Source organism: Phragmites australis, chromosome 4 (assembly GCF_958298935.1).
Source record: "Phragmites australis chromosome 4, lpPhrAust1.1, whole genome shotgun sequence".
Lineage (NCBI taxonomy): Eukaryota > Viridiplantae > Streptophyta > Magnoliopsida > Poales > Poaceae > Phragmites > Phragmites australis.
The window spans coordinates 40,022,852-40,094,940 of record NC_084924.1 but is presented as its reverse complement, the minus strand read 5'-3'; the positions used below and the strand labels follow the sequence as shown (position 1 = coordinate 40,094,940).

Sequence of the window (72,089 nt, the reverse complement as noted above, 5' to 3'; positions counted from 1 at the left end):
GACGCCGACGACGACCGTTCCTGGACGAATCGTCCTCTTCACCTCCTTCGTGGCGGCGGGGCTAGTGCCGCCGTTCTCCGCCTTCTTCCTGCAAGTGCTGGAGACGTACGGCATCCAAATGGCGCACTTAAGCCCCAATTCCGTCGTGGCGTTGGCGGTCTTCGCACATCTCTGCGAAATGTTCGTGGGGGTGATGCCGTCGGCGACGCTGCTTCGCCACTTCTTCGTCCTTCGGCCGGTGGGGAAGAAGAGGGGGCACTCCACGGCGGACGTCGCGGGGTGCTGCAACCTTCGGCTCCGGGAAGGCCTGGGGGACCATTATATTCCCCAGGTGGTGCGCAGCAAATGGGAGGAATGGCGACGGGACTGGTTCTTCGTCGACATCGACCCCCACGAGCGGCTCGAACTGCCAGAGAAGGCGGCGGAACCTCGGCGATCGACGTGGGAGGCGCCGCCGCCAGAAGATGCGAGGCTAAAGCCGGTGCTGGAGCGCATCTTGGAGCTGCGCGAGTCCGGGCTGACCTCTGTCATGGTGGTCGTGGACTTCCTGCGTCGACGACTGGCGCCCTTGCGGGAGCGGGCCCGACCAAGCTGGTTCTATACCGGGCCGGAGGACATCACTAGGACCCAGATCGGCGCGAGTTGGGATCTGGGGCAGGCGGAGCTGCGAGGGATGACCCGAGTGATCACCGGGTCGGAGGACATGAGCCGGGCGGAGCTCCCGTGGCCGGAGATGGCGCTCTGCGCCCATCCCGACCGGGTGGCTATCATGAGGCGGCTGCCGGAGTTTGACGCCCAAGGGCCCGTGGACCGGCCAAGAAGCCGGAGTCCCGAGGCCTCTGAGCTCCCCGGGCTGGAAGAACTCCTGGGTGAGGAGGTTGTTGGCAGCTCGGCGCAGGCTGGCGACGGGGCCGCCACAAGCAGTAGCCGCCGCGCCAGAGAAGAGGGCGCCCCTGAAGCTGCTGAAGAGTTGACGCCGGGAGACCGGGGAAAACGACCCCGGGCCTTGATCATGCTGCCGGAGTCTCCGCCGTCGCCGACGGCGGCGGCGGCGTTTCCGGTGCTGGAGCCGCGCCTGGTGCGGATGGGGCCCGCGCCGACGCCTGCGACCTGCGCGGCGGAGACCGAGACTCGTGCGGCGGCACCCGAGGCCCGCGCGATGGCCCAGCCGAGCCCTCAGCGGAAGAGGCGGCGGGAGGGGTCCGGACCGACGGCACCGGACCCGGACATTAGGCTCCCAGCGGCCAAATGGCGGTATCGGTGAGTCATTTTTCTTGCTTTTCCATGGGTCCTTTCGGCCCGAACTAAGTTTTGACAACTTTTACTTGTCTCCCGTAGGCCGGCCGCAGGCGTTGCGGCGACGGAGAGGGAGCAGGCGCCAAGGCCAGAGCCGAACCTGCCCGCTGCGCCAGCGGAGGCCAGTGTAGGAACGGCGGAGGCGCCAATCGACGTGGAGGCGCCAATCGACGTGGCGGCCATAGGGAGAGAGGCGGTGGCGGCGACTACCGGAAGGGCGCCGGCGGAGCCTACCCCGGGCGCGGAGAGCCCGGGGCGGAGAACGGTGGAGGCGGATGCCTCGCCGGGGCCGGTGGGCAAGGCGGCTGATGCGGGAACGCAGCTGCCGTCCGAGGCCTTGGCTCCGGAGGAGCCTACCCCGGGCAGGCAGAGCCCGGGGCGGATGGCGGCACAGGGCCCTGTGGAGAGCTCGGCCCCCCTGGAGGCATCCGGCGGAGAAGCCTGGGACCCACCGGCGCTCGCAGTGCCTGGCCGGCCTGCCGATCCCCTCCTGGCCGCCATTGAAGGCGTCCGAGCAGCAGTCGGGCAGTTGGGCGCGGCGGTGGAGGCCAAGGAGGGGGAGCTCGAGGCCGAGCACGCCCGCATGGTACTGGAGAAGGCGCAGCTGGCGGGCGCCCGAGAGGAGGCCCGTGCGGCAGCCGCGCGGGAGCAGAAGCTCCTGGAGGACATCCGTGCGGAAGCCGCGCGGGAACGAGAAGGCCTGAGGACCGCGCGGGCAGAGGCCGCGCGGGAACGAGAAGACGCCGCCCGCCTGGCTGAGGCGTCGAGGCAGCAGGCGGCCGAGGCCCTTGCCAGGATGGGGCAGGCGCAGGTGAGGGAGGCGGCAGTCACGGCCCGGGAACGGCTTGCAGAGGAGCGGCAGGCCGAGCTGGCCCGCCGAGAGGGCGCGGTCGAGACGACGCGCGCCGACCTCCAGCGCTGGGAAGACGACCTCCAGAAGATCAGAGGAGAAGTCAAGCGCTGGGAAGAGGACGTCTCCATCCGGGAAGTGGATAACGAGCTATTAGCGTCTGATCTCGGAGCCCGGGAGGATTCGGTGGTCCAGCAGGAGGAGGTGCTGGCCCGGCGGGAGAATGAGCTGAGTCGCCGGGAAGGCGAACTGAATCGCCGAGAGGGCGAGCTGAGTCGCCGGGAGGGCGAAGCCGCTGCCGCGGCGGCCACCGCGGCTACCAGGGCGGAAGAGAATGCGAAACACGAGGCGGAACTGACCGCCCGTGAACAAGCCCTGTCCGAGGTGGTGGCTAAGGCGAAGCAGGATGCCGTCCCCGCCGTAGCTGGCGGTTCTTCCGGTCCGGCCGAGGACCAGGGACTCGAGGCACAGCTGCGGGCTGCCAGGGAGAAGCTCGAGGCAGCCTTTGTTTCGCGGGTCAACCTCGTGCAGATGCTGGAGGATATACTCCGGCGGATGCGACGGGCCATGGAGAAAGGTGGTCTTGGGCGGCTTGTCGGCGACACGAAGGGCGACGGCCCCGCACGACAAGTGTTGGAGCTGCAGCAGGTCTGCGAGCGCCTCGAGACCCTGCCCTGGGCAGTTCAGGAACTTGCCGCCCGGGAGGGACGTGGCTTGGCCCAAGCCGTGGCCGAGCATGTCCTGGCCTGCTACCGAAGCAGGGACCCGAACTTCCCATTGGAGCCGGCGCGGGAGGGAGTGGTCGAGGCTGAGGAGGAGGTCGCCCGAGCAGCGGTTAGGAGTACCGCCTCTGCGGTGGCGGCCGGCTTCAGGCGAGAGGTGCCGCCACCGCCAGCCCCCGAGGACGACTCAGAGGACTCAGCCGACGCCTCTGCCGCTGACTAGGCCTTCGGCGCCCTTTTTTCTTTTGTTGTAGATGCAGGAGTGAATATTAGGAGTGAACCCTTAGAAAAATGCTTTGTCTATGTCTTGTGAATATAATGGCAGCTTTTCCTTGGGCTCGCAACTCCAATTTCTCTGTATGCTTGATGTTTCCTCTGGCGCTCCGCCTGGAAGTCCCGAGGAGTACTCAGTCGGGCCGCTCCCGACCTTCCCATCCCCGAGAAATGAAGTTGTTCTGGTTGCTGGCGTTGGCGCAGCCAGCCTTCAAGCTCTCGCGAGTCCGCACTGCCTAGTTTAAGAAACAAAGACACAGACTCCGTTGCTCGGGAGATGGAACGGCCCTGCCCGGAACACGCCGTGCCCAGCGGACACCTTTTCACTTTGCGACCACTCAGCCGGTAGAAGGGAGACGCGTGTGAGCGAGAATGTGACCAAGAGTCCTCGCGGTCCGGTGGTGCCCGGGCTCAAAAAAGGGCCGGACCGAGCACTGACAGCCTGCCCCCAAGGCCTGAGCTCCGGACTACTCGAGCAGCTCGAGTGATAGGATTACCCAGGGCACCTGAGGACCCGGTAGTGCTCGGGGTCCTTAAGAGCGGACCGAACACCACGACCACCACGAAGGGCTTCGGTCAGACGTTACCGCACGCACGGTACTCCTTTCTACGAACCGCTCTGTCGTTCTGGAAAAAAGCCGACACGTGGCAGGGTTTTTGCGTGCCAGGAGACCACCTCACCGGGCAGATTAAAGCGCAAGAGCCCCCGAGAAGGACTCGGGAACATAAATTCACTGAAAACAGACTTGTCTGGTCATAACCACTCACCGGACAGCCGTCGGCCTTCCGGCCAGCCGATCCAGAAGGGGTTGATTCCGAGCTCGGGGGCCCGGGGACTTGATTCTTTCAACGGAGCGCCCGAGCGCTCAGAGGCATACGAGGCTCCTAGGGTCGGGTGATCTCGACCACCCAAGCCTAGGCGGTAGGACCACCCGAAGACCCTTGGGGCCGACCAGAGACCGGGGCATTGAAGCCCTCGCGGCCGAACTGCTTGTGATTGCCGACCTGTGACTTAAGAGAGAGAATATAGAATTTCTTTGTCTGGTGCGCTCTGTTAGTGCGGTACTTGCCATAGACTGCTCTCGTTTTTTTTTTCGACCCGAGACCTCTCGAATACCCGAACCGGCAGACAAAGGCGGACAGAGGCATAACCTAGAGGTCCTATGGTTCGGTGGCGCCCGGGTATGACAGGCCAGACCGAACACCGACAGCCCGCTCCGAGGGCCTGAGCTCCGGCCTACTCGAGCAGCTCGAGTGATGGGATTACTCAGAGCGCCCCGAAACTCGGTTAGTGCCCGGGAGCCCGTCACGACACCGAACACCACAGCCTACCATGCCGGACGTAAGTCAGCGACGACTGCTCGCATGTATACCGATTGGGATTCTTTTGTCAACGGGAAAAAATGAGAGAGCGAACTTTTTCTCGCACAACCGAGCACCTCACCAGACAGATTAAACATAGGGAATCCAGAGAAATAATTTGACATAGTGATTGCTTATTAAAATACTGAATGTACGATATTTACAAGGTTGGGTGACAGCAATTTACCACACGGGGCGAAGCCTTCAGACCGCTCGGGCGGGGAGAAGCCCCCGGCCTTATCAACCTGAACCGCGAGCTTGACCGTCTATGGGTAGAAGCGTCGAAGATGCTCGATGTTCCACGGATTCGGGAGTGGCTGCCCTTCCTCCGTAGCCAACCTGAAAGAACCTGCCCGGGGTAGGGTCTCGAGGTGATCCAGAGGCGGACCTAGCGGCCGGGGCCCCGACCATCTGTTGGGGGTCGGAGAGTACGCCGGCAGCGGCGGCGCTGATGGGCCCAGCGCCCTGATCCCCTTGGGCGGGAAAAACCTCTTGGTCGTGGGGCGGCGTTCCGTTACTGGAAGTGGAGCCGGAACGCTGGAGACGGTGCCCACCGGCCATCTTTTCCTGTGGAGAAAAAAGGGAAACAAACAATCTAGGGATATTCCCCCCTACCTGGCGCGCCAGCTGTCGGAGAGTGAACTCCTGTCGCAGGGATCCCGAGAGACCCCTCTTTAGAGATTCGGCCGGGGGGATGATCCTAGAAAAGCTTGTACGGGAAAAAAGCGGGAACGGAAGTAAATGCGCTGGCTTGCGGGTACACCGGGTTTTTGAACAGGTTCGGGCCGCGCGGGGGCGTAACACCCTACTCCTGTATGAGTGTTATATCTATCCTTGAAGGGGATCCTTCAAGGATATATCTGGTTCTCCAAGGAGAGCTGTTTACAAAGAGCTGGAGGCTCTTATGTTCTAGCTAGCTGGTCTCTTGATCGTCTTGCGATCGGGGGCTGTTGTTTTCTTGTTCTTCGACTGACTCTCCTCTCCTTCTTCTTTTTCCTCTCTCTTTTCGGTGTCCTCCATCCTTTCCTTTTATAGATGCGCCGACCTCGACATATCCTGAATGGGAAAGAGGGGACGCGAATGCCCAGGTGCCACGGAGAAAGGCGTAATCATTTCATTTTGGCGAAGTGACAGGGGCGGTGGAGGAAGGCGGCGTGTATTCGACCACCAGCCGCTGCGGAAGCTTCGGGGTGCTCTGAAAAGGGCCCACCGGACAGCCTCAGAGGTGCCCGGTGCGCCCACCCTGTCTTGTTCTCCTGCCAGGGCAGGGTGGCAGGCCGAGCGCTTCGATTCTGGCGACGTTATCCCGAGGCGCGCAGGCGAAAACGGGACGGGACCCGTGCATTTAATGGACCCACGCCCCCCTGCCATTGCATGGCAGGGTCTGACACTGGGGCGTGGGCAGCCGAGAATGTCAGGATGTCAGAATGTCAGGCCACGCGCGCCTATTAAATGCGGCATCGGGCCCTTGACTGGATGACACCCTGACGACGGGGCCCTTCGAGTCTTTGAACGAGCTTGCGCGAACCTTCGGGGGACCGAGTCCTCGGGGGCTGCCACGTGCAGCCCCGAGCACTCTCTCCCGAGCACTTCAGCGGGACCTTCGGGGCACCGAGTCCTCGGGGGCTGCCACGTGCAGCCCCGAGCACTCTCTCCCGAGCACTTCAGCGGGACCTTCGGGGCACCGAGTCCTCGGGGGCTGCCACGTGCAGCCCCGAGCACTCTCTCCCGAGCACTTCAGCGGGACCTTCGGGGCACCGAGTCCTCGGGGGCTGCCACGTGCAGCCCCGAGCACTCTCTCCCGAGCACTTCAGCGGGACCTTCGGGGCACCGAGTCCTCGGGGGCTGCCACGTGCAGCCCCGAGCACTCTCTCCCGAGCACTTCAGCGGGACCTTCGGGGCACCGAGTCCTCGGGGGCTGCCACGTGCAGCCCCGAGCACTCTCTCCCGAGCACTTCAGCGGGACCTTCGGGGCACCGAGTCCTCGGGGGCTGCCACGTGCAGCCCCGAGCACTCTCTCCCGAGCACTTCAGCGGGACCTTCGGGGCACCGAGTCCTCGGGGGCTGCCACGTGCAGCCCCGAGCACTCTCTCCCGAGCACTCTGTTTCTACCTATCTTGCAGGGTGGTGATATGTGGTGGACGGCCGGTCTGGCCTCGGGACTTAGGGACCCCTGGTTCTAAATACACCGACAAGGAGGATAGGCAATCAAGTTGGTTATGGTAGGGATAGTTAAGATAGATTCGAATTGTAATCAGTTTGGATTTGTTAGACTCCGGCTGAACTCTATTTATAGAGCAGCCCTCAATTTGGAACAGGAGGGAATAAACAATATTATTCTCATCTCTAATTCTCTATTCCTCATCCCCCTGCTGCTATCAATTGCGTCGACAAGGTTGACGCCCTCGGCGTCATCTTCGTCTTCATCACAGGCAGGAAGTTGGCGAAGGGCAGGCCGACTACCTCCCACACGTATCCAATTCGGTCGCTACCACAAGGCCGTGACAACTTGGTATCAGAGACCATGTCTTCAGGTTCGGAGAACGAACACGTCCAGGCACTGATCGCTGTGCAAGGAGAGCGTTTTCAAGCGCGCTTCATGGACGTCACCAACTTCCTCGGTGAGATGAAAACCATCTTTTCGAGTCTCATGGATCGAATGATGGTCTTGGAGAAAGGCAAGAGTCTGGAAGACGCTCTGGTCACGGGTGATTCCGCGTTATCGGTAGCCACCTAGATGCCACCACCGTCATCGCCTTTTCTGGTGTTGGGCGGCGTGGGAATTCTGCACCCTGACGGCAAAACGCACCCTCCGCAGGTCTACACGCCAGGGCTGCATCTAGGCGGCAACCAGCAACTGCACGACAACAGTGTGATGGACATCAGGGCAGATGTGAGCAGCATCAACACTGGTGTCGTGCCTCGCTTCTTTAAGCTGGAGTTTCCGCGGTATGACGGCAAAGATGATCCACTACCTTGGCTTACTCGATGCGAGTAGTTTTTCCGTGGACAAAAGACCGAAGAACAATACAAGGTATGGCTTGCGTCGTATCACATGGATGGCAATGCCCATCATCGGTACTTCCACCTCGAGCGTAGTCGTGGCAAGCCACCCTGGCACGAGTTCAAGATCTTATGCAACACACGCTTCGGGCTGTCAATCCGCAGCAATCCATTGGGTGAACTTTGCCACCTTCGACAAACCGGCATCGTGAAAGATTATCAGAGCCGCTTCTTGGCGCTTCTTAGCCAGGCGGATCCTTTGACAGAACGACAAGAGCATCAGTTGTTCACGTCTGGCCTCATGGACGACCTACGGATCAATGTCGAGCTGCAGGACCCGAGAGATCTCGAGGAGGCCATGGGTTTAGCCTGTTCTTACAAGAAGAAGGCATCCCGTGCGTTGCGGTATGGTGGACCGCAGCCACCGTTAGTACAACGCGCCTCACCAACAAACGCCGGCCTTTCCGACGCTACTGCATCCACACATGCCGTATCTTCCGGTGTTGCTGCTCCAAATGACACCACAGCGCCACGCCAAGTCCGTCGTCTCACGCCTTCTGAGATGGCAGAGTGCCGTCGGCAGGGCTTGTGCTTCAATTGTGATGAGAAATCCGTCCGTGGCCATTGGTGTGCTCATCTCTTCTTCATCGAGTACGATGACTCGGCGTCGGATACTGAGGACTGGGGTGCGTCCGAGGACAGCCAGATCAAGCCACATTTCACTGTACACGGTAGCCGGTGTGCAACAGGCTAATATTGTGCCGCTGTGGGTATTGATTGGTGGTGTACCATTGCTGGCGCTCGTCGATTCCGGATCGTCACACAATTTTATCCGGGACCTCACACAGCAGCTCAGCATTCGCTACCAGGCTGCCCGTGTCGGCTTGCCCGTGATGGTGGCGAATGGCGATCATCTTCACACATCTGGCGTTTGCAAGGATCTGCACATCTTCATCGACCGCGAGGAATTCAATGTGGATTGCTACGTCGTGCCCCTGGGCGGCTATATGTAATTCTCGGCACGCAATGGCTCCGCACGCTAGGACCTATTCTTTGTGACTTCGATCGGCTGACGATGTCGTGCCATCTCCGTGGGCGGCCAGTCTCCTGGTACGGAGTGCCGGGATCAGGCAGCAATTAGCTCTACGCGACGGATGACCAAGATAATCTCTTACAACGCCTGTTGCACAAGTTCACAAACGTGTTCGCCAAATCGCGTGGTCTTCCCCCGTCTCGTGCACATAATCACCGCATTCATTTGCTGCAAGGTGCGCAACCGGTAGCGGTGCGTCCATACCGGTATCCGCAGCTGCAGAAAGACGAGCTAGAAAGGCAATGTGCAGACATGATGGCATAGGGCATCATTCGCCTCATCACATCAGCGTTCTCTTCACTGGTTCTATTGGTCAAAAAGCGCGATGAATCTTGGCGATTGTGTCGATTATCGCGCCCTCAACGCACTAACCGTCAAGGACATATTTCCAATTCCAGTGGTTGAGGAGCTCTTGGACGAGTTATACGGTGCCAAATACTTCACAAAACTTGATCTCCGCTCTGGTTATCATCAAGTTCACATGAGTCCATCAAATGTCGAGAATCGCACGCATCAGGGCCACTATGAATTTTTGGTTATGCCGTTCGGCCTCACAAACGCACCAGCCACATTTCAAGCCCTCATGAAAGACATCCTCCGTCGGTACTTATGTCGCTTTGTTCTTGTATTTTTTGATGATATCCTAATCTACAGTGCATCATGGGCGGACCACCTGAGGCATGCGTAGCTGGTGTTGGAGACGTTGCAGCGGCATCATCTCTTCGTCAAGCAATCTAAGTGTACCTTTGGAGTGTCCTCCGTCTCTTACCTCGGGCACGTCGTGACGGCCGCTGGGGTCACCATGGATCAACAAAAAGTGCAAGCGGTGGCGGATTGGCCTGAGCCACATTCAGTCCGAGCACTGCGCGGATTCCTCGGTCTTGCCGGCTATTATCGGCGGTTCATCGCGGGTTGTGGCTCCCTTGCGGCACCATTGACACGTCTTCTTAAAAAAGAGGCGTTCGCATGGAAGGAGGAGACCGCTCGGGCGTTTCAAGCCCTCAAGATCGCCTTGTCTACTGCCCCGGTGCTTCAATTACCTGACTTTCGCGCATTGTTCATCGTTGAGTCTGACGCTTTTGGAACCGGCATGGGTGCTATTCTACACCAAGGCCACATACCGTTGGCATTTTTCAGCAGAGCTATGGCGTCACGGCACGTGGGTCTCGTCGCCTATGAGAGGTTGCTCATCGACCTTGCACAAGCTATCAAGCATTGGCGGCCGTATTTGTGGGGTCGCCGGTTTGTTGTCCGGACAGACCACTATAGCCTTAAATTCCTTTTGGATCAACGCCTGTCGACAATACCTCAACACTGGTGGATTAGCAAGCTCATGGGTTTTGATTTCAAGGTGCAATACAAGCCGGGGCACACCGATGTGGTCGTTGATGCCTTGTCTCGCCGCGATGCGGAGGCTGCCGCTACATTTGCATTGTCCGCATCCGTTTTTGACGTCTTCAACAAGTTGCGACAGGAGGTGGCTAATGATGCCGTGCTTCAACAATTGGGCACCGATATCGCTGCCAACCGCAAGGGCCTAGCCTGGGTTTTTCAGGATGTTCTTATTACGGTCAATCGAAGGGTGTTCGTTCCGGCCTCTTCTCCAACGATGCCACAACCCCTTGCCCAAGCGCATGATAGTGGCCACGAAGGTGTCTAGCGAATGTTGTAGCGCATCCGAACGAATTTCCGAATCCCTGGAGACAAATCTTTGGTACAAACTTATGTTCGGAATTGTTCTATCTGTTAGTGGAACAAAGTAAGTCATTTGCACTTGGTGGGGTTATTGCAGCCCTTATCGATCCCAACACAAATTTGGGGTGATATTTCGATGGATTTTATTGAAGGTCTTCCGTGAGTAAACAACAAAACAATCATTTTTACGGTGGTCGACCATCTTTCTAAGTATGTTCATTTCATTCCATTGGGGCACCCTTACACAGCCAGCTCGGTTGCTCGCGCTTTCTTTGATGAGGTCGTCCGTCTCCATGGAATTCCAACATCTATCGTCAGCGATCGTGATGTGGTTTTCACCAGTAATTTGTGGAAGGAGCTATTTCGTTTATCGGGGACACAGTTGCACATGAGTTCAGCTTTTCATCCGCAGAGCGATGGTCAGTCCGAAGTGGCTAATAAGGTGATCATTATGCACCTTCGTTGTTTAACGGGTGATCGGCCCAAGCATTGGTTTCGCTGGCTTCCGTGGGCTGAATATTGTTAGAACATAGCTTATCATTCAGCGTTGCGCGATACACCATTCAGAGTAGTCTATGGCCGGGATCCTCCATCACTTCGGACCTATGATAAAGGTGAAGCCCGCATTCCGGCCGTGGAGCAGTCTCTGCGTGAGCGGGATGAATTCCTGCAAGACATGCGTGATCGTCTCCTTCAAGCTCAGGAGCATGCCAAGCTGCATTATGATGCAAAGCACACAGATGTGGCTTTTGGAGAAGGGGATTGGGTTTGGCTTAAGCTACTCAACAGGCCAGCTGCTTCGTTGCCTTCTCACACTAAGGGCAAATTGTCTTCGTTTTTATGGGCCCTTCCAGATCCTTGCTTGGGTAGGTGATGTTGCATATCGACTTCGTCTTCCGCCCGGTGCCAAGATTCACAATGTGTTCCATGTGGGTGTGCTTAAAAAGTTCTATGGCAATCCGCCAACAGAGCAACCCCGGTTCCTCCGCTGCTTAATGGCCACGTTGTACCAGTTCCATTTCAGGTGCTGAGAAGCAGATTCGCCGGTGGAGTTTGGCAGGTGCTCGTTCGTTGGGATGGTTTGCCGTCAAGTGAAGCAACGAGGGAGGATGTCCCATCTTTCAAGGAGCAATACCCAGAATTTCAGCTCGAGGACGAGCTGTTTCCAGAGGAGGGGAGAGATGTTATGGTCGGCGGGACTTATAACAGGAGACAAGGACCGGCAGCAACTCAAAAGTGGCAGCTGAAGTTACCATATATGTATTCAAATAAATAAGTTTAGATTGAGGAGGATAGGCAATCAAGTTGGTTATTGTAGGGATAGTTAAGACAGATTTGAATTGTAATCAGTTTGGATTTGTTAGACTCCAGCTGAACTCTATTTATAGAGCAGCCCTCTATTTGGAACAGGAGGGAATAAACAATCTTATTCTCATCTCCAATTCTCTATTCCTCATCTCCCTGCTGCTATCAATTGCGCTGGCAAGGTTGACGCCCTTGGCGTCATCTTCGTCTTCATCACGGGCAAGAAGCCGGCGAAGGACAGGCCGGCTACCTCCCACATGTATCCAATTCGATCGCTGCCGCAAGGCCGCGACAAAAGAGTTCAAGGATGTTCCTATTTTAGGCTTTAAAAATTTCCATTACTGTGAGTGACATGCTTCATTTAGTCATTGGTATTTTGCAATTTCTGGAGGTTGATTTGAGTTTAGAAACTGTCTCCGTGACAGGTGCCAGTTGGTTAGTATTTGTTGCTAATAAAGTGGTGTTTTCTACTATATTAACTTGACTGTAGGCACTGGGTTTAGTTGGATTTTGGAATGTTCAATCTGTATCCATGTGTTGAGAATTTGATTGAGCTGGGTGCACTATAGGTTATGCTTTAGCATTCTTAGTCCTGACCTGTCACGAACTGGTACTGGTGACATCATGGAACTGGTGCTTAAACTGATTTGAAATTTAAAGCCACTAGCGTATCAACCCGTGCGACTGCACAGGCTAGAAATTTAGCTTATGGTTGAATTGTAGATATTTGTATTAATAATGGTTGTATGCTAAGATACATCAACTATTTATATTTAAATATTAGAATGTAAAATGTAAATATAATTTTTGTTCATAATATTGGAATCATGTTTATTATTTGTGAATAGATCTACTTTATAATTTTCATTTTTTATTTGTTTCTTGATTTTTTGAAATTATTATTATTTTTAATGTCGTCACCTTATCTCATATTATTTTTTATATACATTATAAATTCTTTGATATTATTTTTGTGTGATAATCCGTAATATGTTTGCGTTCTGTTATTTTAATTTTGTAATGTTTGATTATAATTGATTTGAAAAAGTGTGTTGATTGCTAACGTAACTAAGTTGGAGTTTGCTAACGTAATCTTGTTAGACCAATGATATCTACAACAAAAAAGGGAAGGAAAAGTAAGGCAAAAAGTAGTCTAGGAGCTGGACTCTATGATTTGTTTTTTAATCGTCTACGTTGTTTAATCTGTTTATTGATCTATGATTACAGTTAGTCAATTAATTAATTCGACGGTTGAATGTTTTGTTTTTTTATGAGAATTTCTAAGATTTTTTTGGATTAACGTGGAGGCACCAAAAGGAGCCTTCAATTAGTAAATATAAGATTGCCCATTGGACAAGAATCACAAGATCAATGGAAGATGGCCTCCGTGTTAGTATAGACGGTGTATTTGCAATCTGAGGACCCTCGTATTGAAACATGTTTGCTGATCTCAAAATGGGGAAAATCTAAGAAAGGGCATTGATGCTTTGTCTGTCTTTCTCTGGTAATTATATGACCAAAACCAGTTTCTGGCTGAGCTAGAGAATTTGATTCCACTGGTTGAAAGGGCTTTGTTTCCATCATGTTGGGGAAATATCATTATATCGAAAGATGTACATGTTTTACATTTTCTTCTCTAGATGTTGTCTGTTGCATTGGTTTACTTGTCTTCCATTGGCATGACAAAGACACCACATCCATGTGGTATTCACGGTGCCCTTTGTATCCTTGGCAGCACTAATGATGCAGTCTTGGAAGAAATGAAGAAGGCTTACATGGTTGAGCAAGAGAACAAGGAGAGGAACCAATAAGCAGCATTATGCAGTGGATAATGGGCATCGTGAGGTTCTCCGTGCTAGTATGTATACTGTTGTTCTTTGAAATTCGGCAGTTGTTACTGGTTAACTTTGTTTGATTGATGCTAAATTCATGGGGGCTTTTGCAAACATTGATTTTTCCCACATACATAACCTGGTATAATCTCAAGGTTTCCGTTGAATGTACATATTGCATGCTACCTTCTGCTATGATTTTGTATGGATGAAGAGAATGCAGTTGCCTTTTTGCTTCCAATCGTTCGATAGTTCTAATTTCACTCAGGTCTAGAATCACATCATGTGGACATACATTTGAATTTATGAGTTCAGTTCAAAGATAAGCAGAGGCGGGAAATTGCAGTGCTCTGTCCAATTTGTCTTATAGCAAATTCGTTAGAGCTGGAAACAGCAGACCAAAACTGACCACCAATAGAAAATCAAGTTCACATAATCGTCCTCCTGAGATGTCAGGCCCAGGACCAATGCTCGTCGCGAACGACGAAGCATCCAACATGGCATATGAGTCGAACCTCTCATTCTGCATAAGCATCAGAGTACTATAGTCCAGGTTCGTCATTGCCATCTCCGGTACTGCAAGACTTGTCGCATGATTGGCCGTGCATTAGGCATCGGTTGTGAGCACAGGAGCCCCATCTTCAGCACCAAGCTGACCTCCTCCGCCATGTGCTCACCACTGAGCCTCTGATTTACTGTATCAAGAATTGCTCCTTCGTTCCAGTGCTCGAACACCCAATCCAACAGCACAACCTGGTTATCCTGCTGGTCATGCTCCAGCGGTCTCCGTCCACAGGTCACCTCCAACAGAAACATCCCAAAGGCAAAAACATCGGTCGCCGGTGATGCTCTCCCTGTGCGGGGCAGCTCAGGGGAAAGATACCCCATTGTGCCAACGATGTGTGTGGTCCTTGGGTTGGCTCCATGGTCGTACAATTTTGCAAGGCCAAAGTCACCCAAGCATCCATTCATCTCACTATCGAGAAGAACATTGCTCGCCTTGATGTCTCGGTGTACGACAACCTGTTCCCATTCCTCATGGAGGTACAACAAACCAGATGCAAATCATGCAATGCCTTTGATGACGTGAAACCTTATGTTCCATCCTAGAACGGGTTTGTTCTTGTCGTACAAGTCTTTATCAAGGCTACCATTTGACATGTAGTCATAGACCAATAAAAGTTTACCTTTACGGCGGCAATAGCCAAGTAGTTGTACTAAATTCCTGTGTCGGAGCCGCCCCATGCTAACAACCTCCGCAATAAACTCCTTCACCCCTTGCTTTGAATCATGTGACACCCTTTTGGCTGCAATCTCCAAGTTGTACACTCTCCGGAATCCTCCAATCCCAAGCAAATGGTCGCTTGCAAATCCTTCAGTGGCATGGAAGAGGTCCTTGAAAGAGTACCGATGTGGCCCAAACTCAACCTTCAATCTTCAAGGAGCTTGGCATACCTTAACTGCCTCCGCACAAACATGAAGACAACGACGAGCAATGCGATGATGAAACCAGCCGTGGCTAACGGCAGCACGATCACCAGAATCTCAGATAGGGAACGCTTCCGGTGAGGTACTCTTGGCAGTGCAGGTAGGTTTGATGAGTTGAGGACAGGTGCAGCTCCATTCAAGCTGAAGCTCCAGCCAAGTATGTAGTGGTAAGCGATGGAGAGGCCTGTTGTCGACGAGAACCCAACGTATGCTGTACCGGTCACCACCTCTGAAAGGTTGATGGCGGTTGACAGCAAAGGCTGCTTGGGCTTCACAACATCCAGAGGAGCTAAGGTGACATTGAGCTCCATGGCCTGGCCGTTGTAGTCCACCCACGGCTGCATGGCCTTGCGGATCATCAGCGTCAGGTTCAGAAACTTGCCAGTGCCGTCTTCGTAGTAGCCGGCGGTGTGGGACTTCGTGGACTGGAGATTGTTCGCGTCAATGCCGACGTGGTTGCTGTCTATGTCATGGAACTTGGGGCTGAGTACAGTGTCAAGCTCGACGGCGAGGATGTGGTTGCTGGTCTTTCCATTGTCGATGATGTTGAGGAGCCCCAAGTACTGCGCCCCGGTGGCGGCAGAGAGGTTCTTGCTGGGCGCGACCACGAAGGCGAGGCCATGATCGCTCAGCTGGTCGTGCTCGGAGATGATGGCGAACACGAAAGTGGCCGAGAAGGACACAACGGCTGTACCTTCCAGCGGCTCGTGGAAGCGCAGAGGAGCCGGGAAGAATGCGTGGCCTTTGATGTGCTTGCCGTTGGTTAGAGCGAGCAGGCCGCTCGGCGTGATGGTGGCAGCACCGCCGAGGGTGAGGTTTGCGCCGGTGAAACCTTCGGAAGCGAACTGCTCGTCGCTGGCAGATGACACCAGCTTGATTTTGTGGAGGAAAACGAGTAGAAGGAAGGAGATGGGCCTGACGTTAACCATGGCTGCCGTGACTCTTGAGCACGACAAACTTCTGAATACTTGCCACTGGAGAGGTCAGTAAAGTCTTGTTTCAGAAATTCAGTAAATTTCTGAATACATACCAAATGCCTATGCGTTATTTTTTATGAATTGGATGGGTTAGTTGGTCTTCTACAAGTCAATTAAACGATGCAATGGCATCACCAATAGATTTCTAATGTACCTTTCTAGAAAGGAGGTGCTATGAATGTCTTACTGAGTGCTGACTGCCAAACTTCACATCCCATGTCTGTCTCTAGAAAAAAATATTGTAGTTGTTATCGTGAGAAATCAAATTAAAATATACCTTAGTTTATTTGTGATGAGTGATTGGTATTAGTATTTATTTAGCTTGCTGATTTTCGGTTTTGCATAAGCTTTAATGTGATTTGAATTGATTTAGGATTTCATTTGAGCATATTGATTATGGACTAATTGAAATTGGAGTTGGAGATATATGTTTGTTTGTCTCATGCTGTGCGGATGATGGATGCAACTTAACGATCGACGGCGGAATGATCGGGGCTAAGCGGAGTTCAAAAACTATCACTTTGATGCTTTCTGTCTCGAGCATGGCATTGAGCATCAATTTGATGCTTTCTGTCTTGAACATAGTATTGAGTATCAATTTTCTGTCCACACATTTCTCAGCAGAATGGCGTGGTTGAAAGGAAAAATTGCACTTTTGTGGAGATGACTAGGGCGATGCTCGATAAGCATAGGACTCCTAGGAAGTTTTGGGCTGTGTCCATTAACACGGCGTGCGGCATCTCCAATCGAATTTTCTTACGCTCAATCTTAAATTTAGCTTCTTATGAGTTGTGTTTTGGAAGGAAACCGAATATTTCGTATTGGAGAGTTTTTGAATGTCGGTGCTTCATCCCAAAACGTTGTAATCTTGATAAGTTCGAGTCGCGTTCTTTCAATGGCATTTTCTTAAGGTATTCTCTTTATGGTCATTTTTATAGGTTCTTTAATCTTGATACTAACACCATTATAGAGTCCTGCGATGTGACTTTTGATAAATCAACCCCTTGTGCTAGTCCTGTCTTTGAGTGTGCAGGTGATCAAGAGATGAGCAAAAGTATTTTTTAGACAGCGACCTAGGAGTCAAATTTTCTATGCCTATAAATAGAGAGATATGGCTATGAGAGAGTTGGAACCAGCCACTTGAGTTGCCTTGTACTACCCATTTGAGAGCTTAGAGCTATAGTTTTAGAGAAGAGAATAATAAGTGCTTAGTCTATATAATATGTGAGAGTTTTGATAGATAAATCTTTTTAATTTGTCTAAAATAGGACTGACCTCTTTGAGTAATGAAGTTTATATTTTTGCATATATTTGAACTCCCCTCTTTCTAGTTTTTCTCTATTGTTTCCCTTACAAGTTTGCAAGTTTTTCGGTTTCTGGTTTTGATTTTTGTTTTGGATTTTTAGGCTGAAATTTTAGCACCTTATGAGGTTATTTTCCTTGTTACTAGAGTCATAAAATTTGTATACACACGCTTATGTGATGGAGTTTTGAATTTCCTTGCCTCTAGACAATCAATTTGGAGAGTTTCGTTGCTCGGTATTCATCTTTTCTTGTTTCTTTGCAAATTGTGATCTTTCGAGTGCTAAGACATATGGATTGATCTTAAATAGAATATATGGTTTATATACTATCCGTGGAATCGTGTTGATTCGATTTTCTTTAGTTAAATTTTTTCTTTATTTTTACTTTTAATTGAGTTTTGAGGTGAGTTAGATGATTCAAATAGAAAAAGACCATCAATTTCGTAAGAAATTTATTGATACCTCTATTCACCTCTTCTAATCAACAATCTCGTTCCTACATCTTATCAGTTGCTTTGCCGGTCGGGCAATCTTACCATATATACTTGACTCGTTCGCCGATATTAAGCGAAAACAAAAGCTTTGTCTGCTAGTTACACTTTGCTCAGTTTACCATTCATAGTAAGAAAACAGATTCAGATTTGTGTCACTCGCAATTCTTTTTGACAATATTTGTTATGGGAAACTACCATGCATGGTTCAAGTTCTCAATAGTAACTTGATGCCCAGTACCAGATTTGCATCAACAATACTAGACCTACAGGACATACACATGCTTGTTGCAGTCTGAGACAGCCAAACAACAAAACATTTACACAGCCAAACAACAAAACATTCACATAGCTACAGAAACCTACGTGCGCCTTTATCTTCCTCCGGACAGAGTGCTTGACGCATAAGATAACTCACACGCCACGGCATCCAGGTCAACTCCCTGGTCCTTCATCAGAGCCGCCATACTGAAGCTCATGTGCATCGCCTGATGCTCCGGGAAGACCGTGTCGCCGTCAAGGCACTGGACAACTCGCCGCATGCTAGGCCTTGCGCTAGCCAGTGGATGCGAACGGAGCAGGCCAAGCTTGAGCACCAGCTCGACCTCCTCGTCGACGTAACCCTCCCCGAGCCTCGGATCAGCCGTCCCCATGATCGAGCCGCTGCGCCAGTGGTCGAGCACCCAGTCGACGAGCACGGCTGGGCTCCCGCGAGCGTCCTGCTCGGCGGGCCGCCGCCCACATGTGACCTCAAGAAGGAACGCGCCGAGCGCGAACACGTCGGTGCACGGTGTCGCCTTGGCTCTGTGCCAGAGCTCGGGGGCTAGGTATCCCATCGTGCCAAGCACGTGGGTGGTGTTCGGATCCACGCCATGGTCGTACAGCCTTGCAAGGCCGAAATCACCCAACCGTTCATCTCTGCGTCAAGTAGCACATTGCTGTCTTTGATGTCGCGATGGATAACTACTTCCTCCCAATCTTCGTGGAGGTACAGCAGGCCTGAAGCTATACCTTTCATTATCTCGAACCTTTGGCCCCAATCCAAAGTAGGTTTTCCGTGATCTTACAAATACCTGTCGAGGCTGCCGTTTGGCATATAGTCGTAAACCAAAAGGAACTCACCTTTCCGCCGGCAATAGCCAAGCAATTGCACGACGTTCCGATGCCGGAGGCCTCCAAGGCTGACAACCTCAGCGATGAACTCCCTCATCCCCTGCCTCGACTCAGGCAAAACCCGCTTCACTGCAACCTTCATCTTGGATTTTGGGAGCACGCCCATGTACACCCAGCCAAACCCTCCTCTCCCGAGCAGATGCTTGTCGCTGAAACCCTCCGTCGCGTAGAACAAATCCTTGTACGCAAAGCGATTTGGCCCGAAGCCGACCTCCCAGTCCTCGCGCAGCTCGGCGAACTTCGCCCGCAGTCTGGCGATGACAACGGAGGCTACGGCCAGTGCGAGAACGAACGCCACAGACGCGATCGGCAGAACGACCTCGAGGATCTTTGGCCGAAACCGGCAGCATCGAGATGTTGAGAGCCGGAGCCGTACCGTTCATCTTGAAGCTCCAGCCCAGCAGGTAGTGGTACGAGAAGATTATCCCCGTCGACGAGGAGAAGCAGACGTACGCGGAGTCTGTGACCAGTGCCGAGAGGTTGACGACGGTGGACAGGAGAGGTTTCTTGGGCTTGGGCATTTCGACGGAGCCATGGTTACGCTGAGCTCCATGGCCTGACCGTCGTATTCCACCCACACTTGCATGCATGGCCTTGCGGCTGATCAGGCTCAGGTTTCGGAAGGAGCCGGTCCCGTCGTCGTAGTAGCCGGCGGAGGCCGCTCGTACGGAGGTAAGGCTGTTGACGTCGAGCCCGACGTGGTTATCGTCGATGTCCTGGAACTCCGCGTTGAGCACGGTGTCGAGCTCGACGGCAAAGAGGTGGTCGCTCGCGTCGCCGTTGTTACCGGCGTTGACGAGGCCCAGCAGTGGCCCGGGAGCGCCGTGGAGAAATTCCTTCTCGCGGAGACGACGAAGGCCATGCCGTGGCTGCTCACGTCGGGGTACTGGCCGACGATGCCGAACACGAAGGCCGTGGAGAAGGAGGACGTCACGGCGTGGTTGGCACCGTGGAAGCACAGCAGGGCGGGGTAGAACGCGTGCCCCTTCAGCGCTGTCGTGCCGTTGGTCAGCATGAACAGGCCGGCCGGCGTGACCGCGGCCATGCCGTCGAGGGAGAGGTTCTCGCCGGAGAAGCCGTTGAATGTGAACTCTATCTTGTTCGTGGCGGCCATTTGAGGGGCACTTTGGCCTCAGATTCTACAGTGTTCTTCGTTTCATCGGACAAGATGGACTGTGTATGCGCGCGTTGTGTACTTGTGTATGGTTTCTTCCTATATTGAACTGCCAATAGCTACATTTCGTCGGTGTAAGAACGTCGAGTCCCAACTCTGCCACTCTAGTGCGTCAGTGGCTTCTTTCTCATGGTTGAATTCGTCTCCTCTGTTCGCTTTAGAAAAGGAAACATTAATAGTAACTGATGTTGGATCAATAATTTTCCTTTTGTCCTGGTAGATCAGGCTAGTTGATTCGAACATCGCGATGACTGAACATGTCAATTGTTCCTCCATTTTTGTTGGAAAAAAAGAGAGTGAGGAGAGAATATGTAGATTGCGAAGTCCAGGAATGACAAATTTCGTCATAAATAATGAATCAAAACCAGTAGACGGTCACAACGGACTAGACCTGATCATGGGTAACTTGGTCCGACATATCCAACTCAACCTGAAAAAACCCGACCTAGCTCGACCCAACCAGTGTATGGATCAAGCCTGAGCTTCAAAAATAGGCCCGTAGTTTCTTTCGGGCCGAACTCAGGCTTTAAAAATAGTCTTGAAACCCGAGAAAACCTGAGCTCGGCCAAAAAAACCAATGTCGGGCTGGGCTTGGGCCTATAAACCCGGTATGGCATCAGGCTTGGGCTTGTAGTTTTCCAATCGGGGTTTTCAAAGTTTGGCCCGACATTTGAAGGTCTACAACGAACAAGTACGTATAAGCCTAGCAACGAAGCGAGTTAGGATCGGATACAACAAGAACACATTTAACCTGAAACCTGATATGCAAAATCAGAGTGGACCTGAAACTACTAACGGGTGAGAATTCACCCCTGGGTCCGAACCCGGTGGGGGCCCTACAGGTGGATGAGTGCCGATGTTGCGGCGGCTTAGGGCAGGTGGCAGCGCGGCGAGTTGACACTGAGGAGGGCACGGGCAGCGGCACTGTAGGCGGGAGTGGCAGCGGGAGCCGCGCGGTGGGAGTGGAGGCGGTGATGGGTGGTCGCGTGGGCGGCGATGGGCATGCGGGAGCAGAGGGCAGCACGATAGGAGCAGCGGGCGATGGCAACACGATGGGCGGGAGCAGCGGCACGAAGGGCGGGTGTCGGGGCTCGGGTTAGGTGGGGATAACTGGGCTGGCTGGACCGGCCTGGGCTGATGGATGGGCCATTGTTATCGAGCGCCCTACCTATGCCCACGGGCAAAAAACTGCCCCCACACCTGACCCGAACATTAATCAGATCCCCGACACGCAACCCTCGTGGGGCTAATTTTGAACCAGCCCCTGTCCCCACTAGGTCTAAAACCAGTGAGGACCCGACCCGCCCTGACCTGTTACTAGCCTAAGTACGTAATTAGTAGTATTGTTCTAAATAAGGGTGTTGCTATTACTTAAATGTCTATTTTTTCAATTTTTTTAGCCCATCTAACGTTCAACCTCCCGCCCTCACTCTCATGCTCGTTCGATGCTTGCTCCCGACACCGGCTCACTTCCCCACCTCCCGCCCACCTCCACTCTTCTCCAGTGACTCTTCTGTTGCCAGATCTGCCAGCACAGTCCGCCGCCACACTAACCTGGCTCTATTGGTCTATCTCCGCTCGCCCCCACCCTGACACCACACATCGGCCATCCTCCGCCGTTTTACCACTCCGCCACTCCACCTAGCTCCTTCGTTATATCGGCCTACCTCCCATAACCTCCCTCTAAACCCACCGATTAAGAATCCCACCGAAAATTAAACCCCCTCCGGCCACTGGAATTTAGGAGGAGCGTCTAAATAAACCTTGAGTGAGACGAGTCGAATGTTCCTGCGCTATGCTAGTAATGCAGTACGTCTGGTTTAGCGAACAGTACGGCGCTGACCTTCTTTGGGCAGGAAAGTACTCTAGACGACTAGAGAAGTTCATTGTAAAGCCCAATAATAAGAAGTCCAGGCCAAATCTCTTAACATGTTTGGTTAGCCGTTTCCTCCTCCCTCGCCGTGCAATGCAAATTGAAAGCACGATTTTGTTTTATTTTGCATTTGACAGAAATCCTCTGAAACTTCCTGATATCCGTTTGAGGCTGTTTGGTCTTTAGATCTAAGTGGGGAGGTAGCTGGTCTCGTTAGGTCCACCCTAGATGGCCCAATACTCCTACCACTCGGGCCTCAGCTTACTTGAGAAAGCAGCAACCCTCGTGGGTCTTTTTGACCTGCATATGCTGCTGCTGAGTGGCAGCTTAACATTGCCATCTACCATAGATCTGTTTTTTTAGAGCTTGTGAATGTCAATGTGAGCACCTCCCTAATCCCGTAGCAAGGTCCTTAATCCGGGACTGTATCGAGACGTCAGGCTGTCCTGTCTACTGGGCTGTCAGCCAGCCGGTCCACTACCTTTTGGATCACTAGTTGCGAATGGATGGCAAGGAACCCCTCGACGGAGAGCACCGATCTAACTCGAGATCACTTGAAACGCTAGCTCGGACTCGGAGCGGTGTCGCTGACTTGCTGTTGCAAGCGGTTGGCAAGCGCTGCTGCTTCCGTGGCCTTTGGAGAGACACAGACGCTAGCTGATGATTTGGTCGGGAACGGTCGCCCGCCGGGTCACGTCGGGCGACAGGTTCCGGCACGGGGCGCGGAGCCTTCCCCTGTGCGCGCAAGCAACCCGTGGACAACATGAATGCCGCCAATGATTTCTGCCATTGTTAATTGCAACTTGCAAGCGGTGAAGCGAAGTGGACGCCGATTGGACTGCATCTGCGTGCCCAGCTAGAGCTGAGTGAGGCTGTACCCCAGCTAAAGTCGCTGGATGTGCGTGTGCGTCTTGTGGTTGGAGTACAGGTTTCTGCACTTGTTTTGTTGCTACTTTACGCCTTAGTTTTTTTTGACTTATTAGCAGCACTTGGCTGTCAAATTTCGGCCTTGTCTGGAAGAATTGGGCATCGTTCAGTCAATTTGGCACTTACAGGGTACCACTACCCTTCAAGATATTCTCTGTTTGCTCCTACAAAATAATATATCAGAAAGTTGTGACGTGGCCACAGAAAGCGGATAACCACGTCGGTGGGGTCCTAGCCACGGCTTGGCCACAGCAAAAGGTTTCTATCATGGGTGAGATAATAAATGATTAATAAGGTTGTTAATGTGGTTCGATGATTTATAAAATTGTATGAGTATATCTATGTATTGCAATTATAATCATAACTAATAAAAGTTGTAAATAAAAATAGAATTAGTGTTTTTTGTTTTTGAGGCAGAAATTTGCACTTGCCAGATGATCCGACGCTAAAAAAATTGCACACGTCGGATGGTCTGATGTACAGAAAGAATTTACGCCAGAGGGTTTTGAGTCAGAAGAGAAACCTCAATACTACGCGCCAGATGGTCCGACGATTGGATTTGTGCATGCCAGACTAATTTTTCTAGAGAGGTTGCAAATGCCATATCTAATGGGGATATACAAGTCGGATGATCCGGCGATTGGATCCGTGGACATGGGAGAATTCATCGTAGCATTTATTCCAAAGATGTTGCAAATGACTTGTCTTATGGGTTGCATTCACCGAATGGTCCAGTGTTGAAGAGTTTGCAACACCGGATCATCGGGTGTTTATGATTTTTCTAAGATGAGTTTTTCGACTAAGGATTTTGATTTTGACTAATCTATAATAGAGTTGAAGATACATGTTTGTTTGTTTTATGATGTGTAGGTGATGGATGCAACTTGACGGTCGATGGCGGGATGATCGGGGCTAAACATGGTGCTTGGTACCGGATGATCGAGGTGGCTGGGCGGATTCAAAGGTGATCCTAGCTGTATACGTGGTGTGCAAGCAAAGCGTGAAAAGGTGGATGGAGACGACATGTTGACCAAGTCAAACGGAAGGGATATCGTTGCATGTGATAAGGCGGCCTGAGGGATCGAGAGCGGGAAAGACTTTTTGACGGTCGAGATCGCAAGACAGAGTACACGCGTTGACATCAAGTGGCTTGCTTAAGGTGTAAGCAACTGGCGATGAGTCACACTTTGAGAAGTATGCGAGGCAGTTTCGTGGTTTCGTCTCGAAACCGTATGAAAGTGTGAAGTGCATATGGCATCATCGCAAAATTTGCATCGAGACAAAGCTAAGTCATGAAGGTGCCACAACTGTTCGATGGATGAGGAAAAAGATGGATGAAAATACTCTCGATAGTAGGTAGTAGTGTACTGGAAGAGATTAGTATTTTGGGAATAATCTAGAAAACTTAGGGGTAAAAGAACCTAGGCTATAAATAGAGGAGAATGGCTGGTTGAGCCCTTTTAGCTATCCATTTTAATAGTTATGTGCTAGGATTTTAGAAGAGGGAGAGAGGAGTGCTTAGACTATGTATTAGGTGAGAGCTTTTATATGAAAAAACTTTGTAATCCGTAGAAAATAAGGCATTCCCCTGCAAGAAATGAAGTTTATGTTTCCTCTTATGCTTGTGTTCATCTACTTCTAGTTTTCCTTTATTAGCTCCCGTGCTTGGTTGCAAGTTTCTCAATTTGCGTTGTAATTTTCGTTTTTTATTTGAAAACTGAAATTTTCCACCATGTTGATGTTGTTCTAGTTGCTAGAGGGATAAGAAACATATAAGAGTTGGTCTTGAACCATCTCCATCCTCTAGATCCATCAACTTGGGGAATTCCTTCATCCGGTTCTCATTTCTTTGGATCTAAGTATTTTTTATTCAAGTTGCAAGAGTTTGTGAGCGATGACACTCGTATTGGTTTCTTATGGAACCTAGTGTTAATATCCATCTAGTGGAACCATGGTCTTTTCATAATCATTGTGATTTTTTTTTTGTTTCTCTAAGTTTCTTATCTCCTCTCTTTGTTTTGAGGTGCATTAGGTGAGGAAATGGGAAAAGACTATCCAAGAATTTGGTAAGGCGTCTATCCAACCCCCTCTAGTCATTGTTCTCAATCCTACAATGAGTATCAGAGTTGAGTTTGATCACTTGTTGACCTTAACCATCTTTGTGATTTATAGACGATAATGGAGAGACATGAGAAGATCCCTTTCTTTGAAGGTCGTGATTTTTCATACTGGAAAGTGCACATGGAGGCTTATCTCTTAAGCTAAGGAAGTGCTATATAGGAGATTGTAGACTTCAACTATGAAATTCCTATCACTCGCACTTCTTAGGCCCAGATTCAACAATATGAAGCCAACAATAAGGCTTGAAATATATTGTTTACCAGTCTGAGTCGTAATAAGTTTGATAGAGTTCAACACCTTCGTACTGCTAGATAGATTTGGTCAACTCTTAGTGTCTTTCATGAGGGTACCAACCAGATCAAGGCTAGTAAAGCACGTACAATTAGGAATATCAGATATTCATGCAAAGCTCTGGAGAGTCTTTAGATACCATGCTTGTTCTATTTGATGGGATTGTTAGATCCACTGAGGTTTTGTCTTACTCTGATCATGAGAGGGTGATCAACCTTCTATATGATTTTGACCATAGTATATGGAAAATAAAGATCTTTAGCGTTGAGGAGTCATCTAGTTTTGATATATTGACTTGTGATGAACTGTTCAGCAAGCTAAAATATACAAAAATAGCCAAACGGCTAGGATAGGTCTAGAAAACCCTCTATCTCAGAACATGATGTTGGTTTCAAAAGTTAATGGTGGTAGTCAGGCTGGAGTTGATCTTTCTTGTGCTAACATTTCACCTAGTGATTTGCTTTGTCTTCTTTGATCTCTATCATTGAAGAGCAGGTTGACATACTTGATAATGAAGATTTGGTATTGATTGTGAAAAAATTCGCCTGTTTCTACAACAACCATTGAGATCGGAGGAGGGGTGGTTCTTGTACTTGTTATAAGTGTAGTGACACTACTCATTTCAAGGCAAACTACCTTAAGCTCAAGAAGAAAAAAGACCGCAACCACGACTACGATAAGCACAAGAAGAACAATAAGCTATTCTTCAAGAATCATGACAAGGATGGCCAAGAAGGCGGCCAAGGCGGCTTCATGAGCTTTTATGGGAGCGCTCGGCGACATCAACACTTTCTCAAGCGAGGAAGAAAGCTCAGAGGAGGAGGAGCAACCCTTGAGGAGCAAGAAGAAGAACAATGACTTCACTGACCTTCGCTTCATGGTAGACGACAACGACAACGACCCCGAGTTTGATTCCTCTGAGGTGGCAGGTGGAGGCTTAGAGAACAAGTGACTCATTGACACTTGTCATTTGTGCCATATGACCGGAGATGCATCATGGTTCTCCAGCCTCACCCCGATGAAGTGACATGAGTACATCACTTTCGGGGATGACAGAAAAGGTAAAGTGAAGACCAAATGTATGGCAAAAATGAATGAGATTTTTACTCTTAAAGATGTGACTTTGGTAGAGCATCTAGGATATAATTTGCTTTCTGTATTTCAGTTGTTTTATGAGGATTTGGAAGTGCGCTTCAAGCGTAATACTTCTCGAGTTCTTGATTCCTCGAGTGCTTTGGTTTGTCAAAAATCTTGAGTTGGGAGAGTTTTTGGAGCCAATTTTTCTGAGTTTTATGGGACTTCTCAGTGTTTAATTGCACAACCTTCTTCTGAGCTTTGAATGTGGTATAGGAGGCTAGGGTATATGAATTTTGATTTGCTCACATGGTTGAGTTGTATTGGCTTGATTCGAGAATTGTCCAAGCTCAAGTTTGAGAAGAACCTTGTTTGCGCTTCTTGTCGGTATGGCAAGATGGTTGCCACCTCTCATCCACCAGTTAATCTAGTGATGACTGAACCACCGGAAGAATTTTTCCATATGGATAATGTTGATCCTTCCTGAGTTCATTCGATGGATGGGAAGTGGTATGTACTTGTTATTATTGATGGCTACTCTCACTATTTTTGGATCTTCTTTCTTGTGAGCAAAGATGAAGTGTTTTCACATTTTCGGAGCTTAACCTTGAGATTGTCCAAGGAACTCCCTTGTGCATTGAAAGCAATTCACAGTGATAATGGCACCGAGTTTAAGAATGATCTCTTTGATTTTTTCTGTCTTGAACATGACATAAAGCATCAATTTTTTGCCTCATGCGATTCTCAGCAGAATGACATAGCTGAAAGAAAGAATCGAACTTTGATTGAGATGGCTAGGACGATGCTTGATAAGCATAAAACTCCTAAAAAGTTTGGGTAGAAGCTGTTAGCACAGTTTGCTATATCTCCAATCGGATTTTCTTGCGCTTGATTCTAAATGCGACTTCTTATGAGCCGTGTTTTGGAAAGAAGCCGAAGGTTTCTCACTTAAGAGTTTTGGGATATCATTGCTTTATCATAAAGCGTAGCAATCTTGATATATTTGAGTCGCGTTCTTTTTAATAGGATATTTTTTGGTTATTCTCTTCATGGTCATTCTTACAGTGTTTATAATCTTAACACTAGCACTATCATAGAGTCATGTGATGTGACATTTGATGAATCAACCCCCTATGCTAGCCCTATTCTTCAGTGTGCAGATGATCAAGAGATGAGTGAAAGTATCTTTGTGGATGGTGACCTTTTAGCTCTTGGTGATGATGAGGATGATCCACCACTTATTTCTATCACATATACTTTAGAGCTAGCTCCTACTTCTTCTATATTGGTAGAGAGTTCTACAACCTCTACTTCCATTTCAACTGTTTTTATCCTACAGCAGTAACGTTTCGCGGGAGATCATCTCACAACGTGAGGCTCCTCAACACATTCAGCGGAGACATCCCCCACAGCTGATGATCGGGGACCTTGGTGAAAGGGTAACGATGTCCAAATATGCTCAACATGCTCATTTCTCTGATTCTATATTTGTTGCTTCTTTTAAGCTCCATGATGTTGGACATGCTCTTTCTGATTCAAATTGGATCAATGTCATACATGAATAGTTAGAAAACTTTGAGAGAAACCAAGTTTGGGTCATTGTAGAACCACCCCAAATATTCATATCATAGGCACAAAATAGATCTTTAAGAATAAACAGGGGGATGGGTCTATAGTTAGAAACAAAAGTACACTTGTGGCCCAGAGTTTCACTCAAATAGATGGGATAGACTTTGAAGAGACCTTTGCACCAGTAGTTAGATTAGAAGCTAATAGGATCCTCCTTGAATTTTCGGCATCTCAGGGTTTCAAGTTGTATCAAATGGATATCAAAAGTGCTTTTCTAAATGGTTTTTATAGAAGAAGAGGTATATGCCAAGTAACCCTTGGTTTTGAGCACCCTAAATATCCACATAGAGTATGCAAACTTTAGAAGGTTTTGTATGATCTTAAGCAGACGTCTAGGGCTTAGTATGATAGACTCAAGTCCTTCTTATTAGAGCATGTGTATGTGATTGGGTTGGTTATCGGTGTATCAGGAACCGGGGATCCCTGAGTCCCGAGGCCAGGCCAGTCGTCCGCCACGTGTCACCATCCTGCGAGGTCCCTCCTGCGGGATGAGAAAAATCTAAGTTCCGGGAGAAGGTGCTCGGGGCCACAGCCTCTGGTCCCCGAGCACCCCATTTCCCCGATGACCCGCAGAGTCCAAGTGCCGGGAAGAAAGTGCTCGGGGAGGTGCCCGGTCGCCCCCGAGCACCCTAGTTCCCCGATGATTAGAAGAGCTAAGTTCCGAGAGAGAGCGCTCGGGGGGCTGCGTGCGGCAGCCCCCGAGCGCTCGGTTCCCCGAGGGTCAGTGCAAAAGTGCTAGGGAGAGAGTGCCCGGGGTTGCACGTGGCAGCCCCCGAGCACTTGGTTCCCCGAAGGTTCGAGCAAAAGCGCTAGGGAGAGAGTGCCCGGGGTTGCACGTGGCAGCCCCTGAGCACTTGGTTCCCCGAAGGGTCAGCGCAAAAGTGCTCAGGAGAGAGCGCTCGGGGTTGCACGTTCCAGCCCCTGAGCACTCGGTTCCTCGAAGGTTCGTGTGAGAGTGCCCGGGAGAGAGTGCTCGGGGAGGTGAACAGTACCCCTGAGCACTCGGTGCCCCGAGGACCCAGAAGGGCCCCTGAGGGGCCCGCCGATGAGGTGTCAGCCAGTCAGAGGCCCGAGGCCGCATTTAATGGGCGTGCGCGGCCTGACATCCTGACATCCCCAACTGCTCCCGCCGCAGTGTCAGTCCCTGCCATGCTTTGGCAGAGGGGCGTGGGGCCATTAATTGCACGGGTCCCATCCCGTATCATCCGGTGTATCTCGGGATAACGTTGCCAGGATCAAGGCGTTCCGCCTGCCACCCTGCCGTGGCAGAGGAACAAGACAGGGTGGGCGCACCGGGTGCCTCTGTGGCTGCTCGGTGGGCCCTCTCAACGGCGCCCGGCGCCAGGGCGTCCACAGTGACGGGTGGTCGGACGCGCGCCGCGTTTTTCCATCGCCCCTGTCACTTCGTCCAGAGGAAATGATGACGCCTTTCTCAGTCGTGGTGTCTTGGAACTTGTGCCCCTTCTTTCCCGTTCGGGGTATGTCGTGGCCGGCGAGTGCATAAAAGGATGGGCGTACAGAAAGAAGAGAAGATTGGACCGAGACACCGGATTGACTCGAAGCATCGGAGGAGAGAACAAGCCCAAGCAATCGACCTTGCCACACTTAGACGAAGAACACTGCAAGCAAGCCTGAGCAGAGCTAGAACAAGGAGCCTCAAGCTCTTAGTTAGACAATATATTCTGGTAACCAGACATATTCCTGGAGGGATCCCCCCTAGGGAAAGTTATTGCATCCATACAGGAATAGGGTATTACGCCCTCGTGCGGCCTGAACATGTCTAAACTCCGGTGCATTTACTTCCCTTTACACTAGGTCGATCATCCCCCACCACCGGCCGTTGCATTTATTTCCACTTCCATTTATTTCTCCGACGAACTTATTCCGGATCATCCCCCCGGCCGAATCTCTAAAAAGGGGTCTCTCGGGATCCCTGCGACAGGAGTTCACCCTCCGACATTGGTCGATAAAATATTGTTTACCGTTAGGCGTGGCAATGATTTTTTATTTGTTCAGATATACATTGATGATATCATTTTTGGTGGCTATTTTCATGTACTTGTAGCCAAGTTTGCAAAAGCTATGAGAAGGGAATTTGAGATGTTAATGATGGACGAGCTCAACTTCTTCCTTAGGATTTAAATCAAGTAATGCAAGCAAGATACATCTGTCTACCAGACGAAGTACACCAAGGATTTGCTGAAGAAATTCGATATGAGCGATATGAAGCCCTTAGCGACACCGATGGTGTAGCAAAAATGGCCATATTATGCCATGATTGCGATTTTGGTGATTATGACAACATAGTCATTGGGACTAATATGTTTGTTAAGAATATATGTTAGTAGGTATCATGGATGCAATACATGAAGAAGTTACCATAGCCAGGATAAAGTTTGATTGAATTGGAGAAGTCCCAGATATATTTTTCTCACTGGATAGTCCGGTGCAGAGGAGTTTGCACTCACCGGAGCATTTTATCCAGAGGTTGTTGAACTCACCGGATGGTCCGGTGATAAAAGCTTTGGCAACATCAGAGTATTCTGTCAGTGGAGTTTAGTGAAGTTGCACCCACCAGAAGGTCCGGTGATGACCCAGTGAATACACCAGAGTATTTTTGATGGAGGGTGAGGATCACCTCACCGGATGGTTTGGTATTAGAAGAGTAAGAACACCGGAGCATTTAACAAAACATTGGATTTTTTTAAGGAAGTTGAAGATCAATGCACCGGAAGGTCCGGTGCTTTGAGTTGAACACACCGGAGTATTTCTTGCAGAGAAGAAGAGAAGCAGTTCGGTTGGCTCAAGACAACTCACCAGATAGTCCGATAATAGAGTTGCAGTTGCACCAGAATGCCCGGTGTTCATAGTGGTTCTGAGTGGCATTCTAATGGCTAGTTTCTGAGGTAGTACATATCGGATATTCCGGTGCTTGGACAAACGATCTACACCAGACCATTTGGTATTTATAGTAAAGTTGAGCTGTTAGAGCAACGGTTAGTTGGCGAGTTTGAGGCTATAAATACCCACCCACTCGGTCATTTGATGGTGTTAGAGTACAGAGAATCTCATATACAGTGGAGAAGATATCCAAGCTATCAAAGTGCTTAAAGTGTTAATCCAAAGCGATTAAGCACATCATTATAGAGTGATTGATGCTTATAGGCCTAGAGAGAATTGTTGCTAGGTGCTGCAACCTATAGAGTGGATCCAGGAGTGATCCAACCGTGTACCAAAAGGTGCGCTGACGTCTTGGAGTCTTGGTGACTTGTCGGTAACTTGTTGACCCTCCGACTTAGTGTGGCGTGGTAGCAAGAAGATTGTGCGGGGATGTGGAGGCCCTTGTCTTTGTGACTAAAGCACCGAAGTGAAGATGATGTACAAGTGACCGGAAAAGAGGTTAGTGGTGAAACCTCGTCTTGGTGGCTTGGTGGTTCAATATGCTTGAAGCCTTATCTTGGTGTGAGGAACAATAACGTCCTAAGAGGGAGGTTAAATTTGGACAGTTAAAACTTAATTGCTTCAAAAACTTCATAAGATAAACCTATTTCAATTTCTATCTAAATGTGCTCTAGGTTTATCTAGTGTGTCTACTCTACCGCTCAAGAGTATTGCAACGTACTCTAACAAGGTAAATTGCAAGAAAGTAAATACGAAAACACAAATAAGGTAGAGAGACAAAATTGGCACAAGAGATTTTTATCCCATGGTGTCGATAGCATGAATGCCACCCCTAGTCCACGTTGGAGCTCCACCAAGGATATACTCCTGTCGGTACCCAGTCATGACTCTTGAGCACCAAGCCACCAAGGCAAGACCTCAAGCCGAATGAGCCACCAAGGCAGGGTCTCACCACTAGCCTCTCTTTCGGTCACTTGCCACCGTGATCACTTTGGAGCTTGAGCCACCAACAAGGGTCCCCCCGTCCCCGTACACATGTCTTACTGCCGCTCCACACCAAGTTGGAGGGTCAACAATCTTGCCAACGAGTCACCAAGACTTCAATGTGCCATCATACCTCTTGGTACAAGTTAGGATCACTCATTGATCCCTTCTTCAAGCTGCAGCACCTATCTACAACTCATTTTTGGACCTATAAGCACTAAATACTCTCTAATCTTTTTGCTTAATCATCTTGGATGATCACTTTAAGAACTCTGGTGGCTTGTATGTCTTCTCAAGTGTATATAGGATTCTCTGGATTCCAGCAGCATGCCACACCTTTAAATGACTAAGTGGAGAGATATTTATAGCCTCAAACCCACCAATTAGGGTTTAGAAAAGTCATTTTCTCAACGGCTCAGAAAAACTATTAACACCGGATGATCTAGTGAGAATAATAGTACTAATACTGGATCATCCGGTGAGTATAACCTTAGAAACTAGCCGTTGAAACTCCACTCAATGCTTCTGTGAATACCAGACACTCCGGTGTACCTTCAAATCCATCACCGGACCTTTCAGTGAGTTATTTTGAGTCATCTGAGACTTTACAACCTCTCTGTGTAAAATACTGTAGTGCATTCATCCTCAAAGCACCGGACCTTCCGGTGGGTTGTTCTTCATTCTTCAACGCTTGCAGTCGCCTCTGCAAGAAATGCTCTGGTGCTATAATTCAGTGTGCAAACCAAGCACCGGAACATCCGGTGGGTTGATGTTCAATCTTCTGCACTTGCATTCTTCTCTACAAGAAATACTCCGGTGTTATCCAGTGCAGATCACCGAACTATCCGGTGAGGTCCTCAGTCTTCTCCCTCTTTGTCAGAAATACTTTGGTGAGTTCATATCCTATTCACCGAACTATCCGATGAGGCTATCAAGCTCTGGACACAATGCTCTGGTGAGTGTAAACTTCTTTGCAGCGGACCACCCGGTGAGGCAAATCTTCCTAGAAATTTTTCAATTCAATCAAACTTTGTCTCGACTGCGGTGACTTCTTGATGTATTGCATCCATTAAACCTACAAACATATATTCTTGATAAACATGTTAGTCCAATGACTATATTGTCATTAATCATAAAAATCACAATCATAATTTAATAGGGTCATTTTCGCTACACTTGGTGACTTGGTATCTCAAGAGCCGTAACAGGAAGAGACTTGGCGACCGGGAGCATATCCTTTGTGAAGCTCCAAAGTGTACTAGGGGTGGTTTATGTGTCACCGATACTACATGATAAAAATTATTGTGCCGAGTTTGTGTCGCTATCTTATTTATGTTTATGCATTTACATACTTGCAATTTAACTTGCTACAGTAGGTTGCGATCCTCTTGAACGATAGAGTAGTCACACTAGACAAACCTAGAATACATTTAGATAGAAATTGAGATATGTTCATCTTGTGAAGTTCTTGGAGCCATTAGTTTTCAAGTATCCTAATTCACCTCCCTCTTAGGACATCATCATTCCTCACAAATGACTTCCTCGACTGCGCTTGAACCAGATGAAGATGGCGAGGCGGTAGACCAGCGAGAGTACATGAGAATGATTGGCTCCGTCTTGTACCTGATAACAACAAGACCCAATATCCACTTTGTCGTCTGTTTGTGTGCTCGCTTCCAAGCATCACCAAGACATCTTATCACCAAGCGGTGAAACACATATTGAGGTATCTCAAACACATCCTTAAGTATGATCTTTGGTTTTCTGCATCCTTTTTGCTTTCTGTTCGAGGTTTTTCGGATGTCAATTTTGCTGGTTGTAGAATTGATAGGAAGAGTACCTTGAGTACTTATCATTTCTTTGGTACCTCTCTTGTTTCTTGGTCTTCTCATAAGCAATATAGTGTTACACAGTCTACTGCTGAAGCTAAATATGTTGCTACAACTAGTTGTTGTTCTCAGATTTTGTAGATGGTTGCTAATTTTAGAGATTTTGGGTTAGACTTCAAAAGCGTGTCATTTTTATGTGATAACACTAGTGCCATAAGTTTAGCTAATAACCCAGTCCAACACTCTAAAATCAAACGCACAGATATGAGATTCCACTTGTTGTAATACCACAATAAGAAGAGAGACATTGAATTGAGATACATCGATACCCAACACCAGCTGCCGATATCTTTACAAAGCCTCTAGATACAATAAGGTTTGTTTTTCTGATGGGAGATGTTGGAGTGTGTCATCCCTGTGACATTGTGTGAGGGAGAGTTGCAGTTATATATACATTATCTTACTTTCGTTGCATTTACATTGCATATCATCTTATAAGATAATCATAGTAGTTGAGCTTTGACTTGTATGTTTTTAGTATTTTCAGTTGCTAGTCTTGAATTTGGACTACGTTGAGTAGTTATATGGAGCAATTTTTTAATCTTAGGCTCCTCTTGATGCTTTGACATGAAATATTTCAAACAATCTAGTTTTCTTAAAAATGATATTTGATAATTTTATGAATCATGTGGACTATAAAATGATACATTCTTGATCACCATATCCGTAATTGCTTTGGCTTAGTTAAGGCTAGGTTGATGAATATCTTGCTCCAAGCTTCTTGGGGAATATTGCACTATATTTTATCTTTATCAAATGTTTAGCTCATGATAGAATCATAGGGAAACATGTGTTCCCTATGTCGCAAAAACATTACAAGACTTGATCTTGTGAAAAACTTGAGAATTTATATGATTTGAATAATTTTAAACAATCAAGTTTTTTGTGCTAAGATGTGATCCAATACGGTTGTCTTGAAGCCTCGAGGTGTTTGTCGTACCCAGTCGTACAATACTTCGCTTGGATAAGAGACAGCTTAAATATAAAATAAATTAAAAAAATTATGCCTAAATACTCAATATTTTTAATCACTTGATATAACTAAGTCTGGGTTTTATATGCGAGCGTTTATAAAGCCTATTATCATGAATGCTTGTTTGTTTAGTTCGAGATTGAAGTTTGTTAGTTCTTAATGCTTATCTTACCTCAATATGAGTGGATGCTTATGTGGTGGTCGTTTTTTATCATGATTCTACTATATAAACTTAAATACGTTAACAATTCTTCAGATTTAACTTGTAAAGCTTCATACTACTGTGACACTATATCTTTTTAAGCATTTGTGTGATTGTAAGCTCTACATTATACTCTCTATAACCCTTTAACGTTTCTAGTATTTGCAAATACTTTATGGTATACTTGTGAAAGCTCACTAGGATTGTATATTCATGTATTGTAAGATGTTTTATATTTGATGTTTGCATTTCTAAAGGGAGAGAAAACATACACTAAATAAAAAAAGAATCTTGCATAATAAAAACTGTACTTTAATTAAGGGAGAGTTTTTTGTTCTTGCTTTTTTTTCGGGCTTATGCAGTTTTTTTTATATCAAATAATTTCTTTTGCTCTTCTTTATGGATAAGCTCCTCTTATTAAATTTCTTTAAACCAAAATGTTTATACTTTGAGAGTTATTAATACACCTATCAAAAAAGAAGATTAAAAAATCAAGTTAAATTACGTCTTAATTTATATATAAGTGATTGACAATAGTCCTCTCCTTTCGCCCGGGCCTGAACAACAGAAACGTCGGTGTCCAAAGCTACCGTGTGCCACCCTGGTTTGGCTTTGGTGAACCAAGTCTGAAGGCACCCGAGGATTACACACAGGCAGCGTATACCTTACCTTTTGTCGCTGCGCCGTGTGTGCCCCTTGCCTTTCTGACGCGACACGAACTGAAAGAAGACGGGAGCCGAGTCTGAAGGGCGCGAAAAGAACGCGGACTCGTGTATGTTGTGGCGCGCGTGCGTGGGAGCGTCGCCATCGGCTGTGTGTCGATGGCAATGATCGCCAGTCGCGTGTCCGCCTAAACGACCGTGTTTTTTTAGTGCTGACGAGGGCCGGAGGAGGAGGAAGCTTGATCCGGAGCTTTGAGGGACGTCAAACCAAAGTTAGGCCGGTTTCCACCGAAGAAAATTATATGAGATCCTCTGCAGAAAGGTCTCCGTGAGACCCTGATTTACACCGTTCGTTCTGGATCTAACGATCTGATTGAATATATGTGAAAGAAGTACAGGATACGTGTCACGCAGAGATGAGAGTCTTTCTGTAAGATCCGGTCTCACAGAATTTCTTTCCGGTTCCCACTCCCTTAAGAGTAGTTAAGAATTGATTTGCTTAGCGTTAGAATACAAGGACTGAGATAGCTACCTTAACTAAGTACGATTGGGCAGGACTGCCGTCAAGCTCATAATTCTATGTCAGGGTAGAACTGTCTCTAAGATTATGTAGAGGGGTTAGCATATTAAAAATTATATTATGTTTGGAATCTAGGGCAATACAACATAAACATATATTGGAGAAAAAATAAACATAGGCCAAACATCACCTCCATTGTCCAGTCGTAAAGTCCATTTGACTAATGGCTAGTCCAATAAAGTCCATTCGTATATTATGTTTGGTTTCCGAATTTGATATAGCCAGATTTGATAGATACGTATAATCGTAGAGAGAAATATATTTGGTTATTTATATTTATTATTCTAGTCTGATTCGGGAGATATAAATTACGCTTTCAGTCTAGCCTGGCAGATATAGACTCGTGCATCAGCTTATACATGTGGACTCACTTGTTAGCGTCAGAAAATTATTTTTACATAAGTAATTAATTATAATATCAACTTTTACATCTATTTATACGACCTCAAATTTAATCAACCAAACATAAACTTAACTTAGCCTGTATAAATAGATACAACCAATCAAACTCTTTTTTTTCAACCAATATAATTTTGCTAAGCCTATTTTCACTCGTACAAACTATACGATGCAGCTCTATAAAACTTTATTTGAAAAATCAAACACACCCGCGGAGTACGGTGTTTGGTGACAAGAGACGTTGACATTGTACCATCTGATTTTATTCGAAAGACTGTTCTTATTACTTATGTTTTATCAACAGTATGTCTTCGAAAATATGTGGTCAAAGATTAATTTTAAAGACCGTCAAAGGGAGTCTTACATTTGCAACGGATGGATAAAAGCACCATAGATTGTACATGACACGGTACACTTTTGCTTCTTATGGCATTTGTCATACATTGCACGTGTAGCAGACAAGTCGTCTGCAGTAGTATTCGTGTTCGTGCAGCTGTTGCATTGTTGACCAACTAGACACGAGCCCTTTTCCCCTTTGGTTGCTTGGTGTTTTACAGTGCGATACCGTGTACCGCGCGAGGAAAAAGGTTGTTTTCTTCCACTTGGTGTGCAAGGGAGGCAGCCGATTGGAAGCCAAAACCCCCACCCTCCTGCACTTTGCTCTTAATCGGCAGATGACCGAGTGCTGGATCCTCTACAACTACTGCCCACAGATCAATCAAATACTAGAGTCAACGGCAATGTCGAAATTCTCATGCTGCTGTTCTAAACGATCTGAGATATCTTAAGTTCAGGTTGCTTATTGCAGGGGCTGGTAGTAATTCAGATGATTATGTTCATAGTTTCCCAAAGTCATGTATAATGCCATAATCACCGTCTTTTAACAAGCTAACACCAGCTATACATTTCGGCTGAGTGGGCGAGTGTGGTACGACAAGCAGAGTTAAGTTAGAACCAACGAATAAGGTAAAAAGACAGTCAGCCAACTGACAGTCGAAGATGACAGCTCTATCGATATTCGATAATGGTGTGGCTCCATAGAGTTAGGGAGGGAGCCACATGTGACAGGGTGAGAGGTAGGGTTAACAAATATGACCGAGGACCGAAAACTGGACACAGCGCATTCTACGAAAATCGAAGAATTCGGTCAAATTCAATCGAATTTTATCAAATTTTAAAATTTGAATTTGATCGAAAACTGCTTGATTTCTAAATACAAACCAGACCGAATCAATAAAAAACCACGCATTTCAAGTGGTTTTCGTCGCATTTGTTAACCTGGTGAGGTGGTGGGGGAACGAGATTAACTCTTGAGGAGATCTATAGATCCACAAACTGATGAATAATGCTTCAATGCTTGAAGTAGCTAGAATTAGCCATTGGCTCGTGCTACAAAATTTGTACAACTTCCGAAGATGGAGCATAGGACTGTCTCCCGAAACAGAATGTTTTTTTGGACAAATCATTCAAATAAAAAGCCTCTTGTAAAGACGAAGACGCTACATTAACCTGGTTTGTCGCTTTCAGAAATAGCCACGATGACCAGAACCGATCATATGAGCCAGGAGCAAATTGCAGAAACGGATAGACCTGGACAAGACAACAGGGTTCACTGGTTCAGTGTCCACCAAATCCGACCCCGTGGACTTTCCCGTGCCTCGAACATGGATTTTTCATTTTTCGCCCTCTTTTCCCTCTCTGTCCCTCGCATCCGGCCGGCGCCCCCACCCGCACGTCGCGAATGACCCGCCTCCACTTGTCGGCCGAGCCCCCTTGGCCCCGCGGCAACCGCCTCGCCAACACCTGTCCCACCGCCCCCTCCCCGCTATAAAACCCGCGGCGCCGGCCGAGCGCACCCCCCCACAGTCACGGCTGCATGATTGTGCCCGCCAGCCGGCCCCCGGGACGTGACACATCGCACGGCCAAAGCCTGGCACTTTTGAGCCTGACTGCCTTCTTGCCGTGTTGTTCGTGAGGCCGGCAGCTTTGCATCCGGAGGCGGAGGATGGGGGCACTGCACGTCGGCGAGCCAAGGGTCAGCTTCCAGCAGATGCAGGTCGCCAAGAACGGGCACGGCTCCGTCGTCGAGGAGATCCACGGCCTGATACGCGTCTACAAGGATGGCCACGTCGAGCGCCTCCCTGCGATCCCCGACGTGCCCTCCACGTGGGGCGGCACGGCGCCAGGCTGCGTCGTGGCGAGGGACGTGGTGGTCGACTGCGCCACGGGGGTGTGGGCGCGGCTGTACGCGCCGACGACGTCGTCCGTAGGAGGAGGGAGGCTCCCCGTCGTGGTGTACTTCCACGGCGGCGGCTTCTGTGTCGGCTCCGCCGCGTGGAGCTGCTACCACGAGTTCCTCGCGCAGCTCGCCGCGCGGGCGGGCTGCGCCGTCATGTCCGTGAACTACCGCCTCGCGCCGGAGAACCGCCTGCCCGCCGCGTTCGACGACGGGCTTGCGGCGGTGAGGTGGCTGCGGCACCAGGCCGCGGCCAGCCGCGCCGCCTCCGACGATCTCTCCTGGTGGCGGGCCCGCAGTAGCTTCGACCGCGTGTTCCTCATGGGCGACAGCGCGGGCGCCAACATCGCCTTCCACGTCGCCGCGCGGCTCGGCCAGGGCCAGCTCGGCGCCCTGTCGCCGCTCGCCGTCAAGGGCGCCATCCTGGTCCAGCCCTTCTTCGGCGGCGTGGCCCGAACCGCGTCCGAGAAGACCATGCCGCAGCCGCCACGGTCCGCCCTGACACTCCCCATCTCCGACTGCTATTGGCACCTGGCGCTTCCTGCCGGCGCCAGCCGCGACCACCCCTGGTGCAACCCGCTGTCCCGTGCCTCGCCGCGCCTGGAGACCCTCCCGCTGCCTCCCCTCCTCGTCTGCATCTCGGAGATGGACATCCTACGCGACCGCAACCTGGAGCTGTGCAGGGCCATGCGCAAGGCCGGCAAGAGCGTGGAGCAGGCCATGTACTGCGGCGTCGGGCACGCGTTCCAGGTGCTCCACAACTACCACCTGTCCCAGCCACGGACACAGGAGATGCTCGTCCACATCAGGGCCTTCGTCAGCGCCAGGTAGCAGCAGCCAGCGCCCAGCGGTCTTCGTTCGTCGCTAACACTCGCCGGGTTAATCAATCCACCCATCGTAATCCATCCAGGGTTGGGCCAGCTGAAGAGTAGATGCCGTGTAAGCAAGCTTGTGTGCTACTAGTAGTACGTGACTTTGAACTACGTGTACTCCAGTAGAAAGCGTCCAATACCCAACTCGGATTGTCGCCGCGGTGTCGGAAAGCAAAAGCTTAGCAGAAAACAAACCAAAAAAAAGAACTATGTACGACGTGGTCGCGCCATGTATGATTGCTTTTCATTACTTAACGAAGCCTGATACTGTTTTTAACTCCGACGTCATCGATTGCTGGTGTTGCCACTGGGAAACTCACGGAATGTCCAAGAGCAAATCATTGCCTTGTTTGTCCGGTGCTTTCTGCTTTTCGCGGGCATCATTAGCAAACAAACAAGTGCTTCTTTCTCTCTTCTCTGTGTTCTCTGTCCTGCGATTCTCTAAGCATGATCAATTACTACTACATTTAGGAGCAGAATAGAATCTTTGGCCTCTTCCCAACGCTGCCATACCATGGTGGAGAGATGCTTTGCGCCCTTTGGGCCATCACATGATGCCCGACTCAGCAGCAAGTTGCAGGCACTGCTGCTTAGGGCTGGAAATATAGCTCGAGTCTTATGAGTCAGCCTAGGCCACCTCCCCAATTCGGCTTCAAATCGAGCCGAGTCAAAGCTAGTTCGTGAGCAGCTCGCTGTCTTGCTCACCGATCCAGCCAACCAGCCGCACCAAGGCCAGCCCAGTACCCCCAATATGGCGGGGAGAGGAACAAGAGGTGCAACAGGCACCCGTACGAGAGCGGGGTTGGTGTCTGCATGATGTGCCTCCGTGATCGCTTGCTTGCACTCACTGTCGCACAGAACGAGGCATCCTCGCTGCCGCCCCTGGAGCGGGAGCCGGAGCTTGTGTTCCCGAGGTCGGTATCACCGTACGTGTGCCACCAGAAATCCAACGCCTCGGGGGCGTGTGGGCGCCCACTAGGCCTCCTCTTCTTTCGGACGCCGTAGGTGGGCCTCGTGTACGCTGACGGTGGTGACGGGGCTAGATTCGAGGAAGACGACATTGGGTTCATGAGGCAGCGCAACAGCAGGTTCTCCGTGCTCGCCATGCTCTTTGGCGGACACCACTCCCACGGATCGAATTCAGGGGAGAAGAGCGGTGGCAAGGTGTCGAAGCACTGGTCCTGGCTCGCTGGGATCATGTCATGCGGCCTCAGGAAGAAGGAGTCGGTGACAACCTCCCCACCATCCCCACCACGACGCTCTTGCTGCACAATCAACAACCGGAGGCTCTCGCTAGTGAGCTATGCCGACGAGGGTGGTGAGGAGAGCACTTCCTCGGCAGAGTTGCCATGGTTGCCTTCATAGTCGTCGATGCGGAAAACCCCCCGCTGTCGCCGTCTGGGAGGCGTTGGGGCTAGCGTCTCAGGGTTTGTGGTGTGCCTCAGCCCGCTCGTGCGGCCTAGCCTGGGGAGGCCCCACCCGCCACACGCCTCCTTCTCCTCCTCGCTGTCACAAATGCACCACTGCCCTCCTCGGCTGTCGCCCGCCCACCCTCCGTCATCCTGCACTCTCGCGCGCACGTTGTGTGCTCACCCGCACGCAGCCACACCACCACCACCCCCTGCCCAGGCCGCCAAAAGGAAAGGCCGCTGTCATTACCGAGGTCGTGCCGCACGTTCGCCATCATGATGGCCGCATTGCTGCTCACGCTCGCTGTGGTGCTCCTGTTTGGCGTCGGGCGCCGGCTTTGGCGTCATCTACAGCGTGGTTGCAACCCTCGTGGAGGTGGAATGCGCGGAAATCCTGATTTTAAGAACGTGAACATGTGCGGTCTCTCTATAAGTGGTCGCATAGAAGAGTGTTCTTCAATTTATTCTTTTTTGAAGAAACATTGGATTTCCCGTGACCGGGACCAAGTTTGTTAGATCCCCCTCTGAAATAAGAAGTTCTAGCCCGGGCTAAATCTTCCTCCAACACTAGTCCTTTCTCATAGCTACAATTACTAATTCAGCAACTCTCAAAGCTATAGCTTCTCTCCAATCCTTTGATAAAAGGCATTCTTCCGAGACGCACCTCGGGGAGCATGGTGAAGAAGCAAAGATGAAGCACGAGGAGAAAGCACTGACTCCAGCAAACTGACTCGCGAGCCATATTGAGCCGACTTGAGCTAGCTACGAGCCCAAGTAGAGCCTTTCTCCCAGCTCGGCCAAGTAGTTGAGCGGAGCCTGGCTCGGGTCGTCCAAAAACAAGCTCGTGGGAGCCGGGTTTTGTTTCCACCCCTAGTACTGCTGCACTGCTGCTAGATGCATCAGAGAGACCAGACAAACCAGTCGATCACATTCACTGGGTACGTGCTTCATTCTCGCTTGCTGCGCTCGTGCTAGAGGTAGTACCTCGAGTACATGCGTTCGGCAGCTTGTGAGCTGAAGTGCACGCAGCATTCCTATCCTATCATTTGCCGGGCTCACCAACCCTACACCATCATAGCAGCCGCTGATTGCGTGCAAGCAGGCCAAACATCATGTGCGATCATGTCTGGGTAAAGATTCAGCAACACATATATGCACCAGACAGTAATAAGTTTCTTCCTCAGAAATGTAAATGATATCATAACTCGTGTAATGTTTCACATTGCAAGATGGGTTTATTTAAGCATAATGTATTATACATGCATATCAATGCAGAGTCTGCAATTCGTTTCGTAGTGTGCTAGGCATGCAGAAATTTCAGGCATGGTTATCTGAAACTGAAAAAGGCACTGCTCAGAACTAAAAATGCGAACTTTTTCTCATGTTTACCAAGAAATGGATCAATCGGCACGTCGGAACACGTATCTATTTAACCTTGTTTTCCTTTCGAAGTGGCGCTAAAGCTCTCAGAATTCCGTTAGGAATCTGCCGCGCGACGCCTTTACAATCAGCTAGCTCGGCCTTCAGCATATGGCAACATTGCAAATTTTCAGCAGATCAAAATTGGTATGACACCGAAGATCATGATCCGATATGCTGCTGGGTATTAAAGATCGATTTGTATTCCAGTTGAGAATCTCAATCTTCCCCAGCAGATTTCTTTGGAATCCTTACTTCATCCTCTTTTGCCACCTTCAACGCATTCAGAGTACTGCCGGTCAGAGAACCACTTGTGTCTAGCCAAACATCACGATCAGTTCTATCGCCACTTTATTCCTGAACCATAATATTCTCGTATCTTCAGTTGATGGAACTCCACACCATTGCAGTCTGTAGGTATTGACCGTACGCGTGCGCGTGCGGTTTGTGCGGCGTTTTCACTTTCCGCAATCTGTCAAACCGACGAGGCGGCGATGTCAAACCGGGATGCTGCAATGCTCCATGGTTTTCAAGGTTACTGATAAGCCAGCTGGTCTTATCCTCGTTTGCTACACACTTTGGGACTTCAAATTGCATATGTGTTTGAAACTTTGAGGATGCATGTACTGAACAGGACAATATCTTTGAACAGATCGCCTGAAGGAATCAGAACAGCTCAAGATGAGGAAGAAAGTGGGGACGAAACAAAGTAGTATTCAGATACATGGCACAGAAGCAAGTGATGCTCGAATTGCAAATGCCGACTGGGAGTTGAGGCATATCCTTCTCGGAACCCTTTAGTTTAAAAGGCTCTGATTTTAGCTGAGAACGATCAGAATAAGAACACATTAACCCTGACGTATCACGCAGCATTGACAGCAAGACTGCACTATCTCAGGATCTGGCAGCAGGAAGCCAGGAAAGGAGCTCGAATATCTCTGAAAATACACGTAGAAAAAAAAGGAACAAGCACGTCATGAAGTATGGAATCATCCATGGAGAAAATGGATGCTCTAAAGACTATAATTAGCAGTCCAGTCCCGACAGGATCAGGTCTAACACTGAAGATTATTGGATCACGCGGACGGGCATGGAGCCCGATGGAAAGACTAAGGGAGGAGTGGAACCGGCAGGGGTTCTAGATCCCGTACCGCACCCCTGGCCTCCTAGAAGGCTATGCAGTTGGGAAGCGCCGTTCAATAAAAAAAAAATCATTGGATCAAGAAGAACAACGTGTTGGCCAGAAGCAATTCTGCTAGAAAGACGGATGACGAAAAGGTGGTACGGCATCAGGAATTCGTCCCTAATGGTACAGATGCATTCATGATGATGAGTAGTAAAGCGAGGGCAGAGCACGGGCAAAACCGGCCGATCGAGATGGCATTCAGCTCGGGAAGAATCTCGCGTTTGCCGGATGCTAACTTGACAGGGAAGCAGCATCACCCATTGCTCCTTTTAGCTTGGAGGCCGTTGACCAGTGCCCATGTCCTCTTCTGCTACGGATGGGTGCATGCATATGGATTGGCTCCATTATGGCACACAAGTAGGAGCTTCGCTTTTGGAATTTGGAGGCCACTGATTGACGGAAGAATCCTTATTCCAAGAGAATTTGCTCGCATTGGATGGTTGGATATTCTCGTTGCATCGTTCTGATGCGCATAACCTTATTCTTTGAGACTGTAGTTTATGCAACAAAACATCAAGTGCTTTAGGTTCAGTAAGAGAAAATAAAAGTATTTGACTCTCGATTTTCACTATCAGAAAACTATTGTAAGTGGACTTACAGTTACATTGTCTCTAGTCCCTTCGTGGAGAATGCATGAAAGCCTAGTCTACTAAGTTATAAATGGAAGTAACCACTTTCAGGTGAGGAATATGTGGACACTCTGATCTGATCACACATCAAAAGCAAAACAAGGCCTCAAAGTCCCATTTTCTTCAGTGCTATGCTGCTATGTCAAACTTGAACACGAGGAACCGGTTTTCTGAATTAGAACAGCACTAGCTACTTCCTTATGATAAAGTAGCATTTTCTAGTGGAAATGAAATTTGTCTTAGACAAGAAAAAAGACAAGCCAATTTTGTTTTTTAAAACAAAGGCGCCTGGTTTATTGGAAAGCATAAGATTGAGATTTTATAAGTAGCAATACAGCTCTCTTCAACAAAACGCAAAGTCTGAACATATAGCAAAATGACAGCACAGACGAAAACGAGATTAACTAAGACAAACAAACTGAAGATTTGGACACGACTCTAGCTCAATCCAGTTTGACTAAGACAAACAAACTGCAGATATCAAGCTAATAATCTGCAATTTGGACAAACTGTGCTTCAAATCAAAGAAAAATTATGGATTTAAGATCTGCTAATGTTCAGACTGAGATCTCAGCTATGATAAACTAGATCACTTGCAAATGAAGCGGTATTTTCCCTGCAGAGGGCTGAAGATTGAACTTGAAATTTTGTCTGATTCCTTGACCCATGACAGTTGACAATAGTTTTAATCCTTTGCTCCTTCAAAGAAATAAACGTACTGTGTCTGTGGATAAATAAATCAGCGTTTTTCATGAGTCTTCGGGGAATCTGCAAAAAAGAAATGTCCGTCTCAACTCGAGCACTGAGGATCCGTCAAAACTAGTAAAAGGCGCTTTTTTCGGAGTTAACGGGCGATTCCTTGCCGCCGGCGAACTCTTGCAGACTCACGCGTTCAAAGAACGGAAACACAAGTTTTTGGCGCTGAAAGGCACATTTTTTGTATTGATCAACTATTTAAACAAGGACTCAAAGCTAAACATGGCAGCTATCCTGCCGATATGCACGGCACGCACGCACGAACGATCGTGCCATCACACGACCACGAGCTTGCCGCACATGACACTGATGACTCGGACTCGCTCCTGCATGCGTCGAGCCTACAAACTCACACGGCCACAACAACGAACCATGCTCACACGCTAACTGAATCAAAACAGAAACAAAACATGCAAAAGCAAATTGAGACAACAAATCCGTGACGCGCTGGAGAAGAGCAGGAGTCGATGCTCCTGATGGCTCACGCGTTGTTTTTTTCCCCAACTGTGAGAACATTTGCAAGCTGTAGTTATGTCGATGTGTGCCTGAGGACGATCTTCTTCTTGTCGATGTACTCCCAGATGAAGTGGAACCGAGTATCGATGTGCTTACTCTGGTTGTGGGAGACGGGGTTCTTGCTCAACGCGATGACAGATTGGTTGTCCATCCTGAGTTCTGGCACTCTAGACTCTGAACCGATCAAGTTAGTCAAGAGTCGAGCTAGCCAGACACCTTGACACGCAGCTGTGGCCGCCGCAATGCACTCTGCCTTGCATGAGGACAGAGCCACCACCTTCCGCTTTGACGATTGCCAGGTGAAGTTGGGGAAGAAAACAATGCGTGAGCCATAAGGAGCGTCAGCTCCTCCTGTTCTCCATGGGCCACGTGGGCCTATGTAGACTTCTTGGGCTTGCTACGACAGTCCTTGACCTAGTGGCTGGTCTTGCCGCAGTTGCAGCACTTGTCCGCTGAGCGCTCCTGGCTTGGCCTGTTGCACACACCGCTTCCGTCGTCACAAGCACCGCTACCGCAGTCACGCCCGCACAGCTTCCCACGCTTCTTGCTGCCACTGGACCCGCTGCCCTCATCGTCGTTCTCGTGGATCTTTAATAGTGCAAGACACTCTTCCTCCGAGAGGAGCAGGCGACCCTGCTTGTCCATGACGGGTGTAGGTGCTAGCTTGTGGTGCTGTTCCATGGCCCGAAGATGCCCGTCACCTCCTCCACCGATGTCGTGTCGACATCGAGAAGCGTCTCGATGGAGATTGCAACCTGCGTGAGATGCTCGGGGATGACTTGCAGGATCTCCATGTCCGTGATGTGGATGTTGTTCGCAAGTCCAGTGATCCGGAGTGAGAATTCATCGATGGTTTTGCCATTCTTAGTGGCGATCTTGCCAAACTCCTTACGCAGCTGCTGCACATTGGCATCTCACACACGTTGGATACGTGCATTAATAATAGTAATTAAAGTATATTGTTTAATCAGTTTAGTTATGTTTGTTTAATTATATTAATTAGAGTACTTAGATTATTTGTTTAGTTTGATTAGTCAGTGTAATTATATTATTTAACTAGTGGTGGCGTACGGTGATGTCTAGTGTATGCATGCTCTTTATATGTGTAAGTAGGGTATCGGTGAAAAAAACTTAGGTTAGACAGAAAGATTCGATTAAAATCATAATGTATCAAAAAATTGTCAAATTGAAATTTATAATTAATAGTATTGTGCGCCTGTTTAATTAATATTTTATTCAATTCATTAAAATAGTGGTGCGTACCGAACAACTGCATAGCCAGAGTGGTAGTCAGTGATAGGATGTGATGTGAATGATGGATAGATAGTGGTGTAAGGCTGTTTAATTAATATTTTAATTTAATCTTAAATATTAATTATTACATTTGAATTTAATATTGATGATTTAATTAGTATTGTTAATTACTTAAGTATTTAGCACTGTTAACCATCGTACATACATCTAACATCTAAGTAGTTATTTTATTACATGTATCTTTGTTTAGCAGATACGATATGGTTTTCCATATTTATTTTGGAGAACGCCTCGCTGTTTTGCACGGAAGGCTTCGAAAACTCTTTAGGTGTACTTTAATTTCAGTTTCAAGTTCATTCTCTACTGAACCTGGAAGTTCCAGATTTAACCCGAAAACTCCAAATACTGTACAATCAACTCTGAACCCGGAGGTTCTGGATTCAACCCAACGTATTTGGTGAACAGTGTTTTCAGGATTTTCATCTAGAGTTTTCTTGCATATCTTTTGGTAGTTTTGAATAATCATTGTCACCCTAGGATGGTAACTTTTACACTTATTTAGAGTGATTGTGCACTAATTGAGCCTAGTATATTTAGGATTTTCACTTATAAAAAATCTGCTAGTTTATTTTTCATGCAAGTTTATGCCAACAGTAAAATGAGACGAATTGTTGTAAAAACGCTTATTCACCTTCCTCTAGGCGACACCATTGTCCTTTTAGTTCCATCTGTACAAAAGTGTCTGTGATATCGAGCTTGTTACAAACGGTTTTAGAACTGTCTGCAATACACTTACGCACAGACGGATGTTTTAGATAATCGTCTGTGCGTAGTAAGAATGACAAACGGTATTTTTTAAACCCATCTGTACGTAGTAAGAGTCATAGACAATGTGTGTTAAAACCTATCTGTGATTACTAAGAGTCACATATGGGTTTTATTTAAACCTGTCTGTGTTAATTGTTACAGAGGGATTGTTTTAAAAAAATCGTATGTGTTTCCTCCTATAAGCAAATTAGCTTCCTGGCTGAGAGTCACATAGATACACACTTAATGATTCTCAAATTAAACACATTAACACATTTATTCAGAACATAGATCACACATTGTTCATAACATTGATTACATATTATTCAGAATACAAAACACATGCATTTACATATATATCACAACTGTTAAGAATATCACACAGATGAAAGTCACATATTGTTTAGGACACATAAACTTAGCTAGCTATACATCATTGTTCAATCGATGCTGTATTCCAAAAGGATGAAATATTGACATCATGGCGATGCCTTCCAAAAAGATGAAAAATGATCAACAAACTTGGGTCGATCGACGCCGTCTTTCAAAAAGATGAGATGATGGACATCATCTCAGCCTCCTGTATTTCAGCACAATGTCAATCTAAGAATCATCTTCAATTAGCAACTCACAGTCATCCGGATTAGTGAAACCAAGTGGAAATATGTCTTGGTTTATATACGATGAGTGATTGACAATATTGCTATTTTGGTTTGTTGATTTGTGGGATTGCATAAGCATGCATATGTACTTCAAATATGATCTGGGATAACCAAAGTTGTAGAGAATATGGAATTGGCGTGTTTGTCTTTGAGTCTAGAAAAATTGCATAAACCAGATGATCCGATGCTAGGCAATTTGTATATGCCGTATGGTTCGATGCTTAGGAAGCCTTCACGCCGGAGCATTTAAGCTCAAAAGCAAAAGTTGAAGTACACTCCGAATGATCCGGCGATGAAGTGAAGAGAACACTAGATTATTTCTTGCAGAGAGATTGCAAAATGGGTTCTTGCAAGAATGTACATGCTGAATGGTCCGACGATGGGAAAATGTACACGCCAGAGTATTTCATCCCAGAGGCAAAGATTGAAGTGTACACCAGATGGTCTGGTGATAGAGTGAAGTGAATGCTGGAGCTTTTCTTGCTGAGCGATTACAAATTGGCTCCGATGGACTTGTACTTACCAGATGGTCCGGCGTTCAAATTAATGAATGTCGGATGCTTCACCTGAGCATTTCTTGCAGAGAGGTTGTAAGATGGCTGATCCAAAGAAGAGGTACACTCCGATGGTCCGGCGCTCAAAAGCTGTGAACACCGGATCATTCGACATTCACAGCTTTTCTGGGATGTGTCTTAAGCTGAGGATTTCGATTTGGAACTAACTAGAGATGGTTTGGAGATATGTATGTGCTTATCTCATGATGTATATGTGATGGATAAAACTTGGTGGTCGATGGCGGAATGATCGGGGCTAAGCAGAGTGCTTGGTGCCGGACGATCAAGGAGACCGGGCAAAGTCAAGGGTGATCCTAGCGGTATACATAGAGATCAAGCAAAGCACGAGAAGATGGATGAGGATGATATGTTGATAAAGTCAAACGAAGAGGATGCCGGTGCAAGTGACAAGGCGATTCGAGGGATCGGGAGTGGGAGAGACTTGCCAATAGTCAAGATCGCAAGACGGAGTACATGTGTTAACATCGGGACGCTTGCTTGAGGTGAAAGAAAGTGGTGAGTCACACTTTGAGAAGCATTTGAGGTGGTTTTGTGTTTTGATCTCAAAACCATGGAAGGATGTAGTGCATGTGGTATCAAGGGGGAGATTAAGAAACCAAGTTGAAATGTGCCTTGGTTTATCTGTGATAAGTGATTGATAATGTTGCTATTTTGGTTTGTTGATTTGTGGGATTGCATAAGCATGCATATATACTGCAAATGTGATCTTGGCTAACCAAAATTGCATAGAATATGGAGTTGGTGTGTTTATTTCTGAGTCCAAGAAAATTGCATACACAGATGGTCTGGCGCTGGGCAATTTGTACACGTTTGATGATCCAGCACTCAGGAGGACTTCATGCCAGAGCATTTCAACTCAGAAGAAAAAGTTGAAGTACACATCGGATGATCTGATGATGAAGTGAAGAGAATGCCGGACTATTTCTTGCAGAGAGATTGCAAAATGGGTTCTGGTAAGAATGTACACGTTGGATGGTGCCGCGATGGGAAAATGTACACGGTAGAGTATTTCATCCCAGAGGCAGAGATTGAAGTGTATACTGGATGATCCGATGATAGAGTGAAGTGAACGTCGGAACTTTTCTTGCAGATAAGTTGCAAACTAGCCCTAGTGGACTTTGTACTCGCTAGATGGTCTGACGTTCAAAGGGATGAACATCGGATGCTTCATCGGAGTATTTCTTGCACACAGGTTACAAGATGGCTAGTCTGGAGAAGAAGTACACGTCAGATGGTCTAGCGCTTAGAAGCCGTGAACACTAGATCATCTGTTGTTCATGATTTTTCTCAGATGTATCTTAAGCTGAGGATTTTGGTTTGGATCTAAATGGACATGGTTTGGAGATATGTGTGTGCTTGTCTCATGATGTGTAAGTGATGGATGCAACTTGGCGGTCGATAATGGGATGATCAAGGCCAAGTGGGGTGCTTGGTGTCGGACGATCAAGTAGGCCTGTGGAGTTAAGGGTGATCCTAGCGGTGCACATGAAGGTCAAGCAAAGCATGAGAAGATGGATGAAGATGCTGTATTGACAAAGTCAAGCGAAGATGATACTTGTGCAAGTGACAAGATGACCCAAGCGATCGGGAGCGGGAAATACTTGCCGATGGTAAAGATCGCAAGATGAAGTACATGTGTCAACATCGAGATATTTGCTTGAGATGAAAGCAAGTGGCAGTGAGTCATGTTTTGAGAAGCGTGTGGGACGGTTTCATAGTTTGATCCCAAAACCATGGAAGGATAGAATGCACATGGCATCATTGCGAAACTTCCGTCGAGGCAAAGCTAAGATGTTAAAGATGCAATGGTCGTTCGATGGATGAAGCAAAAAATGGAATAAAATACCCCAATGGTAGGTAGGTGGCCATTGGAAGGGATGGATATTTTGGAAACAAGGAAACTTAAGGACTAAGCTACCTCCCTAGGCCTATAAATAAAGGCGTAGAGTTGTGTGAGAGGTGTGAGAAAACCATTTGAGTTTGTATGCTAGGGTTCTAGAGGAAATGAGAGATGAGTACTTAGCCTATGTATAGGTGAGAGTTTTTTTGAGTGAAAAACTACTTTGTATTTCTCCTAAAATAAGGCTAATTGCAAGAAATGAAGTGTTTGTTTCCTATGCTTGTGCTAATCTCCTTCTAGTTTGCTTCTGTTGGCTCCCTTGCTTTGTTACGAATTCCTTTCTTTTTCAGTTGAGTTTTCATTTTGGTTGTTGTGCTGAAATTTTTCCACCATGAGAAGATGTTCTTCTTGTGGCTAGAGGCATAAAATTCACATACAAACACATACAAGTGGGTATCGAATTCTTCTTGGAGAATTTCTTCTTCCGGTGATTTTTCCATCTCTTGGTTTTGAGGTGTGTTGGGTGACAAAACAGGAGAATGCCATCCAAGAAATTCGTGAGGCGCCTATTCACCCCCTCTATTCGCCATTCTTAATCCTACAGGATCTGGCTGCACCTTGATGATCTCACACATTAGCTAGAACCAGACTGCTTTGCTGCCAAATCATTAGTCATAGTTCAGCAAGAAATGGACATTCAAGCATGTCTTGCAGTTGACGAAAATGTTCCCATTTTGATGAACAACAATGGAGAAATTTCCATCTGGTAGAGCCGAATGGAGGACGTGGTTGATGGCGTACATAGGGTCTATAGAGGGGGCCTTTATAGTAGCAAAGAAGACGAGATCCATCAGGATAAAGTTGACGCCAAGCATCCACGTCGTCAAATCTGCCTTAGGGACAATCTCATCCTGCCACGTCCTAATTTCTATGAATTGTGCCATTACAGATCTACGATAGAAATAAGGTTGTGCCATTAGTTGCACATATCGAAGCAATGAAATCCTAACAAACTATAACTAAACCGTGAAGGGAACCATATGATACTCACCTCGGTGCAGTGAAAGGGATTTGGCCCTCACCGAGATCTCGCTTCTCCAACGCTGATGGCGAGTGAGGAAGAAGAATACCTCTCACTGCTTTATATTGAGGGGAGACGAGGGGTTGTATGTTGTGGGAAGCCAAAAGAGCCTTGGGAGACGAGCGGTTTGTATGTGTTGAAAGCCCAAAGAACCAAGGGAGACGAGAGGTTAAATTTGAAAAAGTTTGTAGGTCTTTAAATATAAATGAGTGTTTATAAAATCTATCCGTGTCTATTGAATACACATAGACAAATCTTATAAGAACCCATTTGTGATAATATCATAGATGAATTTTTCTAAAAGCCATATGCATCTATATGATAGAAACAAATGAATTTATAAAAACCATTTCTGGTTCATTCACACCTAGATGCCTATCTTGTTATAGACATATCTGTCTTACCAACTGTTTGAGGATATTTTGTTTGTGATGGCTCCTAAGAAACCGTTTGTGGCATAACATCTGCTTTCAATGACTCTGTGGTAGTAATACTTCATTTTATATGTAATTGATCCTATATTATCAACTACCCTTGACTTGTTGTGTTTTTTTGGGGGAGTTATATGTATGCAAAACTTAAATTATTGAAGATTTGCATTCGATAAAATTACAGGAACACAAAACAGTAGCTTACTTTATATGATTAACTAGCTAAGGGCCGTGTGTTGCAACGAAAACACAAATATTGAACACGGTAACATCAAACACAAACTCAATGTATGAAGATGTGTATACGTCATGGGAGCTTCACTGAACAAATACGTCGGGCTATTGTGAAGCAGAGTTCCTAGATGAGTTGTTTCAAGATGTTCATGCAATATTTGTTATGATATCACCACATGTAATTTGGTTTTTCTTGTATAACATGATTGATGGAACCAAATTTCCTATAATCAGCCGTGATAAGACCGTGAGATTTTCTGATTTTTCTCTTTATTTTAAATATTTTGAATTTCCACTGTAATCTTGATTTTCTAGCACCCTCTTTTCCTTTTTTTTTTTAGTGCTCCACTATTTTTTATTATCCTCTATTTTTTGTTGTCCATGTTAGAACTGTGACCAGAATGCAATCTGCATACAATAGTTAAGCAGCCCTCTTGCTGGTTCAGTTATACCCTGAAGAACACGGCCAACAAAATGCAAACCAAAACATCATTGATCATGAAAAACAAAAACTCACCTAAAAAATAAAATCAAAGCATCATTAGACAACAATCAACAAGGCGTGCACATTTTACATTTCATGTGCCTCCTAATTTCCTCCAAGGTTGCAACCAAACAGCCGACTTGACCTAACACATTAATCCAAACTTTTACTTAAGAAAAGCCCCACTTCGTATAAAAGGAAGCCATACTAGATGACCGAGAGACGCACATTCGTGTAAAAGGAAGGCATACTGGATGATGATGCGGTCGTGTGACGGCCGGCAAAGAAGTAGGTCGACCGGAGTAGCTCAGGTGTCGATGGAGAAGAGGACCTCTTGCGGTTGCGTCTCAAGCGGGGGGGGGGGGGGGGGGGGGGGAGGGGGCAACAACTATTGATTGTTTGGTTGGGGCCATGACTCTGAGACGGTGTAGGAATCACTGTGACATCGTTAGAGGCAGCTAGGCATGGTTGCCGGGGGAGGCGTGTAACACCCTGATTTTTAGAATTTACAACTTATTAAAAAATTCAAGATTATTGAATAGCTTCACCAGTAGAATAGGTTTAAAACCTATTTTCTTAATGAATAAATCAATATAGGTTATTATTTTATGCGCATTGCATGGTGAGTTTTGTTAGGAGCTAGGTAAATGCATTAGAGTTCTTTTCTCTTTCTTTCTCTTTGGTATTTCGAGTGAAAATGGTTTCAAAAAGGTTTTTGTAAAACTCAATAGTGAATAAGTTTTGGATCTTAATGGTTGGAATTCAAAATTCTTGAATTCATCATCTATTCAATCATTAATCATATATAATCCTTCTCTAGTTCAATTCAAATTTCTCTGCAAAAGTTCCATTTCTAAACCCTAGCTATACCTAAAGTGTATTTGGGCTCAATCTTGCTCAAGTTCAAACTCTTAGCCAAATCTTCTAAAAGGGCCAACAAAAAGGATCCACAAAATCTGTAAATATTTGCGGAGTCCTAAATATCCTCTTCTTCGCATGCGGTTTCAGACTTCAAGACTGTCTCAAATGCAAATCTTAACAATACCAAAGTTGTAGGTATTGTCGTGGGCTTCGATTTGAACTTATTGAAGTCCCCTTTTGAATAATGGAGCTAGGGACTTATGGCTCCCGAAATTAGTGCTACGCAGATAAGTCTAAGTTCAAATAGTTTATCTTATGGTGCATTTGTGAAAATCTAGATGGTATTTTCAGAAGTTACAATAAACACCAAAGTTGTAGATCTATTCGAGCACTATACTTTAGATTCCAGAAATGTCCAATTTGGAGTCCGGACGGTGAAGATATCATCCTCGGAATAGAGAGATACGAAAAAAGAAATCCCAACCGACTCAAACTCGAACCCGATTTGTGTCCGGCTTGGACTCCACCTTAACCAGCCTCTCCTAGCCCTATAAATAGGAGTTGCACGCCCTCTCTTACCCCTATTGCATGCCCCAAGCCCTAGACACCGCTGCTACCCTATCGGTACTGTCGTTCACTAGAAACACCGCCGCCAACACCCGTGATGTGCTATGTCATCGTCTCCGCGAATCCTCTTTCCTCGACCATCGAAGCAAGGTTAGGACCTTTCTTCTCCTCCCTTACTAATATTTTACCATCATACTAAGTCCCTAGCCAAGCTCTAATCCTGGCCAAAGTCCGATCTACACAGTCATGCTCGTCGCCGTCGCGGACAACCGCGCCATTGTCGATTGGCATCGACGTTTCCGGCCGACCATAAGTCTAATCACCATACCCTTTGTCCAGATCGTGTCCGAGGACGTGTCCCATGCCCTCTCCAACTAGATCAGCTATTAGAGCACCGACGCCCCAGGGAACACGATCATCGTGCCCGCTGCCCCAGTCTGGACGCGTTCTGCACATGCACCAGATTTACATTTGCGTTCCCTGTCAATCCAGAAGTTGTATGGATGTGCCATCAGCGTCACGACATGTCCCATAGAGTCTTCTACTTGACCCTAGGATTCCTTCACCATTTGAGGAGCGACATAACCGGAACGTGGTTTCCCACTGCAGCATGTCACAACTATCACCCTTCTCATCTCTGCTGATCGTTCTTCCTCTTAGGGGATGATCTACCCAAACCCATCCTATAACATTGTGTTTCTGGAAAATATGGACGTCTCTATTTAGATGGTTCCTCAAAACTCATATCCAATTTACAGGAACGCGAGCGTCTTTGTTGCTGCATCTATTCACAGTCACCACCAAAACCTAGTACCAATCATCTCTATTTTACCGCTACCTTGGATGACCCCTTCCAAAACCAATCATGCCTTTGATTTAGGATTTCTGCATTTTACACCATGTATCTCTCGTTTCGCTGAAATGCCACAGAAACCCAATGTCAATGTCAGTGGCCACGCATCCAATCGCTGTCTTCGACGAAACCCGAGCCGCCGCTGCCATGCAGACTTACCGGTAGTATTCTTAACCTAGAAGCGTAACCCTGGCATTTGATCATGGGTGGTTGAGACTGGATCTCGGCGTACCTCTTCTTTAATCCAAGTTGATGCTTGAATAACACGCCAAGTCAGCACCACATCCTCCTCCTTAGTCTAGTTAGTCCTATACTTCTTGAACCATGCATAATGATATTGTCAAGCCTGGCGCAATAATTGCAAAATAAACTCTTTTCCTATAGAAAGATAACTCCAGTAAACCGGTTTTTCTTTTTCAGCCTAATCCATCTTTTGAAAGCCCATTCTCTTTCACCTTAACTCTGATTTAGACGATTCTTGCATCCAAATGTTTCTAAAATCCTACCTATCCAACCATAGTGTTTTTAAAGTGTTTTGATAATATTTGGTATGTTGTTCTCAGTGTTTGCTTTGTGTTGTTTGTCAGTAGTTCCTACGTTTAGTCAATAGCTTTCTGGAATAGTTCAAGGGACTTCGAGATCAAGGTTTCGTCAACACTGAGCAACGTTGGGTACAAGGCAAGTGTCCTTAATCATCTTGTACCTATATTTTAAATATTTTGTTTTACAAAATTGTATAAAATGCTTGTCAACTTGATGGGTAGTCACCTATGTTAGCGTTTTCCTAGTTCTTCCTTTACATTTTTTGAAGCCTAAGTGGTAGTTGATATAAGTCTTGGGTAGAATTGCTTAGCCATGCTTTTGGGATGTTGGAAAGTGTCATATACATGTTTTGTGGACATATGCAATGGTGATGATGAACTTGTTTTAGTAACATGGAACCCTAAGACTTGGGCAAAGAATGGGTTTGGTGATGTTAGTTCATGTGGTGGGCTTGTGGATACGTTCTAAGCAGAGATGTTAGGTTAGGTTGGTTATTTCTCAGTTGGATGTTGGATAATCTTTGCCCAAATGACACATATAAGGATCGGTTTGTGGAGCGACAACCTAAGAAATATTGTACCGAACACGAGGCCGATATGGGTAAGGCTTAGCATATTCATTAGACATTTGGCTGGCATTCGTTGGAGTACCAGGACCTAATCAATAGTCAATGCTTCGTAGTGATTCTCCTGGCGGCACACCACTGGCGTGTGTTAAGTGTTTCGCGAACACGTTAACATGTATATCACGACTTGTGGCTAAAAGTTGGATAACCTCTATAGAGTGCAAAACTGTTATAACAGTCGTGCCTACAGTTATGGGAGACTTGGATCTTCACATGATTAGTTGGTCATAGTAATAGTTTGGCTATAGGTTGGTGATACAGGTGATGGTTGGATGGTTATGGTTTGTAAGGTGGTTAGCTTTGGGTAATGTCTAATTGTTGGGTTATATTTACTTAATAACTATTTAATGTTTTTGAATTACATTACTGTTTTCTTTACTTGCACTTACGCAAATATACCATGTGTTAGCCTATTATTGTTGTAAGCCTACATATCATTATCTTTCTCACACTTGTTGAGCGCGTCATGTGCTCACGCTTGCTATTTTCTCTATCCCATGTGACATGAGTGGTGGTACTTAGTGAGTGAAGATGTTGAAGGTTATCAAGATGAGGTTATGACGTTCTAGGTGCGTGTCTCTCGGTCGATTGCCTGCGGTGTTGTTGGGCACCGGTGCTTCTGTTTCCTGCAGATATCTTCATAGAAGACAACATATGTCAATTGCTGTAAGAGTTTAACATTTATTCTATAAAAGTATTGCTTTTGTGTATGAGGCAGCCATGGTGGCTAGGAAGGGATGAATGGGGGTGCGGCCAGGGGAGGCGGTGCAGGGAGGAAGGGAGGAGGAGGCAGCCGTCATGACCGGGGGAGACGATGCGGGGAGGAAGGGAGGAGGAGGAGGCCGTGGTAGCCTGGGGAGGTTGGTCGGAGTTGGAAGGGGTGCAGACGTGGGCGACGGGGACAAATATGAGATGAGGACTTGGGTAGTTGAAGAAGCGGGGGATGTGCGGGATTCATGGTGGGCCGTTGGTGTCCGAGTCTCTCTGGTTTTTTATGCATGGTTTTTTTGATTTTTTATTAGATAGTATGGGAGGAGAGATAGGAGGGGTGACGTATGAACTAACTCTTATTTTATATAGTAGAGATTAATATCGATGGTAAACATAAACCACCCTCGGTAGTGTCCTTGCCTATAATTACCTTCTATGTTTAGATATTTAAGGTGCCATAAACATTTCAAATCACAATGGAACTCAAAGAAAAATTTAACTCGAGGAACATTGAAGAATGACTTTTAGTTGTCCAAATCATTGTGCACAATAATAAGTTGTGATGATCTTAAAAATGTAACCACTATCTATCATATACTATATCATACAACTGCTTACTTCCAATTTGAATGGTGTAAATAAATTGCTATTGGAGCTTTTTTTAAAATTTGGAAGTCTTTTTTGTTCTTATTGTGTTCTCTTTCAAAATTCAGACAGTGTAATTGCTATATAATTTATATATACTGGTATTTTGAATTTCTTGAGAATATTTGAGGGTTTTATGAATTTATCTATATTTACATCTATACACCTATAAAGTACATGAATTATGGTAGATCCGATTGAATTCCACCTTCCATCCGAGTTGATCAAATGGGCACCGTGTAAAGTTCAAATATGAGATCGAAACAACCCATAAGAGTGAAGGAGATGGCTCTTTTTAATTTTGCTTTATTAAGATAATAGATAGATCTATGATGTTCCAGTATGCAAATTATCATAAGTGTGTCTTGTGTCTTTTTCGGCTGTGGAGATCTAAAAATGATCAACACATCAGTACAGTATATCTCTATTATATAAAGCACGAGTTGGTTGCATAGTCCCCATCCCTTCCCTTCCCTTCCCACTTGTCTAATAAAAAAATCAGATACACCAAAAAAAACTCAGGCAAAATTAAAAACAAAAAACAGGATGGTTCTTGCTCCTTCCGCACCCACCCCGTCCTCTCCTCTGTTGCTTGAAGCCACAGTGCTCCACGAAACCACCACTGAGGTACCAACAGAAGAACCCACCTTCTCTCTTGTGGCCATCATCGCTACATCGGCATTGCCGCACTCAAATACTGGATCCCCTCATCGCTTTGTTGCCTCTCCACCTCTGCCTCCTCCCTCTGCCCTGCATTTTCCATATGTCCGCACAACCAAGTGCCATGAAGACTGCTTCCCGTCCTCCACCACCGCCGTGCCACAGGTGGTCCACTCCTAAGCTCTCCAACAAAAGGTTCGGCACCTCCCACTCTCTAGGCCCTGATCAAATTGTTTTGGTAAGCTTTTGGAAATGGGTAAGTCATAATTTGATGGATTTGGATTTGTTTTGTTTGCCAATGTTTTTGTGTGTGCGCACCTATAGGTTATGCCAGCGATGGTGCAGGCAGTGCTCTCAGACGACCCCACTGTGGAGGTGGAGGCCACCACATGGTACACGAAACTACTCTCTGTTGCTGAGATTGAATCTTGCCACTCATCCATCTCTTCACAAATTACTTCATCTGCCCCAATATCCACCCATTCCACAATCTCTCAATCAACAAGATGAACTTTTAGATCAACTATAGGCTTTTGGGTATCAATTTCCTTCAAGAAGGTTTCAGGTGCGTATTAACTATACACTAGCATGAATACATTACTAACCTTTGTGTTCACTGTTTACCATGGGTACACCACCATCATGCGAAGGTTTATAGTGCAATATTTCTTTCATCATTCTTAATGCATAATGTATTTTTTTTTCTCCTTTGCTAATTTCATAAACAAGTATAAAGCAGCTCCCCATCCTATTTTGTGCACACTCTACTGAAACACTATAACTGGAAAATGTAGAGCTGAAACATTAGACAACCTGCATACTGCAGCAACACTACATTCCATCTGCAGTTCTACAACACAGCTTATTGACTTGAACTAAAGATGTCCATATGGACTGTGCCTACTGGGCCAACTCGAAACACGACACTGTAGGCACGACCCGGCATGAGGCCCCGGGCTGTGCCTGTGCCGAGCGCGCGGCCAAGCCGGCACGGGCACGGTCCAGCCCGGGCAGGCATGAGCATGGCCCGAATAGGCCGGGGCATGCGGCGGCCCAGGAGGCACGATCGGCCCGGCACGACACGCGGCGGCACGGCCCAGCGAGCATGCCTGGGCCGGCTGTAGCCATTGTGCATGGGCCCGGCACGCGGAGGCACGCGGGGACACGCGGGTTTAATGGGTTAAATGGGCCTGGAACGGCCCGTATAACCCGTTAACCCAGTATTTTGAATTTATAGCCGTTTTGTGACCGTTTGAGCTCCAAAAAATTCAAAGTTTTTTTTAGTAAAAATCACTATTTTTCACATATAAATAGCGGATCACCCAGCCCTTCCATTGCACACCAGCAACACCATTTCCTCTCTTGTTTTCTTCTCTCATTGTTGTCTCAAAGTTCTTAAGAATTAGCAATAATTTGGCAAAATTAGTTTGAATTGTTGCCAAAAATCCGAGCAATTCCAAAACCGTCATCCTGCTGTCTTGACGTTGAAGAAATCTTAGTGATTTTTTTGCATCATTGTTCATTCTTGTTTTATTATTAGTTTTATTCTTTGATTATTTCTAACTCTGAATATTTGCATTTTTTGTAGTGCCATTCGACATTGATCATGGATGTCGGTGATCATGATCATAATACATCCATCGATCATGATTTTTTCTCCAAAGACTCACATGGATTATGGCCCCTTTGATACCAATGCTGCAGGTGATGATGGACCCGACGGTGAACCTCCGGTTGGTTCACATGCAGGTGATGCAGCAGCACCTCCATCGTCAGGCTCTACAAGTGCACACGTATCAGCAAGCACTGACTCTAAAAGATCAAGAGCCGATACTTCCTAAGTTTGGCAAGACTTTGAAAGGTTCTACAAAGAGGAAGATGGGGTAAGTGTCAGGTATGCTAGGTGTTATATTTGCAAACATGAATTATCAGCAAAGCCCTCAGGTAGAACGAGACATTTGAAGAGGCACGCCACAACTTACAAGAGAAAGAGTGGAGCAGTCATGAAGCAGACGGTGCTGCAGTACAACCCCGATGCCTCTGTTTGTCATTGGGAGTATGACGCTGCCAATGCTCGAAAAGAGTTATGCCGCTTCATTAAAAGAGCGGATCTATCACTCAACATCGGTGAGTCTCCTGCATTTGAAGATTACATTAAGCAAGCTCATAATTCTAGGTTCAAGCATGTTTCTAGACAGATAACTAGTATGGATATAGTAAAATAATACAATACGTGTCATAGCAAGCTTAAAGAAATATTGCAAACACGTACATTTTCAGTTGCTTTGACCTCGGGAATATGGGTAGGTAGGACTAGAGACGATTATCTTAGTGTTGTTACTCATTTTGTTAATAATGATTGGGAATTAGAAAAGAGAATAATAGGTTTTAGGTTGATTGACAATGCGCAAACCGGCGAAAATATTGCTGAAAAATATCTCAAGTAGTTGAAGACTATGGTCTCACAAATAAAATATTTTCTATCACTTTAGATAATTTTGGTGCAAACTCTAGAGCCATGGATATTCTTAATCCGTTGTTTAATGCATATGCTGAATCTTTCTTGTTACATCAACGATGTGCTTGTCATATTATCAATCGTATAGTAAAATCCGGTTTGAAGAGGTTGTCGCAATATCTAGACGATTTTTATACTGCAATATCTTTTGTAAACTCGTCTAACCAACGAATTGCAGTATATAAGCAATACTGTGTTGCAACGGGTATGCGTACACGTAAGTTTGCTGTGGATATACCAGTAAGATGGAACTCTACTTTCTTGATGCTAAAAAAATATTGTATCATATAAGAGCACATTTGGTGTGTTTATTCATACACACTATCATCAGCATGAAGGTCAAACTTTACTCACAGAAGCACATTGGTATGTTGCCGAAAGGATACTAGAGTTTCTTGAACTTTTTTATGATTTAACTGTGAGTTTATCAGGAGTTTATTTTCTAACATCTTGTTTAGTAGTGCATAATATTATTGAAATTGCTACTCATTTAAACATGTATGAAAATGACAATCTTCTAAGAGATTGTGTAGTTCCTATGAAAACTAAAATTTTAAAATATTAGAAAGAAATTCCTTTATTGAATGCATTTGCCTTTATTTTAGATCCTAGAGCTAAGACCGTAGGTTTTTGTAGAGTTGCACAATTCTAGGTGATACTCTTGATCATGATTATTCTACTTATTATACTAATGTTCGTTTTAAGTTATTCGATATTTATAGTAAATATGAAATAAAGTATGCTGAAGTTCACATGCAATGACCTCCACTAGCACCCACAACAAGTAAGAAGACAACAACGTGGGGAAAAATATTTGGTGGAGGTTCTTTATCAAGAAATTCAGACTCTTCATCACTATCGTCTACGACTACAAGTGCTGGAATTTTAACATCCGGAGGGAAGCTAACTACCTTCATCGACAGTGATATTATCAGCCATGAACAAGAAAATTCTAACATACTGCAATGGTGGCATGAGCACAAGACGAATTATCCAGTGCTTTCACTGTTAGCATGGGATTTGTTAATGGTTCCAGTATCTACAGTTTCTTCTGATGCTGCCTTCAGTCTTACTGGAAGGATAATTGAAGAGAGAAAAATAAATCTTACAAGTGAGATGGTGGAAATACTCACTATAGTAAAAGACCGGGAATAAGCTGAAGCGCGAATACAATACACTACAGAGAATACTGAACTTAAAGCTTCATTCGAAAATTTGTATCTAGATGTTGTTGATACTTGAGAACGTGTAATTTCTAATTTTTTTGTTAGATTGTACTCTTTTTCTTTGTTAGAAAGGTTTTTATTGAGACAACTATCAATAAAGCTCATTTTTAGAATTAATTATGTCTCCCTATTATTTCTAATTTTTTTATTATTTTTCTTTATTTTTTCAAAAGGATCCGAGACCTGCCATCCACCTCTCATCTTGACTTATAAATAGTCACTATCCGTCTATGTCAAACTCCTACTGATCCAAACTCTAAAGCTATTTGCCCACTTCAACAAATCACTTTTATTATTTCTATATTCTCAATTTTTTATTCATGGATCAATAAAGGTTATAATCTTTTTTCATAATAGTAGAAAGGTTTTTAACGAGGCAACTTATCAATAAAGCTTATTTTCTTTATTTTCTATATTTTTTGATTTTTTTAGAATTTTGTAACTATTATTTTTAATTTTTTTCCTCTTTTCGAAGTGTTGCCGGGCCGACGTGCTCAACCGTGACGTTTGGACCGCCCGTGACTCCGGACCGACCAGACCAGCTAACCGCCAAACCGCAATCATACCCGTACTAACTCGGTATGGCACAATAGATGACGGGTCGTGCCGTAGACCAAGGGGATGGCACGCGGACCGATACGACACGACCTATAACAGTAACTAGGTCGCTCGGACCAGATCGTAACTGAACTATACTAGACTGGCCCATACCAGGCCGATCTAAATGGCCTATTTGATCATTTCTGACTTGAACACCACTACTTTTTTTTAAGGTATGCAGCACATAATCAAGAGAAGCAATTAGTAAAGCTCTGTACTTGCTTTACCTCTTTATATATATAAATTCATTTCTGACTCTTACCAACATTGGAGGCCGGTGCAGTCCTCCCGCCTCGCCTTGAAGGTCAGAGCTCTGGCGAAGGGGATTACTGCCTCTCGCTCCTGCTCGAAGACGCAGCCTCGCACCTCGCCGCCATTAGCAAACCACTGATACTTTGAATCCTTGTGGGTGGCCCTTCTCCCTTTTCAATGTGTGGCACTCACGTTCCTTCCACGGCGACGAATCACACGCAGTCAGGGACCAATCACACACAGTCAGGTACGCCAATCTGACGCACGCCAAGTGCTCGACAAAAGTACCCAGTAGAAGAAGCAAAAGAGCTGTGATATGTTTGATTCATTGCCCATCTGCTTGCTTGAATCACTTCGATCAGAAGTATTCCTTTTGTTACCTGCTATGGGTGACGTGCAATAGCTACTTCCATATTGGTGTCTTCCTTATCAATCTCATGATGATTTATATATTTTCTTCCAGTTGGGTGAGGAATTTACGAGAAGGCACTTATATGAACATCGTTGCTATTGCATCACAAGCGAGCTTTTTTCACACAGGCTTGCGTGAGCTACGGTAATAGTGGGTACTCCAACTATTGATTATAGCTTGGTTGAAATATGCCTCTGTACAATCGTGGATATATGATGCAGTTCTGCATACTTATGGTCCAAAAAGTTGTTGTTTATATGTCCCTTGAAAATAGTTAAGTTTAGTTATTGCTGAATTGGATTTACTGGTGAGGATTGCTATTCTTATCCTAGAGAATAACAGTTAGCTGCCTCATATATTTTGTTTCCTAGAGAAATGAATCAATTTGTCTTATACACTCACACACATGGTTTCATCTCTTTCATTTACTGCTGCTGCTGGTAGCGTGCTTGGGGAGGAGGGGGATTAGGGGAGCGCGGCGGAGATGAGAATGAAGACGTTGGCGTGCTGCCGGCGGCCGCCGCAAGACTTTTCCTTCGGTAGAAAGGTAGATGCTTTTTTTCCCTTTTTTTGTTTCTTATGAGTATGTAATTGTATTGTTAGATTGAGTCCTCTCCTCCCTAATTGGATAAGCTAAGCTAGGTCCAACAGACTCCTAATGGCCTCTGATTTTCACGTTCTTCTTGCTCATGTTGTTTTAGTTTTCTAATTAATTGGAACGCTAAGGAGGGATTGCCGTGCTGCTACATCACACAATTAGCAGGTTTTTTTCTCTAAAATTTGTTCATCTTATTTTTCTTCATCCATAGATTGCATTATGTTTTAACAACTGTTGACCATGTATAGGATTGACTGATAAATTCAAATTATTTGCTTTCTGTCTAAGATGAACATTACTTTTGTGTCACTTGGATTTTCCAAGATGAACAAACACTTCTGTCTGACGCCTGTTTTATTTATTGGGAACATTTTATATTAAACATGTCATATTATTACTTCTTTGGTCATATCAGAATATTTTTGAAGAAACTAGTGCTATATAATGACATGCTCTTTAGAAACCGATGGTACCATATTAATGAATTACTAGCAATTACACACGTGTTTTACGCACATAAAATCAATTCAGATATAGCAATCTAAAGAAGTAAAATAATATAATACAACAAAAAGGGTCAATGTGCAAATATGTACTAGCTAGAGGGCCAAACAATATATAGTAGCTAGAGGGTCTATGTGTAAATGGTGGACAGGTAGATTGTGACTTTCCATATTATAGGAGAGGGGAGGGAACTAGTGATGAACTTTGATGGTGGATTGTTTGATCGTGTAACATATATAGTGGAAATCGTTTAAATCTGCTATAACTCGTGCATTTTATAGAAATATAGATACTGAGTGTTGACTTTTTGTGGAATGTGAAATATATTATGTGTGAGATTTATGAACCATTGCAATGTAGGAATGCTAGATCTAGTATCGGTTGCAACACATAAACATTATACTAGTCACCACATACACATTGGATTGACATGTCCGGATAGGTGGTCGCACCTTTTTCCGCTTTAAAAATGAGCCAGAGGCGGGATTCCAATCTTCAGCTCGGTAGCATGGTTAGCCCATAGGGTTCGGTGAGCGCCATAAACGCCAACGCAAGTAAAAATCCTGATTCACATGCGTCCGCGAGCGATCAACTCGTGCACCACACGTGACCCACGTAACAACTCAAGTCGTGGCCCATGGAACACTTCTTCTCAAAACTTTGCTCGGTAACTTTTACCTCAAAACTTGAGCTAGAAATTTTTTAAGAAAACTTTCCAAAAAAGTAAAGTTGTGTAGGGAAAAACTTTCCAAAATGTAAAGCTCGCCCGTGCATGGCCACCCAATCCCAACATCAACTGTTGGTCTTCGTCACTTTCCGCCGTTTGTTGCTACCTCCTTTTTCCTTCCAGCTACGCCTAGCTCGATCCCCTCCACCAAACCATGCGTTCATGCACGCTCGCGCTACGGTCCGACCCGACCGATGACGCCTTTTTCCGCTTCATGTGGGCACATGCCAACATGCACGGTGCGCATGGCGCGGGCGCGCCCCGGCGAGGCAAGCAGCAAGCGACGACATGAGCCGCCGCGCGGTTCGTCCAACCCGCGGCACACAGGGCGCTAGGGAGTTACGGCTTGTCTTACTCGGTCCGGCCATGTCGCGCGGCATGATATGATCTTTGTCTTCTCCACGGTTGGGTGTCTTCCTCGTCTCGCGGCGACACAAAAGGATTGTCCAGGGGTCTCCCCATCTACGACACTCTGACTGCGCCCCGGGCAACATGGATAAAGCTGCAGGGAAGTCATCCGATCACGCGGACGCACGAGAATCGAACAATCCAATTACCGGGCCGGGTGTTGGTCATATTTGAGTCTAGAATGAATAACAATAGCTCGAATTGAGAGAACGAAATTCATTGTTTGATTCATTGATCCATAGTATTTATATGCAAGATGAACTAGTGTCGTGAGGGAGACACCCTCTCCTCCACAGACACAAATATACAACCGTTATTGGCAGGTAAGAAAAGGAAGATCAAATCTCTTCATGTTAAGTCATGAAAAGATAGTGCTTAGTCATGCCCAACATCAACCTAGGCCCCCAAACCAAAAAATCTTAAACACAAGTTAATGGCCCAACCTGGCCAAAATAATGACCTTCGAAAATCAAGGGACCAGAAACGCGTAGTACCTCTTCACGGCTGGATACATATACACGCGCTGCTCAGGAGCTAAACACTCTCAGACTCCAAAGCTTAAGGTCCCCTCAAAAGAAAAGAAAAATCAGAGCTTAAGAAAGATACAGAGCCAACAAAATCAGCCAGCACGTAGCGTTTTCAAATGTTGTAGGATTGAGAATGACAATTAGATAGGGGTGAATAGATGTTTTATAATTTTTTTAAATAGATGATCTATTTCTTATTCATTCAATGCTTCTCAAAAATGCACAAACAGAAATATAAATTTTAGAGAGACAAAGTGAGAAAAAAAGTTCTGACACAACATAACTTCACAAATAGAATATAAACTATAGGCTCTATTCAAGACCATTTCATATGTCTTTAATCACAAAAGTTTAAAACTTTAACGAAGAACAAAGAAAAAGATAATAAAAAAAAGCAACTCTTCAAGTTGATGATCTAGAGATAAGAGGATTCAAAATCCTCTCAAATACATGAGTATATGAACGTTTATACCTTCATAACAAGAAGAACAACTTTTTAAGGTTAAGAAATCACAACTCAAAGGCAAAAATGAACAATAGCAAGAAAATCACAACCGAAAAAGAAAATTGCAAACTTGGAAGGGAACCAATAGAGAGAGACTAGAAGGAGGGGAGTTCAAGCATATGCAAAAACATAAACTTTATTAATCAAATAGATCAGTTCTATTTTAGATATATTATAAGGATTTTTCTCTAAAAAAAACTCTCACATATTACATAGACTAAGCACTTATCTTCGTCTCTTCTAAAACCTTAGTACTAGGCTCTCAAATAGGTGGCACAAAGGGGCTCAAGTTGTTGTTTCAAACTCTCTCATAGTCTTACCCCTCTATTTATAGGCTCAGAAAATTTGATCTCTAAGTTTTCTAGCTTGTTAACAAAATACTCTTCTCTTGTAGTACATTTCTACCTACAACTAAGTGTATTTTAGTCAATTTTTGCTCTATCTATTGAACGGCCATTGTGTCTTCACGACTTAGCTTCGCTTCAGCACAAGCTTCGCGATGGTGTCACATACTCCTCCAGTCATCTCATGGTTTTGAGCCCCAGCCGTGAAACCCTCTGCACGCTTCTTAAAGCGTGACTCGCTACTTGCTTACACCTTAAGCAAACACTCTGATATCAACATATACGTCTTAGTCTGCACCTCCTCTATAATAGATTTTGGTGACAAACATATGTTTGTGCCAACAAGGGTGATGAGTAGTTGGGCTATGAACCTCGCATCAACGGTGTGGCTCATATTTCTAACAGCCTCTTCGCTGCATGTATGTGGGGTATGTCTACTCAGCACAAAATAGTTCTCGTGCTTTGACTTATGGGCTCGTACGAAGTAAGAACAATTCGGGTGCTTGATACACCTGACCTCATACTCCATATGGTTAGACCGGGCGCACTTGTGGTCCTTTCTTGTGATTATAGTATAGTTGCTGATAAAGTGGATGACCTCCTCCCTGTTCCGAAACCGTTGTCCCACCTAGATGTCACTATTCTGATATCCCCAATTAAATAGGATGTTATACTGAATGATGATACAATCTAGCAGCTCAGCACCATGAAAGTACTGGATCGTCGGCATCGGGTTATCGTTGTCAGCACCTTCTTCGTCCCCACTACCATCGGTTTCATCATCCATGCATCCTGCATCTACCTCACCATGGTCCACTTCGGGTCCATCTGTACTGGAAGTGCCCTCCCCGACATTCCCTCACGTCTCATCATGCATCACATTATGGTCTGATTCTTCCACGCTAGGCACCGGTTCACCATGCACCGATCGTGATACTATGGTTACGTACACTCCCATTTCAAAGTTCTCCTCTAATGTCTTACGTGAGTACAAAGCCTATGCGTTGTTCCTTCTCAAATCGAACAACGTATGGACAATGAACGAGCTGTTTGGCATAAGCCGTGGCCGCACACCCTCTAGGACAACATTATAGGACTGATGGTTCAGACGCAAAAGGCTCATAACATATGATTTTAAGCCTTCTAGATCAATAGGTAGTTCAATCGTACTCTCTACGTGCTGGCAGTTCTGAATTGACACGAGTCTCCCATGCAAAACAGCGGGACGTTCTCCATAATAAATATAGATAGTCATAGCGTCTCTGCTAAACAAACGTAAATGGCCAAATAACTACTTAGATGTATGTTATATATCTACTATATTTTATCAACTTAATATTATTTAACCAATGTATTCGAACGGAATAAATACTCTACTTTCTCTAATTACATTTTTATTCTACATATTAAGTATATACATAATCTACGTACAAAATTACTGTTACACTGTAATAGATTCTGTTACGAGATCATAAAATATGCAAATATTATACCTACTCTATTTTATCAACTTAATACCATTTAACCAATATATTTGAACGGAATAAATACTCTACTTGCTCTAATTATATTTTCTAATCTAAATATTACGATTACTGTTACACTATAGTAGTTTCTGTTGCGAGATCATACAATATGCAAATATTATACCTACTATATTTTAGCAACTTAATATTATTTAACCAATGTATTCGAACGGAATAAATACTCTACTTGCTCTAATTACATTTTTCTAATCTAAATATTACGATTATTGTTACACAATAGTAACTTCTATTGCGAGATCATACAATATGCAAATATTATACTGACTCTATTTTATCAACTTAATATCATTTAACTAATGTATTCGAACGGAATAAATACTCTACTTCCTCTAATTATATTTTCTAATCTAAATATTAAGTACATACATAATTTAGGATCAAATAACTTGATGATTCTGTTACAATATCATAAAATATGTAAATATTATACCTACTATATTTTATCAACTTAATAAATACTCTAATTCCTCTAATTACATCTACACATCTAAATATTGCGTACATACATAATCTACGCACTTACTATTACGAAAGGTTGTCCTCTTCACGCGCTGCTGTACTACATCTCCTCGTGCTCGACTGCTGCTTCAAATGTTGCTCGCGCTCACACTCATGTGCTGCTCAGCTCACGTAGCGCCGTCGCTCTGCTCGCGCTTGCAGAGATGGAGCGAACGACGGCCTTTTATAGCTGCGCTGCGCGAGACTTCAGCTCCTGACCGCATGCAAAAAATAGACAGCCGGGAGCATGAAGTCCAGGTCCGGCGGTGCCGGCCCGGAGTCCTCCCGTCGCCTCGTCCGCTGGGGGCTCGACGGGGCCGCCGCGCGGCTCTCGGGCGCCGGGCCAGGCCCCATCCGCACGAGTCGCGGCTCCAGGACCGGGAACGCCGCCGCTTCTGACGGCGGCGACGGGGAGTCCGGCACCGAGATGAGGACTCGGGGGCGCTTCCCCCGATCCCCCGGCGCCACCACCACTGCAGTGTCGACGGTGCCCTCCTCTCTGGCGCGGCGGCTGCTGCCCGCAACGGCCCCATCGCCAGTCCGCGCTGAGCCGTTCGTAGCCTCCTCGCAGAGCAGCTCGTCCAACCCATGGAGCTCGGAAGCCTCGGGGCTCCGGCTCCTCGGCCGGTCCACGAGCCCCTGGGCATCGAACCCCGGCAGCTGCGCCATGATCGCCACCCGATCGGGATTGGCGCAGAGCGCCATCTCCGGCCACGGGAGTTCCGCCCGGCTCATGTCTTCCACTCCGGTGATCACTCGGGCCATGCCCCTCAGCTCCGCCGGGCCCAGGTCCCAGCTTGTGCCGATTTGGGTCCGAGTGATGTCCTCAGGCCCGGTGTAGAACCAGCACGGCCGGGCCCGCTCCCGCAGGGGCGCCAGGCGATGGCACAGGAAGTCCACCACCACCATGACCGAGGTCAGCCCGGAGTCGCGCAGATGCCGGATGCACTCAAACACCGGCTCCAACCTCGCGTCCTCTGGCGTCGGCATCTCCCACGTCAACCTCTGAGGTTCCGCCGCCGTTTCTGGTAGATCAAGACGCTCGTGGGGGTCGACGTCGATGAAGAACCAGTCCCGTCGCCATTCCTCCCACTTTGCTACGCAGTACCTGGGGGATGTAGTGCTCCCCCAGGCCGTCTCGTAGCCGAAGGTTGCAGCACCCCGCGACATCCGCCGTGGAGTGCCCTCTCTTCTTCCCCACTGGCCGCAAGACGAAGAAGTGTCGTAGAAGCGTCGCCGAAGGCGCCACCCCCACGAACATCTCGCAGAGGTGCGCGAAGACCGCCAACACCACGATAGAGTTGGGGCTCAGGTGCACCAGCTGGATGCCGTAGGTCTCGAGCACTTGGAGGAAGAAGGTGGAGAACGGCAGCACCAACCCCGCCGCCACGAAAGAGGTGAAGAGAACAATCCGCCCAGGAACGGTTGTCGCCGGCGTCACCACCACAGCTCCCTCTTGCCCCTCGGGCACCAACAACTTCCTGATCTTGGCCACCGCCTCTTCATTCCTCAGACGAGACTCCGGCAGAATGCTGTCCGGAGCCTTGTCGCGACGGCCTCCTCCGACCCTCGGCATCTCGGCAGGAGTGGAGGTGTTTTGGTGGTGGAGAAAGGGAAGGAGAAGTGCTCCGGTCGCCTGAAAGTTTCCTAAGGGCTTCAGAGCACGAAGGAGGCAAGAGCAGGAGTGCAAGAAGGCGTAAAGAGGGGGACGGACCGATCCCCTCCCCCTTTTATATCTCAAAGTTCAAATGTTGCCGCCCAACGGTTCGCTCGGCGAAATGCCCCCTCGATCGGCGCAACCGCCAGGCGAATCTCCCGCCGATCGTGCGGCGTCAGCGGCTGCCAGGCGTATTTTCCTCGATCTGCGCAGCGGCCGCGCGTGCCGCCCGTACGGTCGTCATACCCTTCGGGAGTTGTATGGACACGCGTCTACTCGTCTCCCCGCTGGGTCATACCCGAGGCCCGGGTCTAAAAAGGCCACCTCTCGGAAGTCTGCCATGTGGCGTCCACGCCAGCCTCGGCCTCGACCGCGACGAAGGCCCATCCGCAGTCTCCGTGCCATCTCCTCCCAATGGGCCCGGGGGCTACTGTCGGTGCATCAGGAACCGGGGGTAACTGAGTCCCGAGACCAGGCCGGCCGTCCGCCACGTGTCACTATCTCACGAAGTCCCTCCTGCAGGATGAGGAAAATCTAAGTTCCGGGAGAAGGTGCTCGGGACCACAGCCTCTGGTTCCCGAGCACCCCAGTTCCCCGATGACCCGCAGAGTCCAAGTACTGGGAAGAAAGTGCTCGGGGAGGTGCCTGCTCGCCCCCGAGTACCATAGTCCCCCGATGGGCCGAACAGCCAAGTGCTCGGGAGAGAGTGCTCGGGGTTGCACGTGGAAACCCCTGAGGACTCGATTCCCCGAAGGATCTACAGAAGTGCTCGGGAGAGAGTTCTCGGGGCTACACGTGGCAGCTCCCGAGGACTCGGTTCCCCGAAGGTTCTACAGAAGTGCTCGGGAGAGAGTGCTCGGGGCTGCACGTGGCAGCCCCCGAGCACTCGGTTCCCCGAAGGATCTACAGAAGGGCTCGGGAGAGAGTGCTCGGGACTGCACGTGGCAGCCCCCGAGCACTCGGTTCCCCGAAGGATCTACAGAAGGGCTCGGGAGAGAGTGCTCGGGGCTGCACGTGGCAGCCCCCGAAGACTCGGTTCCCCGAAGGTTCGCGCAAGATCACCCGACGCCCCGACGACCCGGAAGGACCCGTCGGCGAGGTGTCAGCCAGTCAAAGGTCCGAAGCTGCATTTAATGGGCATGCGCGGCCTGACATCCTGACATTCCCAACTGCCCACGCCGCAGTGTCAGTCCCTGCCATGCTTTGGCAGAGGGGCGTGGGTCCATTAATTGCACGGGTCCCGTCCCGTATCATCCGGGGTATCTCGGGATAACGTTGCCAGGATCAAAGCGTTCCGCCTGCCACCCTGCCCTGGCAGAAGAACAAGACAGGGTGGGCGCGCCGGGTGCCTCTGTGGCCGCCCGGTG

General features: G+C 47.0%; 2 protein-coding genes, 1 long non-coding RNA gene and 2 pseudogenes across 3 annotated transcripts in view; 3 read left to right on the top strand and 2 right to left on the bottom strand.

Annotated features, from left to right (window-relative positions):
• Nucleotides 1-13,603, top strand: part of LOC133916488 (uncharacterized) — a 17,389-nt gene extending 3,786 nt beyond the window's left edge. The window contains exon 3 of the mRNA XM_062360172.1: nucleotides 13,335-13,603. Coding sequence (XP_062216156.1) covers nucleotides 13,335-13,410 — 76 coding nt within the window. The 3' untranslated portion in view covers nucleotides 13,411-13,603. The remainder of the gene's footprint in view (nucleotides 1-13,334) is intronic.
• Nucleotides 13,604-13,795: 192 nt separating this feature from the next.
• LOC133914793 (L-type lectin-domain containing receptor kinase SIT2-like) lies at nucleotides 13,796-15,848 on the bottom strand (annotated as a pseudogene).
• A 2,323-nt stretch (nucleotides 15,849-18,171) lies between these two features.
• On the bottom strand, nucleotides 18,172-20,131 carry LOC133914399 (L-type lectin-domain containing receptor kinase SIT2-like; annotated as a pseudogene).
• Nucleotides 20,132-38,384: 18,253 nt separating this feature from the next.
• LOC133916487 (probable carboxylesterase 6) lies at nucleotides 38,385-39,928 on the top strand. The gene has a single exon (XM_062360171.1). It carries the CDS (start codon nucleotides 38,549-38,551, stop codon nucleotides 39,608-39,610), a length of 1,062 nt encoding a protein of 353 aa, XP_062216155.1. The 5' UTR covers nucleotides 38,385-38,548; the 3' UTR covers nucleotides 39,611-39,928.
• A 23,098-nt stretch (nucleotides 39,929-63,026) lies between these two features.
• On the top strand, nucleotides 63,027-64,309 carry LOC133914397 (uncharacterized). The gene is made up of 3 exons (XR_009909241.1): nucleotides 63,027-63,242; nucleotides 63,459-63,551; nucleotides 63,852-64,309. It is a non-coding gene; the product is annotated as an uncharacterized LOC133914397 (long non-coding RNA).
• Nucleotides 64,310-72,089: the final 7,780 nt, after the last annotated feature.

Excerpts from the sequence above, each read along its gene's own strand:
- LOC133916487 (XM_062360171.1), top strand. The coding sequence starts at position 38,549 with ATGGGGGCACTGCACGTCGGCGAGCCAAGGGTCAGCTTCCAGCAGATG.